The sequence below is a fragment of the Glycine soja genome, chromosome 20 (assembly GCF_004193775.1).
Source record: "Glycine soja cultivar W05 chromosome 20, ASM419377v2, whole genome shotgun sequence".
Lineage (NCBI taxonomy): Eukaryota > Viridiplantae > Streptophyta > Magnoliopsida > Fabales > Fabaceae > Glycine > Glycine soja.
Genome location: NC_041021.1, coordinates 29,654,157 through 29,726,245, shown reverse-complemented (window position 1 = coordinate 29,726,245; position 72,089 = coordinate 29,654,157). Strand labels below are relative to the sequence as shown.

Below are 72,089 nucleotides of genomic sequence, written 5' to 3'. Positions count from 1 at the left end.
TACATCAACATGAAGAAAATGATAAGAAAAAGAAAGGAATTGCTCTTAAAGCATCATCCTCAATTCAAGAAGAAAGTGATCAGGAAAATGATCCAGATGATGATGATGATATGAGTCTTTTTGTAAAAAGATTCAATAAATTTCTTAAAGTAAGAGGAAATCAGAGGCGACCCAATTTTAAATCAAAGAGAAGGACAGAAACTTCATCCTCTACTTTAAAATGCTTTGAATGTAATCAACCTGGACATCTGAGGGTTGACTGTCCCATCTTCAAGAAAAAGATGGAAAAATCTGAAAAGAAAAATCATAGTGAAAAGAAACTGAAGAAAGCATACATCACATGGGATGAAAATGATATGGAATCTTCTGAAGATTTTGAAAATGAAGAGATAAATCTCTGCCTTATGGCTAAAAGTTACGAAAGTGATGAAGAGGTAACATCTTCGAATAACTTATCTATTTCTTTTGATGAATTGCAAGATGCATTTGCTGATCTGCATAAAGAGTCAATTAAACTTGCAAAATTAGTTTCATCTTCAAAGAAAAAAATTTCAAATTTAGAAAATGAGATTTCGAAATTAAACAAAGAATTAGATCTTCTTAGAAATGAAGTCTCAATTTCTAAAACAAATGAAAAAGTTAATATCTCCACTATTTCTGACAAGAAAATATCAGATTCTTGTAGTTGTTGTGATAAATATGTAAAAGAAATTAAAGAGTTGAAAAATTCACTTGCAAAATTTTCATATAGTAAAAATAATTTAGATGTTATATTAAGTAAACAAAGATATGTGTCTAATAGAAATGGACTAGGGTATAAATCTGATAAACAACAAAAGTTTCATAAAAACTTTTCCACTTCCACACAAAAATGTAATTCTAATTCTATCACTTGTTTTTACTGTGGAAGAAGAGGACATGGCATATCAACTTGCTACTTCAAGAAAAATTACAATAACATTAAAATGATATGGGTCCCAAAAGGATCCTCAGTTTATACTAACATGCAAGGACCCAATAAAATTTGGGTACCTAAGTCAAAAACTTAATTATGCAGATATCTTTGAGAAAGAAGTGGTACATAGATAGCGGATGCTCAAAACATATGACTGGAGATGCATCAAATTTTACACATATCTCTCCAAAGAAAAGCGGGCATGTAACATATGGTGACAAAAACAAAGGTAGAATCCTTGGAGTGGGTAAAATAGGTACAAATTCTTCAAACTCCATTGAAAATGTTCTACTTGTTGAAGGACTTAAGCATAGCCTGCTTAGCGTTAGTCAACTATGCAACAAAGGCTATCTAGTATCATTTGATTCTCAGAAATGTCTTATAGAACATAAGCATGACATTAATATAAAGCATGTAGGACATAGAGTCAATAATGTTTACATGATAGACTTAAGCATAAAACAAGAAAACAATCATTGCTTTCTTAGTAAAGATGAAGATCCATGGTTATGGCATAAAAGAATTGCTCACATAAACATGGATCACTTAAATAAATTAATTTCAAAAGATTTAGTAGTTGGTTTGCCTAAATTGAAATTTGATAAAGATAAACTATGTGATGCATGTCAAAAGGGCAAACAAACAAGAGTCTCATTCAAACCTAAAAATGTTATTTCAACCACTCAACCCTTACAATTATTGCATATGGATTTATTTGGTCCATCTAGAACCATGAGTTTTGGAGGAAATTACTATGCTTTAGTTATAGTTGATGATTTCTCTAGATATACTTGGACATTATTTATTACACATAAAAGTGATTCATTCCAAGCATTTAGAAAACTAGCTAAAGTCATACAAAACAAGAAAAATATTAAGATTGCATCCATTAGAAGTGATCATGGGGGTGAATTTGAAAATAAAGATTTTGAATTATTTTGTGATGAACATGGTATTGAACACAATTTTTCTGCACCAAGAACCCCTCAACAAAATGGAGTTGTTGAGAGGAAAAATAGGTCATTGGAAGAAATTGCAAGAACTTTATTAAATGATACTTCTCTTCCAAAGTATTTTTGGGCTGAAGCTGTCAATACTGCATGTTACATCATGAATAGGGCCTTGATAAGACCCATTTTAAAGAAAACCCCATATGAGTTATATAATGGTAGAAAACCTAATATTTCTCATCTACATGTTTTTGGTTGCAAGTGCTTTGTGCTTAATAATGGTAAAGATAATCTAGGAAAATTCGATGCAAAATTTGATGAAGGTATTTTTCTTGGATATTCATTACAAAACAAAGCATATAGGATATATAATAAAAGAACTATGAATATCGAGGAATCCATTCATGTTACCTTTGATGAATCTAATGCTATATTGTCAAGAAAGAATATGCTAGATGACATTGCAGATTCTTTAGAACATATGAACATTCATGAATAAGATTCCAAAGGAAATGATAAAGGAAACAATGAAGATCCTCCAGAAGAAGTCAAATCCAATGATGAACTTCCAAGAGAATGGAAAGCTTCAAGAGATCATCCCCTCGACAACATTATTGGTGATATCTCAAAAGGGGTAACAACTAGACATTCTCTTAAAGATTTATGCAATAATATGGCTTTTGTATCTATGATTGAACCTAAAAATATAAAAGAAGCCATAGTAGATGATAACTGGATCATTGCCATGCAAGAAGAACTGAACCAATTTGAAAGAAACAATGTGTGGAAATTAGTAGAAAAACCTGAAAATTATCCTGTCATAGGAACAAAATGGGTTTTTAGAAATAAATTAGATGAACATGGTATAATTATTATAAATAAAGCCAGGTTAGTAGCAAAAGGATATAATCAAGAAGAAGGAATAGACTATGAAGAAACATATGCTCCTGTTGCAAGATTAGAAGCCATTAGAATGCTTTTGGCATATGCATCCATAATGAATTTTAAACTTTATCAAATGGATGTTAAGAGTGCCTTTCTAAATGGCTTAATTCAAGAAGAGGTATATGTTGAACAACCCCCTGGTTTTGAAATTCCTGATAAACCAAACCATGTTTATAAATTACAAAAGGCTCTTTATGGTTTGAAACAAGCCCCTAGGGCATGGTATGAAGCCATTAGAACGCTTAAGCAATTTTCTTCTAGAAAAAGAATTCTCTAGAGGTAAAGTGGATACCACATTGTTCATAAAGAGAAAACATAATGATATTTTGTTGGTTCAAATATATGTTGATGATATAATTTTTGGATCCACTAATGATTCATTGTGCAAGGATTTTTCCCTTGATATGCAAAGTGAATTTGAAATGTCAATGATGGGAGAACTAAAGTACTTTCTGGGATTACAAATCAAGCAAACTCAAGAAGGTATATTCATCAATCAATCCAAGTACTGCAAGGAATTGATCAAAAGATTTGGGATGGATAGTGCAAAACACATGTCCACACCTATGACACTAGTTGTTACTTAGATAAAGATGAATCTGGTCAATCTATAGACATGAAACAGTATCGAGGTATGATCGGATCTCTTCTCTATTTATCTGCTAGTAGGCCTGATATTATGTTTAGTGTATGCATGTGTGCTAGGTTTCAATCCAACCCCAAACAATCACATTTGAGTGCAGTTAAGAGAATCATGAGATATCTATTAAGTACAATAAATTTAGGATTATGGTATCCTAAGAACTCAACATGTAACTTAATAGGATATTCTGATTCTGACTTTGCCGGATCTAAAACTGATAGAAAAAGCACAAGTGGAACTTGTCAATTCATTGGATCCGCTCTTGTCTCATGGCATAGTAAGAAACAAAACAGTGTTGCTTTGTCCACTGCTGAAGCGGAATATATTTCTGCCGGCAGTTGTTGTGCATAGATTTTATGGATGAAGCAACAATTATCTGACTATGGTATCCTTCTTGATCGTATACCTATTAGGTGTGATAACACTAGTGCCATAAATCTATCCAAAAACCTAGTTCAACACTCTAGAACTAAACATATAGAGATTAGACACCACTTTCTTAGAGATCATGTCCTAAAGGGAGATTGTGTATTAGAGTTTGTTGATACTAAGAATCAACTTGCTGATATTTTCACAAAACCTCTCCCCAAGGAAGTGTTCTTCTCTATTAGAAGAGAATTAGGTCTCTTAGATGTAAGAGATTTAGAAAAATAGGGATTGATTGGTTGATTGATTGATTGATTTACTCTTATTTATTGTTTGTAGATTAATTTGTTTGTTTGATCTTGTTTGAATTCTTGTTTTTATGATATAATTTATGATTTCTTGTGTATATAATAATTGAATGATTGAATTTATTGTATTAGTAGTGAAAATTAATCATATAGGATGTATTTTAGCATAAACATAGATATTCTCTTAAGAAACTAGCCTAGGATAGGCTCTGGTAATCGATTACCATCCAGTGTAATCGATTACACTAGAACAGATGGCCTGTAATCGATTACAGTATTCATGTAATCGATTACCAGTAGGCTGCCTCCTCCTGTAATCGATTACCATTACTTGTAATCGATTACCACGCGTCCTGCTCTATAAATATCACGTTTTCAGAATCTCCTGCGCAGCCCCTTCCTCCTTGCGCCGTACCTCCATTCCCAAACCTCCAAACCTTCCTATCTCACTCATTTCTTCATCAAATCGACTCCCGTAAATTGCAATCTTCTTCTTTTTCATTTTTCTTTTGATTTCACCGATTAAAATCTGCAAAAATTCCCTCAAATGGCAGAATCGTCAAAGAAATGAAAGGGTTCTTCCGCCTCCGCTTCGGCTTCAAGAGCTCATTATTCTGGAGCCACTAGCGCATCTACAACACCAATTCCACCCTCATTGTCCTCTGCCCCAGTGTTTTCTTCCGACGAACAGCAGAAACGGTACTCCAATCTTTTCTCATCTCGTTCCATTATCGACCCTAAGTTTATTGATATGGAATTCTTTTCTGCTGAAACCTTTGATTGCATTCAAGCCTTTCAGAACTTAGGTCTTCTACCTTTTATGTCATTACAATTGCCTATTTATCCTGAATTGGTTAAAGCTTTTTATTGTAATCTTGAAATTCAGGACAACACTCTGATTTCTGAAATTTTTGGGATAAAAATGGTCATTGACCAATCCCTTTTCCATGACTTAACCAAATTACCCAGTGACGGTGTACCATTTGAAGGTACACTGAATGATGACTGGAAATTTGATTTCTCTGCCCATGATGCCCGCCAGTTGGTTTGCACCAACAATGCGGATATGACCGGACGTCTTCTTGCCGGGTCATTGGCTTTTGAAAGCCGCATCCTTCACTATTTAATTGTGCGTATTTTGCTTCCACGGTCTTCCAACCTTGCCCAGGTTTCTGAGGAAGATCTAATTATCATGTGGGCCTTTCATACAGGGCATCAACTTGACTGGGCACACTTAGTCAGATATCGCATGCATAAGGCATTGCGATTAAATGCTCCACTACCATATCCACAGCTTGTCACTCTCTTTTTCCGCCATTTTCAAATTCCTCTTGATTCTGAACCTTACGTTCCAATCAAGAGATCTTTTTAATTGGTGCTGCTGTGATTGCTTCTTTTGGTTACCGCAAAGAGCATGATGGCTCTTGGGTCAAAAAGGGTGCTCCACCCGCTAATGATGAAGGCAACCTACCAGTTGAAGATAATTCCTCTCTTCTTCGAAAGCTTTTGGAAAAGTTCGATGGTCTTCAGACTTTTGTTGGTGACAAGTTTGATGCTATGGAATTGCAAGTCGACATGCGGTTTGATGCCATGGAATCAAGGATCACCAAAGTTGAAGAAGATGTCTCCTTCATCCGTACTTGCTTTGATCCACCACCACCGCCTCCATCATCCTCTTAGATTATATGTTATTATTAAGACTAAGTATTATTAGTGGTTAAGTATTATTAGTACTTTGTTTTATCGCCGTGTATTTGGCTTTTTATTGCTCTAGTTATCGTAATCTTGCACTATAATTATATTTCTAGACGTTGCTTTGGTTGATTATGACAATGTATGGATTTATTTTGGTTTAATGGTTGGCTTTGTTTGGATATTTATTGTGTTAATGTTTGGATATTGATTGCCTTGCTCTAGTTCTTTTTGATGTTGCCAAAGGGGGAGAGAACTTGGGAGAGAACATGGGTTAGAAATCAATTAGAAATTTAGAAATTTATCGTTAAGCATGCCAAAAGATAGGGGGAGTAAGGGTTGTATGAGCGTGCTATCATCTTGTAAATAGCTTGTCTTGATTTTAGGTATTGTCATCATCAAAAAGGGGGAGATTGTAGACAACGGATCAAGCTGAATGTTTTGATGATGCCAAAGGTTACATGAATCATATGCTTCTCAAGGATTTACTCAAGACAAAGCAATTAGAGATATTCAAGATGGATAATCAAGACAGTCTATAGAGTCTTAGAAAGGATATTAAATAGGAAGGGAATTCCAATTGAAATCGCAAAAGGTTTGGCCAAGAATTTTAAGTTAAAAAAAGTCTTTATTAACAAATTTACTCTCTGGTAATCGATTACCAGAGGATGTAATCGATTACCAGTGGCCAAAAACTGATTTACAACAGCTATTAAAATTTGAATTCAAAATTTGCACTGTGTAATCGATTACACATATATGGTAATCGATTACCAGCAGTTTCTGAACGTTTTAATTCAAATTTTAAAGAGTGTAATCGATTACACACTTATTGTAATCGATTACCAGAGGAGTTTTTCAGAAAACATTCTCAACAGTCACATCTTTTTATGAGGTTATTGAATGGCTATCATAGGCCTATATATATGTGACTTGAGACACGATTTTGACAGAGTTTTTCAGAACAAAAAGTGTTTATCCTCTCAGAGAGAAAATTCATTTTATCCTCTTAAAAATTCCTTGGCCAATTCTATTGCAACTCATTAAGGAATTATTTGAGCGCTCAATCTGTAAAATCTATCCCTTTCTAGAGAAATTCATTCTTCTTCTTCTACTCATTCGCTAAGGGATTAAGAGACTGTGGGTCTCTTGTTGTAAAGGAATTCTAAACACAAAGGAAGGATTGTCCTTGTGTGTTTAGAACTTGTAAAAGGAATTTACAAGATAGTGGAACTCTCAAGCGAGTTGCTTGGGGACTGGACGTAGGCACAAGGGTGTGGCCGAACCAGTATAAATTTGAGTTTCCACTTTGTCTTCCCTTAATCTCCTTTGTTTATTATTGCGTTATATTCATATTCAAATTATTTTATTTGAATTAATATTTAAGAAGTTCATTGTTAAGGGAATTTATAACTTGAAAAGAAAGTGAAATATATTTTTAATTGGGGAAGTAGTTTGGGATATCTTAATTCAATCCCCCCTTCTTAAGATATCTGAGGCCACTTGTCTAATAGGGACTGTCGGCCTTCCCGGTCGTAGGATCAACATGGACCACCGGTTTCTCTGCCTAGCTGGTCTAGTCACCAATGATCTTAGCCGAGTGGTTTTTCTTGTCCGCTTCAAGGTAGACGACAACTGCGATGCTGCATCAGTAGTTGGAGGAGGAGGAGGAGGAGGAGAGATGGGTGGAGTAGCCATTTGCCTGTAAAGAAAAAAACATTAGTTAATTAACATTATCACATAACTGAATAAGTTATGTAAATGAATGGACTGAAATCAAATACATAATAAGAAAATTACATTAGATGATGTTAATTAATTATCCTTCATCATGATCATTACAATTAGCATGAATGTTGTCAGTTTCTTCTTCTCCAACGACGTTAGGAGACATTTGTGTGGACAAAGGACTAACATAATGTCACAACCTACCCTTCGGCGGGAGGGCGACACGAGGCTCACAGGTGTGTCTTCCATGGAAGGGAAATGTGCGGAGTCGCCACGAATGTTTATTTGAAGAAAACGTTAGAAAAACCAAAAGTGGGTCTACGAACTTTAAGTATGAAATGTTCAGGAGTTGTTTTATGCACGGGGAAGGTATTACCACCCCCACGCGTTTGTCACAAGGGACGGCAGCCTCTAATCGAGTGTGGAAATCATGACTCCAAAATTATGTATTTTTCCTTTCTATGCTTTTTTATGTATTTTCTTGCCTTTTATGTTTTTACTTTTTGTGGTCGACAAGGATGTTTTCCTCGCTTCTACCTATTCCTCAATTGCGATGAAGAAATCAGACCTACGTAGTTCTTTTAGAATTGAACAGTGGTTAAGTGTTTATCTTTTTTGAAAGATTGATTTTAGTTGCGAACAAAATTCGTTTAAGGCGTTGGACCTTTAAACAATCTTTTGACACTTTTTAAAAAGTGAGAATCGTTTAAGGAGTCGGACCCTTTTGAACGATCTCTTGATTTTGAAAGGGGAGAATTGTTAAGGCTTTGGACCTTGAACGATCTCTTGATTTTGAAAAGAAGAGAATCATTAAGGCGTTGGACCTTGAACGATCTCTTGATTTTGAAATGGGAGAATCGTTAAGGCGTTGGACCTTGAACGATCTCAAGTGACCTTTTTGCGGGAAAAAGTTTGATTTGTGAGTTGATTTTAGCCTTAGTTTCACTTGGTTATTTCTCAACTCATTTAAAGAGAACTTTCCAAGTAAATGTCCGGTTGAAACTCGCCTTTTTAATGATTAATCGAGGTTACAACACAAACGATCGGTTGAATTTTATTTTAAAGGCAATTAAATGAGATTACAATGCAAACGATCGATCGTAATTCATTTTAACATTGATTAAGTTATGTTACGACTTAAAAGATCGGTTGAAATTCACTTAAAACGAAGAAAAAGAATACCAAAAGTAGACGAGATGAAGATGAAAACATACAAAGCAAAAATGGACCCCTAAGGGTGCATAGAATGAATTCAAAGCTTCAAAATCGAAAACTAACCAGTTGAAGATCGACGAATGACGAAGAACGGTGAAGAACGTTCATGAAATTGATCACGGAAGTGTTACGGAAGCGCCTCGGCTTGAATTTTCTCCTTCTTTCTTCTTCTCCTCACTAATTTTAAGTGAATTCTAAATACCCAGGGTGTTGAACCCTCCATAATCAGCCTCCCTCCCCTGTTTATAGCAATAATAGGGGAGGTTCTTGCCGCCCAACTCGCCCAGGCGAGCTGGTTGCTTCCTGATGAAGCTTTCTGATGGGCCCAGTGCTGAAGGACACCCCTTAGTTTGATCAGTTCACCCCAATTTTTCGTATTTTGCTCATTTCCTTCCGAAACATCGCGAAACTCGGCTGGCAAGAATTTAAATGGTTGTAAACAAATGTCCCCGGACGAAATTAGGGTATGACAGTTGCCCCTCTTTACTTATCTTTTATTGGAGATAAAAAGGGAAGTAAAGATAAGACACTAATTTCATTCGAACTACATTTCCATCCAATCGACCATTAGCTCAATCAGCGAAACCTATCAAAAGAAAGAGCATAAAAGGCATCAGGTGCATCAGCAAAAGCCTTGGTGCCTTGAAAGCGATAAAAGAAATGGATAACCGTGACAGCCTCTACATGCTAGGGATAGCAGGGGAGACTCCAGTAGCCTTGGTCAATAGACATTGAGTCTCACGACCAGGGAAGCAGACAACTATGTTTGTCTCTGCATGCCACCGGACTTGATTGTCTTCTGGATAGCAAAAGAGAGCCTTCGTGCATCATCAGACTTGATTGTATCTGGATGACAAAAGAGGCTGCAAAAAATCTCCAAATGATTAGAAATGAACGACCATCATCGTCCCAGATACCATCGGACTCGCTTGTCTCTGGATGATAAAGGGGACTTTGATAGTCTCGGAACAACAAAAGCAAGTGACAACTACAGTCTTTGTGCGCCATTGGACTTGATTGTCTTTGGATGGAAAAGGGGGGGGACAAAAGTAGTCCTAGTTGATAGACACTGAATCTTCGACAAGGGGTGCAGATGACCATATTTGTTTCCGCGCATCAACGGGCTCGCTTGCCTCTAGTTAACGAAGGGGAGACTAAAATAGTCTCGTCGATAGACATTGAGTCTTTGACAAAGGGAGTAGATGACCATATTTGTCTCTGCATGTCATCGGACTTGCCTTCTCTGGATGACAAAGGTGCAGATGACCATGAGTTGTCTCTGCGTGCTATCAGACTCGATTGTCTCTGGATAGCAAGGATGCAAATAACCATGAAATGTCTCGGCGTGTCAACGGGCTTGCTTGCCTCTAGTTGACAAAAAGGAGATTAAGGTAGTCTTGGTCGATAGACATTGAGTCTTCGATGAAAAGAGAAGATGACCATATTGGTCTATGCGTGCTATCGGACTTGATTGTCTTTGGATTGCAAAAGCGGTGGATGACCGTAGTTTGCCTCCGCGTGTCATCGGACTTGATTGTCCCTAGATGATGAAGAGGGTGCAAATGACAATGATTTGTCTCCGCATGCCATTGGACTTGATTGTCTCTGGATGACAAAAAGGGTGCGGACAAAAATTGGCAATCATTTCTTTCCAAAAGCGTCTTGGATTTTTAGTCAAAATTTAACTATTTTTCTTTTTGATTTTCCTTTTTAAAGAATACTTTGAAAAAATTTGACTACCTTCCAGGTCTACACTTGTTTATTTTAATTCATAGGATTATGAGGAAACTAGGCGTATTCAACTATGACTAAAGAAACATAGGTGAATAACTGACAAGCAGAAATTTAAAAGGTACTAGGCTGCCTCCTAGTAGCGCTTCTTTAACATCTTGAGCCGGATGTAGGATGATGACTTGTCGATCACGGGCCCAGTACCTGCTTGTACCTGCCCATGAGTCTCTAAATACAGGAAAATAGTACTGCATAGTAAAATATGACTACGCTACCACTTACCTTTGCTACCTTTGGCCTTGGACTTGGTGTGGTATCGACCAACTCTTCTCCTGTCCTCTGACTCACAGGACAACAAAGATGCACATGCATGCTTATGATTGGGCAGTTCAAGGGTAATAATTCAAACAAATATTTATTATGTTCAAAATTACTTAAACGATCGTGGCACCCCTATAGATTGAGCGAGATGGCTCAGGATCGATCGCATGCACCGTTTGAAGGATGGCAATGGATTGTCACACTTTGGTGTATGACCAAGTGAAACTTTCTTGATTTAAGGTCATAGAGTGATGCCAGGGGTCTGTCGACCCAACGGAAACTTGATGGCAAGGGTTGATCTTGACAGAATTTACATAACAAAGCTACCCTTGGATTCAAAATAAATCTCAAAGAGTTTGCATGAGAGACTAACATCAGATGTTTGGGCATCTTCCACGAGCTCTTAGCCAAATGAGTTTGCTTCTCAAATGTGCAAGTGTGAACCTTAGGGGTTTCTCTTTTTGTTTTATATATTTTTTAACAATCACAAGCATGTGCGGGTTTCATTCTAGAATCCTAACTTAAATGCAAATTAGTCATTCCTTGATCCACATGCACTATATTGGGCTTGTAATGTGGTCAGGGGTAAGAGGGCTATGAAAGAAAGCATTAGAAGGCTCAAAGAGTGTTTGAGGGTTATATTGGTAAGAACCTCAAGAGTGTCTTGCTCATACCTTTTGTTCATTTCCACTTTGAGTTGGGCTCTACTCCTTTTGTCTTGTACATTAATCTTCTATTGCACTTTCGAGCCTTTCTTTTGGAGATCTTTTGTCTCTCTTTTTTCACTTGCCTTTGGCAGAATCTTTCTTTTCATTATTGCCCAACTTCATGCATATGTTGTTTGCATTGCTCTTTAGCGATGGTTCCCACTCAGGGTTTCTATTTTTGCTTTTTCCATTTTTTTCTTTGTTGTTGTTTTTAGAAAACAACATGATTTGGCTCGGAGAGGGGTAGCAAAGGATAAACTAGTGTTTGGGGATGTTGAAACATGGCCATCTGTCATTTCAAATCCTAACTTAGATCCTTTTGTAGTTTGGATTTTGGGACCAAACCTTAACAACACGACCCTGATTTTTATTATTATTATTATTATTATTATTATTAACCCTAATTTTGCTTAGGCTCCCCTTTTGGGTTTTCAACTTAACGGGTGAGAAATTTTGATCTGCCCCTTAGGTTCGCTTGAGGCTCATGCACGGTGCCTTTCATTGCCCTAGTGTAGGGCTTTGAGGTATTTATTGTTGTTTTTCTTTGTCATGACCTTGTAGCAAGGAAGAACGAAAGAAGCTGTGCAGATTCTCGAAAATGAATTTTTCAAGGACGAGAAACATTCGTAGGATTTTTCAATTGACAGATTAAGTTAAATGACTCATCTTCTTGATAACTCACTTCTCTATCAAAAAGACAAACTTTCAAGAATGAGGTCACATGAATGTTTGTATATCTTTTTATTTGAAACACGGTCAATCAAATGCTTTTTATTTTTGGTTTCAAACTTTACTCGTCATTTACGGCACCCTCACCAAACGTGTAGAACGAGCAATTTCTGATTGAACAGACTTGGGGAGTCAAACTCAAGAGCACAGGTCACTTCAAAAAACAAAAACAACAACTTACAACTCACATTCCAGTGGAAGTTAATAAGAAAAGATGTAATTGTGAGAGAATGAGAAACAAGGATGCCAAATTTATCCATATTATTAGCATTGTAACTGTGGCTTACAATAATGGCATAAACTTGAAAATCCTACTGAGTCACTGGAGACATCTAAAAACAACCTTCAAATTGCCCCATGTATAGTGTCACTTGCCAATGTTAGAATTCAAAAGTGATTCTCCCCGAATTTCAACCATCCCACATCAACTAGACTTTGCACCTTATACTTCAGGGCCCTACAATGCTTAATGGAATGCCCCACAACTCCTCCATGATAAGAACATGTTGCATTCGAGTCGTATCATAAAAAAAATCGAGGTTGAGGAACTTTGGCTGCGGTTATGGCTACCATTGAATTATCAAGTAGATATGGAAGCAAGTCAGCAGATGACACTAGAATTGGGGTGAATTCTATAGGCTTTTTTGCTGAAAAATTCCTTCCTTGGTTGGTGTTTTGGTTTGTGCTAAAGGTGGTGTTTGGCATTGGTTGTGTGGCAGGCAGGCTTTGTGGCTGACTTAATTATGGCCTTTGTGGATGATTGGGTGGTGGGTAATGAGAAGGGCTAATATCGGCTAAGTAATGACATTGTTGAGCAGGTGGGCAATTTGGCCCTGTAGGAATGGCAGCCACAACATGGGTTCCTTCCTCCTTCTCCTTCTCATTCTCTCCATTTTCCCCAGGCTTTTTATTTGTCAAAGTGAGACAATCAAATTTGCCTCTCTTCAAACCCACTTCAATCCTTTCACCGGTGAACACTAAATCAGCAAAGCTTGAAGGCATGTAACCTACCATCTTCTCATAGTAGGACACCAATAACATGTCTACTATCATCGCTATCAACTCCCTCTCCAACATTGGGGGCACTACTTGAGCTGCCATATCCTTCCACCTTTGGGTGTACCCTTTGAAAGATTTGCGCTCCCTTTTGCACAAGTTCTGTAGTTGCGTCCTATCTGAAGCCACATCAGGATTGTACGGATACTGCCTAATGAAGGCAACAATTAGGTCTTTCCAAGAATGGACTCGGAAAGGTTCCAAATTAGTGTACTAGGTGACAGCTGCCCCAGTAAGACTTTCCTGGAAGAAATGCATCAACAACTTTTCATCTTTTGTGTATGCCTTCATTTTCCTCCAGTACACCTTCAGGTGGTTCTTGGGGCAAGTAGTCCCCTTGTACTTCGGAGGGATGGCGATGTCAAGCACTAAGCACAATTTTTCCATGTTAGCAAAAACATAACTTCCACCCCCTTTAACGGCTCCAAGCCTTTCCTCTATACGATCCAACTTTCCTTTCTCCACCATAGCAAGAGGGATTCTTCCTGCCACAAAATGCAAGGGTTGTGGTTGTGGGAGAAACTGAGGGCCCTCCAAAGTATTTGGCAGGGGTACACCACCAACTGCTTTCCCTTTAGTGGCATATTCGAGGCGAGGCTCGAAGTCAGTTAGATTATGGTGGGGTATTTCATGTGTCTCCCCCATGGGTTGAGAGACATGTTCATGATCAGCTTGGGGTTGTTGGCTCTCAATGGGTATGGGTGCAGAGTTGTCGGCATCCTCATTGGGAGTGTGTGCAACATTAGAGGGGTGTATGGTTTGGGAGCCAAGCCATATAGTGGGAAGGAATGCTTGTTTTGAACTTGCACAAAATTGGGACCACCCGTACTTCCGAATTCTTTGCCTCTCTGCCCTACCATATCTGAGATAGCATGATTCATTTGGTTGAGGCCAGATGTGGGAGTCAGGTCCACCTCAGCAAGGACACTGGTAGCGGCAACTATAGCTGCATTGACCTCCATTATCTTCTTCATGCTCATCATGGCCTCCATCATTGTGTCCATTTGCTCTTTCATGGCCTCCAAGTCGGCCTTTATCCGCTTTTGCACCTTGTCTATTTCATCCGTTACTCTAGCTCTAGCATGCGTTTGGTAAGGGTGTCGTAAAGCGCATTTTTTCCTTTTGATAACAAAGATTACAATTCGGTTTCAAGGAAAGAAATGCAATGAGCAATGCAACCAATGAAAAACATGAATGTATGTGAATGATGTATTGCATATTTCACAAAGGGTTTGTCGCAACCTACCCTTCGGCGGGAGGGCGACGCGTGACTCGCGGGATGCGTGTTCCATGAAAGGAATACGCGCGGAGTCGCCACCAACGTTTATTTGAGGAAAACATCGGAAAAACCGGAAAAGACGCGATCTACGAACTTTTAAGTGAAAGATTCGGGAGTTGTATTTATGCATGGGGAAGGTGTTAGCACCCCACACGTCCGTCATAAGAGACGGCAGCCTTTAATCGAATGTGCAAACATGACTTTGATTTTTTACATTCCCTTTTATGTCCTTATATCCTTTATACCCTTTTTATATTTTTCTCTTTTTGTGGTCGACAAGGGTATTTCCCTTTGCTCCTACGTATTCCTCAATTGCAATGAGGAAATCAGACCTACGTAGTTCTTTCTTATGCGTGAATCAAGTGATTCTTTTTACTTGAAAGGTGATCATTTTAAGGCGTTGGACCTTAAAAATGACCCATTTTACTTAATAAGAAATTGAAGTGATAAACTTTAAAAAAAAAACTATTTTTGTGGATGAGCTTGACTAGGCGAGTTGATTTTAGCCTTAGTTTCACCTTAGTTATTAGTCAATTCGATTAAGAAAGAGAAATCCCAAAGAGAAAACGTCCGATTGATTTTTTGCTTTACTTTAGTAAAAGATATTCTTTTTATTATTATATTATTATTTACCTCTTTTTTAGTTTCCAACGTTGTTACGGCACGATCGAACAGTCGAAATTCATTTTAACCAAAGTTAATGGATAATACAATTCAAACGATCGGTGGAAATTTATTTTATTTTTAGTTCAAGCGAGAAATGACTTAAATAAAATGGCTTAAGCACGTCAAAGGGGGTATAAAAAGTAAATGAAACGAGAATAAAAATACATGAAACCAAATGTGGACCACCACGGGTACATAGAATGAATTGAAAAGCTTGGTTTGAGGTACTTACCCGTTGAAGACTGAAGAACGAATGAAGAACGTCGAAGAACGGTCGAAAACCTTCGCGAAATCGCTCACGGAAACGTTACGGAAGCGCCTCGGCTTGGATTTTCTTCGTGGAAACAATTTTCCTAAGCAAATTCGAAAGAGAGAGAAGTGCCAAAGGGGCTGAACCCTTTTCTACTTCACTTCTCCCCCTATTTATAGAAAATTGGGGGAGAAGCTTGCCACCCAGCTCGCCCAGGCGAGCAGGGTTGCTTCCTCCAGAAGCAACAACCTTCTGGAGGAATCTTCTGGAGGGCCCAAGTGGGCCTGGTTGCTATTTGCACCCCTATTTTTACTAAGTACACCCCCTGCCTTTTTTTGGTGATTCTTTTTTCGTAAAGTTACGGAAACTTACGAATTTCGTAACGATACATGTTTTCTTTCCGTAATGTTACAGAACCTTGCGGATTACATAATCATCCCCTTTTTTGACTTACGGAATGTCACGAAACCTCACTAATTGTGCAACGATGCTTCCATTTGATTTCCGGTGTGTCACGGAACCTTACGGATTGTGCATCAATATTTTCTTTTGTTTTCCGGCATGTCCTGGAATTTCACAAATTGCCTAATGATGGGTGCCAAGCACCTCACAAGGACCAAACAAAAGTTGCATGTCATCAAGCAAAGGTCCCCGGACGTAATTAGGGTATGATAGTTGCCCCTCTTTACTTGTCTTTTATTGGAGATAAAAGGGAAGTAAAGATAAGACACTAATTTCGTTCCTCTCGGTTGACGAGAGTCGCGGGTGACCATAACATCTCCACATGCAAATAACTTGATGTCCCCGGGGGAACAAAAGGTGCAGAAGACGATGTCAGTCTCTGCATGCTATCAAGCGTTCTGTCTTATAGATAGCAAAAGAATGTTTATACGGATAACCACTCGGGTATTTCTGCCCATCAGCGTGACTCAAATGTCAGTATGACAGATCTTGTGAGCGCGGAAGATGACGTAAATCTCCGCGTGTCAACAGGCTTGTCGGCCGCGATTGACGAAGGGCGCAGAATGACCATAATTTGTCTCTGCGTGCCATCGGACACAACTGTGTCTGAATGGCAAAAAAGGTGTGCGGAATGACCATAATTTGTCTCCGCATGTCATCGGGCCCGCCGCCTCTGGATGACAAAAGGGCGCAGAATGACCATAATTTGTCTCTGCGTGCCATCGAACACAACTGTGTCTGAATGACAAAAGGGTGTGCGGAATGATCATAATTTGTCTCCGCATGTCATCGGGCCCGCCGCCTCTGGATGACAAAAGGGTGCAGAATGACCATAATTTGTCTCTGTGTGCCATCGGACACAACTGTGTCTGAATGGCAAAAGGGTGTGCGGAATGACCATAATTTGTCTCCGCATGTCATCGGGCCCGCCGCCTCTGGATGACAAAAGGGTGCAGAATGACCATAATTTGTCTCTGCGTGCCATCGGACACAACTGTGTCTGAATGACAAAAAGGTGTGCGGAATGACCATAATTTGTCTCCGCATGTCATCGGGCCCGCCGCCTCTGGATGACAAAAGGGCGCAGAATGACCATAATTTGTCTCTGCGTGCCATCGGACACAACTGTGTCTGAATGGCAAAAGGGTGTGCGGAATGACCATAATTTGTCTCCGCATGTCATCGGGCCCGCCGCCTCTGGATGACAAAAGGGTGGAGAATGACCATAATTTGTCTCTGCGTGCCATCGGACACAACTGTGTCTGGATGACAAAAAGGTGTGCGGAATGACCATAATTTGTCTCCGCATGTCAGATGACCTCAGGGTCAGTATGACAGAGATTGTGGGGCGGCCGACAAAAGCAAGGCTCTTGCTCCTACGTATCCTCAATGAGGAACTCAGACCTACGTAGTTCTAGATAACTTGTGAGACTTGAAAAAGTCTCCACCGAAAAATGCTGACACCTCTGGAAAGGGCGCAGATGACCACATTGGCCTCCGCTCGTCAATCACACTTGGGGTCACTGAATGACGAGGTGTGGATAACCGTAAGGTGTCTCCGCGGGCTATCAGCTTTTGGGTCATGGTAACAAAAAGCGGTGCGGTCGACAAAAGCAGGGCTTTTGCTCCTACGTATCCTCCAATGAGGAACTTTGACCTACGTAGTTCTGGATAACTTGTGAGACTTGAAAAAGTCTCGGTGTTTTCTCCACTAAAATGCAAACATGCTTTAGCAAAGAGACAAATATTCCAACTAATCAGATCAACATATGCTTTTCGGACCAAAAACAATGTGTCTACCGGGGAAGGAGAGTATGCTGATGAAATTTTCTCATAACCACAAATGAGATTTTGGATGTTTAGCATTTCGTTTCTAAATGACCATTTATAGGAAACACTAGGTTCGACAAAAATAGAAGAAATCCACTCAAAGTGTATCAATCTCGCACAGGTAAGTGTTTTATCCTAATTCTGAATCATAGATATGTCATGACTTGATTTTACAAATCATTTCCTATCAAATCAAAGATTACATGCGTGATCATGGATCAATAGGACTTCCCTTGGAAACGGGTTCTTTTGGTAGGTTTTTCGGCTTTTGTGTGTTTTTGGCCTTTTCCTTTTCGGTTTTTGTTTTGCGCGAGGCGAGCAAGTCACCGACGCACAGGATTTTGGTTGGTAATCAAAGGGAGAAGACCACTTTAGGTCATGGTTTCCTTTCCTTCCTTTTGTTCATTTGGTGACAATTCTGTATTGTTCAGATATTGTCTGGTCAAAAGACCTTTCTGCAAATTTCTTCTAGTTTATTTGATCAGGAACTTTCTTTCCTTCCTTTTTTACTTTCTCCCATTCTTTGGTTGGGAATTTTCTTTCTTTTCTTTTTGCTTTCTCCCACTCTTTGATTGGGAATTTCCTTTCTTTTCTTTTTGCTTTCTCCCACTCTTTGATTGGGAATTTCCTTTCCCTCTTTTTTTTTTTTTTTTTTTTGCTTTCTCTTTGATTGGAAATTTTCCTTCTTTTCTTTTTTTGCTTCCGAGGGTAAGGATTGACATTCTCACCCCGGGTCAAGGTTTATGGTGAGTTAGGATTTTGGCTTAAGGATTGTAGAATGGCTAGACATGATACATGTCAGGGTTTGGTTTGGTTCAAGGATAAAAGGGATGCCCCACATTATTTCCATGACACAAATGCAAAGATGATGATTTGGAAATTTTATGCAAAACTGGTCATGCATGCACCTATGTGGACACTCAAGTGTCAAATTTTTATGGTCATGTGATGCTAGGGCTCAGGATTCATTTCCTCTATTTTAGTCAACCCAATGTCTCCAAAACATGTTCTTTTATCCATTTGTGCATTCATCCGAGTCCATTTTGGGTACTCGGGAAAATTTCACAGCATTCACCCTTCAGGTGTACACACATTTTTTTCAAAAACTAGCTATGATCGACGAATTTTCCTTTTAATCAAAAGTCGGAAATCATCTCTTTCAAAAACATGTTGGTTCTTTATCTTCTATTTTCCCTCTTTTCCTCTTTACTTGCTCTCTCTTTCCCTTCTTTTTTTTTATTATTTTTATCATGATTTTTGTTTGTTTTATTATTATTATTTTTTTGGACGATGTTCCTAAACGAAAAAACTCTACACGGTTCCAGAATTTCAAACATCATTGATAATAATAATATAAACACTAACGCAAAAATCCAAACAAAAATGTATGCGCTGTACAAATGACAATCGAAACAACAAAAACAAACATTAGTCTCTCAAGTCAAAAAATAATATAACGTAAAAATGATAAAGGAAATATGAAAGAAAACATGAATCTGGGGATCTCCCAGTCATGTAGCTCCACTCCCTCCCAAGAAGTCAAGCAAATCGGCCATCTCCTCGTCCTCGTGGGCCTCCTCTCCATCGTCGGGAGCCTCTGGGGGTGCCTCTCCTGCTTGGGCCTCGGGCCAATCCCCGGGCCATGCGACCTCTGCCCTGAACTGGTCTGGAGTAGGGCATGAAAAAGAAGCGAAGCCCTGACTCTGCATGCTGAGGCTCAGCTGGTAAAGACAATCATGGGTCTGTACATGTGCCTGGTGGTTGGCTGCCTGTTGGCGAACCAAATGCCGCAAATACTGCTCCATGTTAAATGACCCAGCCGGGCCAGCCTGATGAGGTGGTGATGGCGCGCCTGCGGCCTGTGGAGCATCACCCTGAGTCTGTCTCTGGGTGCAGTACTTCTCAATAAAAGCCCGGGTGATGGGCGGCCGAATCACCTTGGTAGGTGCCACGGGGACTCCGAACGACTGGCAGAGGGGATCAGCGATTAACTGAGCCACATGGATGCTCATCCCAGGGCCCTGTTGGACTTATCTGGATCCAAAGGGTGCCTGGTAGGCGCCATACCTGCAAAAATATAGATGGCATCAGCGATTAACTGAGCCACATGGATGCTCGTCCGCGTCAGGATGGCGTACACCAGCTGACACTTCGGCAGGGGGAGGTCGGAATTATGATCGGAGGGCAGGATGTTGCTGAGCAGCAAAGTCATCCATATCTGAGTCAAGGTGGTCATATTGGTGCGCATGATCCGCACCCGTCTTCCGGCAGCAGTCCGGGCAAAATCTTGCCCCGGTATACATAGCAACTGGGCGATGGCCTCCTCATCGAACCCATCAGACCAGTTCCTCCTCTGGCCATACTCGCACTCCTGGCCCTCTTCCAGCACTAACGGATATCCCAGGAGCTGGCCGATAGCATTTGCATCAAACGGGATCCACTGACCCCTCACCCAGGACCTCATGTCACGCACGCCCTCCTCTGTTGGCCAAGCATTGGCATAAAATTCGAGGACTATCTCTGGATCGAACTTGGCCATGGGGGTAACCAGTGATGCCCACCGCCGGCGACCTATTTCTTCCTGGAAATCGGTATATTCATCGTCCCTGAGCTGGACGCGTCGCTCCCGGAGAAATGACCATCCCTTGATGGCCTCGAAGCGCTGCTGGTGTACAACGCTCCTAAAGCGGTGACTGTCATACTCAGGAGCGGAACTAGTTCCTTCGGCCGCCTTATCCTTCCTGGACCTCTTTGAGGCAAGCTTCCTCGGGGCCATTTCCTGCGAAGGCAAACATTTGGAAAGTTAGTTTTACCAAGAAATGCTACTCTTAAAACAAAAATGGCATACAACCTCCTCCAATAAACACAAACATCAATGTAAATTTAGAGCAAACTCATGCACATACTTCCTTACGAACATTCACTCGCACAAGATATTCTTCTAACTAAGAAAAAATGCACCCATGCACAATCAAGGCACCTTCGTTACCTAGATCACTTATATGTACTTCCAAGGCGTATTTGCTACCTATATCACATGCATTTCCTTTGCTAAATTTACATACATGCATACTCAAAGCACTTTGGCTATCAAAAATTGCATACGTGCACATTCTGGTATTTCCAATACCTATACATACACAAACTTCATGATGAATCTTGGCTACCTACACAATAAGGTGCTACACTTCATGCTTTATTCAAGTGTTTTTGCTACCTAAAGCCGCATGCAAATTCAAGTATATTTTCTTTTGTTGACTAAAATGGCATTCAAATTAAAAAGTATCTCTGTAAGGTATTTTCTTTACATAAAAAGGCAACATATATATATTTTTTTGTGAGACATTTTGACTACCAAAAATTACATGTACATACATCCAAGTATTTTGCTACCACGCCCCAAAGTGTAAATTGCCAAAGGTATTTTGCTACCTATTCTAAACCTACACATTTATGATGAACAAAATTCCTAAACATCTAGGCGTAGGGAAATTATTGTAGCGTGGCTCATAGCTGATTGCTGGCCAAAAAGGGTAACTTTACCCAATATGCACCCACTCTTGTGTTCTCTTGCATAAAAAACTTTGGTTCCTAGGCCTAGTATATATGGGGGGCAATTACTCTAGCCCTTATGAAACCGAATACATGCCCCCAAAAAATAGAAAACATGTGCAGACCTAATTGTCCCATAGGTTGTTTCCCTACAAAAATCACGCGCTAATGCCATTAAGGCATTTCACCGAACACTTGGCGGGCGCGCGTTTAGGCATCAATAGCAAGAGAACGGGGACAATGTGGCATGTCCCATTGCTTCAAAATGCATTATAGGCCTAGGGCCATCTCATACAAACCCCCAATTCAACCTAATCAAGCAAGAAAACAAACCAAAATTGCCCCACATATTTGAGCACATTCCCACAATTTAGAGCACCAAAAGGAGATCAAAATACACCAATGAAAAGCTAGAAAGCTTAGGGATGGAATACTTACTTGTTGGTGATGAATAAAAGCGCAAAACGGAATCAAAAAATGCAAAAAATGATGACCCTAGGGCTGCAAACTCATAAATCCCGTGGGTATTGCTTTTGAATGGGGGGGAAGAAGTTTTTGAATGCAAAAACGTCCCCCTTTCTTCGTTTTTTATATTTTGGTGCAGGGGTTGCTCGGCCAGGCGAGCTAACCTGCACTTTTTTTTTTTTTTTGAGGGGAACATTAACCATGTCCCCTCCTTTTTCATGGGTTAGCGTCTCGCCTAACTTGAACTTACTTAAGTTAGAATTAGGCATCGATTACTTATTTTAAAACAAACAAATAGTAAAAGAAAACTGCGAATGCAAAGGATACTGGGCTGCCTTGCAGCGACGCTCTTGCTTGTTTAGCGCAGAGAAGGGGCAACGATCGGTCGTTCATGACCCCACCCCCACTCGCATCCGTCCCTATGTACCTGCAAGTAAGAAACAACCAGGTGTGGCCAATCTTGACCGCGTCGTTGTCTTACCTTGATTGATTTCTGTTGTTCATGTTTTGTCTCTACCTCAGAAGGTAGCTCAAGATGATCCTGCCCCTGTTTTACCACAACAATATGCATGCGTATGCGTATGCATGAATGTTTTCAAACGCAGCAAATTTTAGTGAAAGTTGGTTTAGGTTCAATTTTAATTAAGCGCTTGGGGCATCCCATGAACTGAGCGGAAGGGCTCAGGTGATCACAAATTAACGCAAGGTTTGAAACCAACGTGAGGACTAAAACCTCGAGTCCACGTTCATTTCTTTAAAGAATTGTAACGAGAGATACAGTAGATGGGGAATCCCCGGGGGAAATCCAGAAAACACATAAAGATAAAGAACATGCAGCGACATCCTTAATTGCCCCAGATTCTAAGCATAATATCGCTTGACGACATCAGAATTCACGGGTGAAGGTAGCTTTTCGCCATCCATGTTGGTAAGCACCAGGGCTCCTCCGGAAAAAGCCCTCTTCACAACAAAAGGCCCTTCGTAGTTTGGGGCCCATTTTCCCCGATTGTCCTTGACAGCATGGGACATTTTCTTTAGCACAAGGTCTCCCTCATGGAACTTGCGCAAGCATACATTCTTGTCGAATGCGCTCTTCATTCTTTGCTGGTACAAGCGCCCATGACTCATGGCCGTTAAGCGCTTACCCTCAATGAGGTTGAGCTGGTCATAGCGCGTTTGAGCCCACTCTGATTCCTTTAATCCGGATTCTGCCAAGATCCTTAATGACGGGACTTCTACCTCAAACGGTAACACAGCCTCCATCCCATATACCAATGAGAACGGCGTTGCCCCAGTTGACGTTCGCACTGAAGTTCGGTAACCGTGTAACGCGAATGGGAGCATCTCGTGCCAATCTCTGTACGACACGGTCATCTTTTGGATAATCTTTTTTATATTTTTATTGGCCGCTTCCACGGCTCCATTCATCTTTGGCCGGTGGGGCGTGGAATTGTGATGCTGGATTTTACACTCCTCGCACATTTCCCCCATCATCTTGTTATTCAGGTTGGTGCCGTTGTCCGTGATAATCTTCCTTGGCAAACCATATCGGCAGATGATCTCTTTCTTAATGAACCTGACCACCACACCCCTCGTGACATTGGTGTAGGAGGCCGCCTCGACCCACTTGGTAAAATAATCTATCGCTACGAGGATGAAGCGATGACCATTCGAGGCCTTGGGCTCAATGGCCCCGATGACATCTATCCCCCAAATGGAGAAAGGCCAAGGGGTGGACATGACATTCAGAGGATGCGGTGGAGCATTGACATTGTCTGCGAACGCTTGACATTTGTGGCATTTCCTGACATGGACACAACAATCACTTTCCATGGTAAGCCAGTAATAACCTGCTCTTAGGATCTTCCTGGCCATAGCATGCCCGTTGGCGTGCGTTCCAAACGAGCCCTCATGGACTTCCTCGATCATGTGATTCGCCTCCTTGGCATCCACGCACCGCAGGAGCGTCATGTCGTGGTTTCTCTTATACAGTATGCTTCCGCTCATGAAGAAGCCGGCTGCCAACCTTCTCAATGTCCTCTTATCATTGTTGGCAATCTCTGGCGGGTATTCTTTGCTTACGACATATCGCTTGATGTCGAAATACCAAGGCTTACCGTCCCGTTACTCTTCTACTTGGCAACAATGCGCGGGTTTGCCACGACACCAAAATTCAATGTATGGTAGGTCTCCGTGCAGCGTTAGCTGGAACATAGACGCCAAAGTAGCAAGCGCATCCGCCATTTGATTTTCCTCACGGGGAACATGATGGAAGGAGATCTCATCAAAGGTTTTAGCCAATTCCTTGATATAGGCCTTGTAGGGTATCAGCTTGGGATCTCTAGTTTCCGATTCCCCTCTCAGCTGATGGATTACCAACGCTGAGTCGCCGTACACCTTGAGTAGTTTGACATTGGAGTCAATCGCTGCCTGGACGGCCAGGGCACACGCTTCATATTCGGCCATGTTGTTGGTGCAGTCGAATCCTAGCCTGGCTGTGAAAGGCACACATTGATTGTCCGGAGAGACCAATAATGCTCCAACGCCATGGCCTAGAATGTTTGACGCTCCGTCAAACCATACGGTCCATTTGTCCTGATCTTCGTCCAATTTTTCCTCAAACAAGGCCATGATGTCCTCATCCGGGAATTCAGGATGCATGGGCTGATAGTCGTTAAGAGGTTGTTGTGCCAAATAATCTGCTAAGGCGCTTCCTTTTATCGCCTTTTGGGTGACGTAAATTATATCAAACTCGGATAGCAGGACTTGCCACCAGGCGATTCGTCCCGTAAGAGCTGGCTTCTCAAAGATGTACTTAACCGGGTCCATCTTGGATATCAACCAGGTAGTATGGCTCAGCATGTACTGCCTTAGGCGATGGGATGCCCATACTAAAGCACAACACGTTCTTTCGAGCAAGGAGTAATTCATTTCACAGGTCGTGAACTCCTTACTTAGGTAGTAAACAGCGCACTCTTTCTTTCCGGATTCGTCATGTTGCCCCAGCATACACCCCATTGACTCGTCCAAGATTTTCATGTACAAGATGAGAGGCCTTCCAAGTACTGGTGGCATAAGCACAGGGGGATTCATGAGGCACTTCTTGATCCTTCTGAAAGCCTCTTGGCAACCCTCATTCCAGCGGTCAGTTTGGTTTTTGCGTAAGAGTTTGAACAATGGCTCACAAATGGCGGTGAGCTGCGATATGAATCTGGCAATATAATTCAAGCGTCCCAGGAAACCTCGGACTTGCCTCTCTGTACGGGGTTCCGGCATCTCAAGGATGGCCTTCACCTTTTCGGGGTCTACCTCTATCCCTTTCTGGCTTACGATGAAACCAAGCAATTTCCCTGATTTGACCCCAAAGGTACACTTGGCGGGGTTCAACCTTAATTGATATTTCTTAAGCCTTTCGAACAACTTCCGCAGGTTGACAAGATGTTCTTCTTCGGATTTAGATTTAGCAATTTTGTCGTCCACGTAGACCTCGATCTCTTGATGCATCATATCATGGAACAAAGCTACCATGGCCCGTTGATAAGTTGCCCCGGCATTCTTGAGTCCAAAGGACATCACCTTGTAACAGAATGTTCCCCACATGGTGACGAAGGTAGTCTTTTCCATATCCTCTGGCGCCATCTTTATCTGATTGTAACCGGAGAAACCGTCCATGAAGGAAAATAAAGCGAAATTGGTCGTATTATCTACGAGGATATCGATGTGTGGCAAAGGAAAATTGTCCTTGGGACTGGCCCGATTCAGGTCCCGATAATCCACACACATTCGTACTTTCCCATCCTTCTTAGGGACCGGTACAATGTTGGCAACCCATTCTGGGTACCGAGCGACGGCCAGAAAACCAGCGTCAAATTGCTTCTTCACTTCTTCTTTTATCTTCAAGGATGTTTCGGGCTTCATCCTTCTCAGTTTCTGCTTTACCGAGGAACACTCGGGATTTAGAGGTAATCGGTGTTGTACGATGTCAGAACTCAAACCGGGCATATCTTGGTATGACCAAGCAAAGATGTCTTGGTAGTCCCTTAGCAGGGCTATTAATTCTCCACGGATAGGTGCGGTAATACCCGTGCCTATCTTTACTTCCCTTTTTCCACTGCCAATTCCCAAGTCTACTAGTTCTGTTTCTTCTTGATGAGGCCCCATTTCTTGGTCCTCATGGGCGACTATCCTTTCTAATTCTGGGGGAAGTCCCACATCCTCGTTCCCTTCATCTTCCGTTCGATTCGTTTCTTGCTCGAAGTTGATGGGCGGGTCCCAGGTATTAGTACCTTCGGGGGACTCGTCATCGGATCTGCCGTTTTAAAAAGTAAAGAAATAAACATGCAAATGGATGAGAATGGGTAGAGACGTAGGAACAGATGAAGAAAGATCCTTGTATTATAAATTCAAAACAAAAGACACAAAGCCTTAACAAAAGAAAAACTCTAAAGCCTAGGCCCAACTATAGAGTTTCTAAAACCGTAAAGGTTTACATTATACTCGTTGCGTAAATGTCGGGGCGTTCCTCCACTCGCCAATTTCCCAGCTGGAAATCAGGAGGGCATGGTCGTACCAAATCCAATGTACTCGGAACATCATCTTCGTATATCGCGACCACTTGACCTTCGTCCCCCAGACCCGCGCTTATAAAGCTTCTACTTATGTGGCAGGGCGGGCTTCCTTCACCTTCTTGTCTCAACCGCGAGCTTTGACTACCACTCTTCCTTCCTGCGATGCTTCTCTTTATATCTGCCTGAGTGGGCTTATAGCCTAACCCATACTTCCCACGATTTCCTTTGGCATTTATCAGGCTAGTTATGCCGCCGTTGTCTTTGCCTAAACTCATTCCGGGTTCGTAATCGTTCCCCAACATAACTCAGGCCATCATTACCGCTGCATCGGACAGGCAAGCTTGCCCAGAGAAGGAGTCCACGGAGGAAATGCTTACCACCTCAAAAGACTGGAAAGCGGTTTCTAATGACTCCTCTGCGGCCTCCACATAAGGCATAGAGGATGGGCAGCTCACCAAGATGTCTTCCTCGCCTGATACGATGACCAGATGCCCTTCCACTACGAATTTCAACTTTTGGTGGAGTGTAGAGGGAACAACTCCCACTGAGTGGATCCACGGCCGCCCCAACAGACAACTGTAGGGGGGGTTAATATCCATTATTTGGAAGGTAACTTGACAGGTGTGAGGGCCTATCTGTACTGGGAGATCGAACCACCATTGATATGACTTAAATAAAATGGCTTAAGCACGTCAAAGGGGGTATAAAAAGTAAATGAAACGAGAATAAAAATACATGAAACCAAATGTGGACCACCACGGGTACATAGAATGAATTGAAAAGCTTGGTTTGAGGTACTTACCCGTTGAAGACTGAAGAACGATGAAGAACGAATGAAGAACGTCGAAGAACGGTCGAAAACCTTCGCGAAATCGCTCACGAAAACGTTACGGAAGCGCCTCGGCTTGGATTTTCTTCACGGAAACAATTTTCCTAAGAAAATTCGAAAGAGATAGAAGTGCCAAAGGGGCTGAACCCTTTTCTACTTCACTTCTCCCCCTATTTATAGAAAATTGGGGGAGAAGCTTGCCACCCAGCTCGCCCAGGCGAGCAGGGTTGCTTCCTCCAGAAGCAACAGCCTTCTGGAGGAATCTTCTGGAGGGCCCAAGTGGGCCTGGTTGCTATTTGCACCCCCATTTTTACTAAGTACACCCCCTGCCTTTTTTTGGTGATTTTTTTTTCGTAAAGTTACGGAAACTTACGAATTTCGTAACGATACTTGTTTTCTTTCCGTAATGTTACGGAACCTTGCGGATTACATAATCATCCCCTTTTTTGACTTACGGAATGTCACGGAACCTCACTAATTGTGCAACGATGCTTCCATTTGATTTTCGGCGTGTCACGGAACCTTACAGATTGTGCATCAATATTTTCTTTTGTTTTCCGGCATGTCCCGGAATTTCACAAATTGCCTAATGATGGGTGCCAAGCACCTCACAAGGACCAAACAAAAGTTGCATGTCATCAAGCAAAGGTCCCCGGACGAAATTAGGGTATGACAGGGTTGAATCAAAATTAGATTTAAAACAACATGGTTCATGACATCTTGTCAAAGTGAAACTGGAAATAACACACAAACATTAACAATCCTCAATTGGCATAATTATGTTTTGGCAGTAGAAAAAGAAATGACATAACTCGATTCATCTTTTGCCCCAATTTTTGCAAGCCGGTTACTTCTATACTTGACTTTGCCTTTATGAACCTTTTCTTAAAACATGTGTTTGGTTCAACCCCACAATCCAAGGAATGGCAATTTTGATTGCCAATACTTCGATAACATTTCAAAGAGATGAATGTCTCGGGCATACTTATGCTATGCATGGCAAAATGTAATTATGAGAAATGGCTGTATAATCCCAACATGGCTGGTTTGTAGCCATCATCATGGAACCCAACACATGTAATCACGAGTGTGGTGTGACTTTCTTTTTGCTCTCTTTTTCCCGCCCCCCCCCCCCCTTTTTGCAGAGGAAAATGCAAGGGTCATGCATGAGTAAACATGATGTGCAAACGATGAAAATAGAATGTATGCAATTGTCAAAACAAAAGAGCATGCTAAAATGCATGTGTGGTAATGAGGTGATTTATGCAAATGCAATGCACGAATATGATGAACGACAAATGCGGGAATGATATGTACATTGCAATGCCATGAAGAGATGCATGATGCAATCAAGGAATATAGCAGAGTAAGTTTGTTATGTGCCCCATAATTTGAGGAACCTAATGGAAATGATCCAAAGGTCCACTTCTAGTGATAATTCCAGAGGGTGGTTTTAAGTAACTTTATTGGCTTCTAGAGGTATCATCCTCTTAAGTAATACATTATGGCAATAGGGACTATCAACGACAATGCATCACTAAAAGAGGAAAACTCTAGATAAGACTTCATTGTTATCAAGCGAGTCAGAGACTCAGCATGACCACAAATTGACCTCCACTCCTTATGGCTCACATAGACCCAGGTGTAGGACCTAATATCTCAATGTGTGTGAGAGGTGTAGGTGCCATGTGTGTGTATAAAAAATATTTCTAACTATGAATGTAATCAATAGACAAACACACACCAAACACAACAACAACAAAGGTTATGTACAAACATGTATAGCATAACAGATAAAAGGGGAAAAGGAACACAAATAAAGGAGAAGTCATGATAACAACATTGCACACTGACAGGATGGCCTAACTCTCGAACTGTCCCCAGTGGATTCGCCAATTGCGATGAAGAAATCAAACCTACATAGGTATTTCAGAACTGAATGTTGGTTAAGTTTTTATCTTGATTGCAAGATTGATTTTAGTTGCGAACAAAAGTCATTTAAGGCGTTGGACCTTTAAACGATCTTTTGATTTTTTTTTTAAAGTGATAATCGTTTAAGGCATCAGACCTTTTGAACGATCTCTTGATTTTGAAAGGGGAGAATCGTTAAGGCATTGGACCTAGAACAATCTCTTGATTTTTGAAAGAAGAGAATCGTTAAGGCATTGGACCTTGAACGATCTCTTGATTTTGAAAGGGGAGAATCGTTAAGACGTTGGACCTTGAACAATCTCAAATGACCTTTTTGCGCGCAAAAGTTTGATTTGTGAGTTGATTTTAGCCTTAGTTTCACTTGGTTTTTTCTTAACTCATTTAAAGAGAACTTTCAAAGTAAATGTTCGGTTGAAAATCACCTTTTTAATGATTAACCGAGGTTACAACACAAACGATCGATTGAATTTTATTTTAAAGGAAATTAAATGAGATTACAATGCAAACGATCGGTCGGAATTCATTTTAACATTGATTAAGTGAGGTTATGGCTTAAACGATCGGTTGAAATTCACTTAAAACAAAGAAAAAGAATACCGAAAGTAGACAAGATGAAGATGAAAACATACAAAGAAAGAATGGACCCCTAAGGGTTGAAGATCGACAAACAACGAAGAACGAACGAAGAACGGTGAAGAACGTTCACGGAATTGATCATGGAAACGTCACGGAAGTGCCTCGGCTTGGATTTTCTCCTTCTTTCTTCTTCTCCTCACTAATTTTAAGTGAATTCTGAATACCCAGGGTGTTGAACCCTTCATACTCAGCCTCTCTCCCCTATTTATAGCAAAAATAGGGGAGGTTCTTGCTGCCCAGCTCGCCCAGGCGAGTTGGTTGCTTCCTGATGAAGCTTTCTGATGGGCCCTAATGGGCCCAGTGCTGAAGAACACCCCCCAATCTGATTAGTTCACCCCCATTTTTCGTATTTTGCTCATTTCCTTTCGAAATGTTGCGAAACTTTACGGATTACACGGAAAAGAGTGTTAAGCATCTCAACTCGGCTGGCAAGAATTTAAATGGTTGTAAACAAACATCCCCGGACGAAATTAGGGTATAACACATAAGTATTAATGTATGAATCATCATCTTCAACATTAACACCAATTGTTTTCCCGTGTAGAATCACTGACCACCTTTCATCATAAGGGTCTTGAACATAAAATAATTGTTTAGCTTGTTCTGCCATGATGAAAGGGTCATTCTGGTAAGCGAGTTTCTTTAGATCTACCAACGTAAATCCTACATCATCGGTCTGCACACCAGTGTTGCTGTCAACCCATTTACATTTGAAAACACAAACAGTAAATTTGACATAGTTAAGCTCCCAAATTTGTTCAATGAACCCAAAGTAAGGGATGGAAGCTACACAGGGATTTTCATCATGTACACTGGCGAAGTGTTGAGATTCAGCCCTTAGGGTGACCCCACTGTTTTGCATTGTACTTTTCTCGTCTCGTGCTTTTGTATAAAAGGAATACTTGTTTATATCGTATCCTTGCCAAGTTATAACATTTCTTTTAGGCCCATCTGCTAGCTTTCTTAATGTTTCAGAAGCATTATCATCAGCAAAGATTGTATCTTTAAACCAATCTAGGAAAGTCTTGTTATGCTTTTTCAAGACCCAGTTCTTTAACATTTTTGGATTACTTTCTTTCACTAAACCTTCTTGCCGAAGTATGTATGGCAAAATTTCATTACTGTTATTCAACACATACAAGTGAGCTTGCAACAAATCTTCTACAATTAGAGTGATAACATGCAGTCCTCTTGAACCCTCAACGCCCACTCTTTCGTCATGTCGAGACTCAAGAAGCCCAACAGGTTTATCCTTTTCAATGTACTCTAAACAAAATTCAATGACTTCTTCTACAATGTACCTTTCAACAATAGATGCTTCCGGATGACGTAGATTCTTGGTATACCCTTTTAAGATCTTCATGTATCACTCAACCGGGTACATCCACCGCAAATAAACAGGACCACAACATTTGATTTCTCTAACCAGATGAATAATTAAGTGAACCATGATGTCAAAGAAAGCAGGAGGAAAATACATCTCCAACTGACACAGTATTACAGTAGCCTAGTTTTCCAGCTCATCTAACTTCACAGGATCAAGGACTTTGCTACATATGGCATTGATGAAAAAGCACAGACAAGTTATGACTAACCTGACTTTGTTAGGCAAAATGTATCGTATGGCCACGACTAACAATTGATGCATCAAGACGTGACAATCGTGAGACTTTAACCCTACCAACTTAAGATCCTTCAACTGCACAAGGCTCTTAATATTTGAAGAGTATCCTTCGGGGACTTTTACCTGGTGCAGACACTAACAAAAACTGATCTTCTTCTTTCTGGACAAAGTATGACAAGCTGGAGGCAAGTATATTTTTTACCATTAGACCTTGGATGCAACTGCGATCGTATACCCATCTCAGCTAGATCTTGACGAGTATTCCAACCATCTTTCATCTTTCCTTGAATGTCAAGGAGCGTCCCAATGACACTATCACATACATTTTTCTCCACATGCATAACATCAATACAATGTCTAATATCTAGATTAGACCAGTACAAAAGATCAAAGAAAATCGACCTCTTCTTCCATATGCAAGTCTTACTTTTTTCCTTCTTTTGGGTTTTTCCAGATATAGTACTCAGGTGTTGAACCCGCTGGAAGACCTGCTTACCAGTCAATAGTATCGACATAGTTTCATGCTCTTGACTTCCATTAAATTCTTTTTTCAATCGCCTATAAGGGTGATGAGGTTTTAGAAAATGTTGATGCCTAGTGTACAATATTTTTCTACCATGTTTCAGTTGTATGTAGCTTGTGTCTTCTTCACAGATGGGGCATGCATGATGACCCTTAACATTGTAATCGCTCAAATTCCCATATCCTGGAAAGTCATTAATGGTATAAAAAAGCATTGCACGCAATTGAAAAGTCTCATTCTGAAACCCATCAAACACTAAAACCCCCTTGTCCCATAACTTTGTCAAGTCTTCAATTAACGTACTTAGATAAACATCAATGTCATTTCCTGATTGTCTTGGACCCGATATCATCATAGAAAACATCATGTATTTTCACTTCATGCACAACCAAGGAGGCAAATTGTAAATTACTAGTAGAACTGGCCATGAACTGTGTTGAGTGCTTAAACTGCCATATGGATTCATTCCATCACTGGCTAGTCCAAGCCTAAAATTTCTTGCCTCTTTTCTAAAATCCAGAAACAAATGATCTATCTTCTTCCACTGCGAGGAATCAGATGGATGACGGAGCATTCCATCTTAGTTTCTCCCATTTGCATGCCATGTAAGGTCTTTTGCATCGTCTCCATTAGCAAATAAACGCTTAAACCTTGGAACAATTGGAAGATACCACAACACCTTCGCTGAGGGGCCCTTATTTGAGTTTTCATCACTACTACATTCCTCATCCTTGACTTTGTATTGTGATACCCCACACCTAGGGCATTTCAGCATTTCTTGAAATTCATGTCTGTACAATATGCAATCATTCAGGCAAGCATGAATCTTTTGATACTCTATACCCATCGAACACAGTATCTTCTTTGCCTAATAGTAACTTTTAGGCAATGTGTTTTCCTCTAGAAGCATATCGTGCACTACTTGAAGTAGCAAACTAAAACTTTTGTCACTCCACCCATATCTGACCTTGACATTAACCAGACTTAACACCACTAACAATAGCATCAACGAATTCTTGCACCCCAGATACAAAGGTTTCTTTGAATCAATTTGCAATGTATCATACATAGGGGCATATGCTTGCTGAAAAGACTCTTGTCCAAGGTCACGAATCATATCCTCCAAGTGATCTCCCATTTCTACATCAAACGGTTCACATTGGGACCCACTCTGCATCTCTGTCAATTCACCATGTCATATCCATGTTGTATAATTCTTCTTAACTCCATCACACAACAGATGCTCTCGTATGTCGTCAACTTTTTATCGTCTCCCATTCAAACAATTTATGCACGGACAAAAAAATTTGTCGCTTTCATCCGGTCGACTTCTTCCTGAAGCAAATTGTAGAAATTGTTCCACGCCTTCCTCAGACGTAGCGCTCAAGCAACTTTCATTCATCCAACTTCCATCCATCTAAATAATAACTCGGTGATACTCTGAAACTCATTGAATGCATGAAATCTCACTTTTTCATTTAAGGTGTGGCCCTATCCCATTCAGGAAGACATTTTTTATGGTAGATTCATGCTCAAGGTTAATCTTATTTTGTTAAATTTAACAAAATTTTGGCAGCATTTCACATTGGTCTCCAAGTACCGACATGAAATCGGTGACATTAATTCATCGATAATCAAGTATACACTCAGAGAACAACTAGAAATGCATCATACTGAAATTCCATCAAATTAAACAAAATAATTTTAACCTTAACGCATGAATCTACCATAAAAATATGAATCTCCCCAAACTGTCAAATGGACAATTCAAGATTCAATACAACGATTAATGCAAACTGTCCGCAAGAATCATTGTATTCAATCTCAAACAAGAATCTAAGATTCACTCATTATGAACAAAAGTTGTATGTAAAGCAAAGTACATTAATGAAATACAACAACATACAAAAACAATCATAACAAAATTAAGCATAAAAAATTTATGAAAAACTTTCGTACCTGTCACGATGATCAGTACAGTGTCCAGCAGCGAATGTTGTGTTGACGATGCAAACAACTAGATAAAATAATATTTCAATGTTATACAATATATAATATTTAAACCGGATAACAGAAATCAGTACTAAACATCATATTTGCTGCATAATTATATGATGACACCAATTAAATAAAATTCCAGTCAAAATGAAATTGACAATAATAACATTTGGATATAAGTACAAAATGATATTCTAATTATTGAGGCAGCACTAAACATCACATAACAAAAAATTCTAGGTATATCTAGAAAGGGGAGATGTAGTTGATATATACTCACAACTATATGATAATATGACTTATTTTGTAAATGATACGTGTCACCTCATAGCTTGGGCAACTACACAAACAAAGCAAACACCCTATCTCTTTCTCACTTACACTCACACAATCTCTCTATTTCAAGTCCAGATATAGAGAATCATGTTGTATTTATAAAACCAATATAGGATTTGATGGCCTAGCTTTGGAGATCAACATGTTAATACCATGTTTATGAATGAAGTTTGTAAGGTTGGGTTGGACATGAAGGATGTTGCGTGTGATACGAACCTTATAGAAAATATGGTCAATGATCTCATGGGTCACAGGAAGGAGGACTTTCTGAATTCGGCACGGGAAGTGGCTATGTTGGCTAACCATAGTGTGAGGTCATTCTTCTTACTCCAATTTCGATTGTTTGATCCACTACATAAAATCAATAAGTCAAAAGCATAGGGATTAGAAAGGTGATGACAGACTTGCTTTCTCCTCAAATTAAGGAAGTGAGAAGAAGCAGTGGAGTGAAAGTTCCTATATGGTACTCCTATCTATGGAAATCTAATTAAGGACATATGGATTGGAAAAGTGATGACAGACTTGCTTACTCGTTTGTCATCCAATCATTCTCCCTGCCTCATTTCATCTTTCTACATTTTAATTCTAGCTGTCATTGGCTCATCAAGCTAAGAGTTTCTTATGCTTTTCTTGAATTTCTTGTACTAATTTTAGTAAGCTGACATGATCATATTTATAGGATAGAACTATGGTCAATCAATGAGAACCAATGCATAACTGATTTGCAACACCCATCTCAGACCAACCACCAATATATCTATGGTGTCTCTCCTATAAGTGCTTAGCCTTTCATTGTTATTATTGATATGCCAAGATTACATTAAAGGCAGCAATAGTTGATCGTGTAAGTGTTGTGAATTTAGATGGGGCCTGCATATTTGACTTTTTGTTGTGGCAGTTAGTTTGGTCGTATGTGATTAGGCTTTGGGGTGGACGTGGGTGCTATCATGTTCTCAGATGGGGGAGGTTATTTCAGGATGGTTTATTTGTGACGATATCTCTATTAGGTATGTGATTAGGCTTTGGGGTGGACTTGGGTGTTATCATGTTCAGGGTTATTAGAAATTAAACTCAAACAGATTAACCACTAGTCCACTAGATACACAAAAAGACCATTCTTGCACCTTTACAGCCTACTCCATTATTATTAGACCATTTACCTATTTCAGCCACATAAACATCACTATTAAGAGAAACAATATAAGCAAGGGAAAGAATGCAGCCTAGTATTATCAATCCAAACATCATAACTTAGTAGAAGCTGAGCAAATCAGTTATCCGAACATGATAAACTAGGACCAAATCAGTTTATCATGACTAGAGCATCCAGTGAGTGGTCCATTCTATTCCATTCCACAGTGTGTTTAATTAACATTATTTTGTAAGTTTCCGAGTGATAAAAAGGAAAACCATTTCCCTTTAAATAAAAATCTATAAAAAATTATTATGCTTACAACAATATTTATCTTAAATGAGCATGTTGTTAAATGAAGAAGGAAGTCATGTGACAGTAGAAGTGTTACTAGTATTTGAATAAGTCATCATTTTTAAAATATAAGGACTAAAATCAATTTTCATCAACTTTTAAGACACTTAAAACACATTTTACTTTCTTTATTTTGTTTGTTTCCATATATATATTAATGTTAAATTTTACTACTTTTTCAAGCAAGGATACTAGTGGAGTCTGGATTTGATGCTCCCCAGGAGAACCCGCCACCATATGAAGATGATGCTTCAAATAGTGAAAGCTCACTCCAACATCCTGAAGCTATTTCTCAATTAGTTAACTTAAACCAAATTGTATATGAAAATCCAAATCAAGGAACCGTAAGTCATGAAGAATAGTTCAGGGTTTTGGATGAGATGAAAACCAAGAGCTACTCCTATGACACTGATAAGGATACAAACATCAATAATGGAAACACCTCATGTCTTGTAACATGCACAACGAGCGACATAGATGATGATCTTTGCAAGGGTTCTTTTACATATGAAGCTGAGGAGGTGGGAGGAAATGAACTTGGTTGTCTCACATCATGTGTCAGAACTCGGTGGTTCCAAGCTGCTGAGCTACTCTATGGATCTACATACTATGGTTTAAAGATTGATCTTTGGTCATTGGGATGTGTCTTTGCTAAGCTATTAACATCGAAGCCATTGTTTCCTGGAACAAGTGATATAGATCAGCTCAGCAGAATTGTAAGTGTATTGGGGAACATTAATGGGGAAACTTGGCCTGGTTGTTCCAAGCTTTCTGATTATGGATCAATCTCATTTGGTAATGTGGAAAATCCAAGTGGTCTTGAAGCATGCATGCCCAATTGCTACCCTAATGAAGTTTCCCTAGTGCAAAGGTTGGTTTGTTATGATCCAACAAAGAGAACCACAACTATGGAGTTACTTCAGGACAAGTACTTTAGTGAAGAACCTCTTCCTGTTCCAATTTCTGAATTACGGGTTCCTTTGACTACAAATAGACAAGACCAGTATTCCTCTGGTGGGCACAATGAAATGGGGTCTGATTCTGATTTGGAGGAGTTTGGCACCTTGAATATCACCACAACTGTTTCTGATTTATCTAAACAGATCCCTTTCTTTGTAACATTTTCATTTTGTTTCTTGCTTAACTTTTCAACTAATCAATCAGTAACCTAAGTCTAGCAGAAGCCTGGTATACTCATGAAACATGTTGCAATTGTTTGTGGATTGTGTTAGATACATCCAGGGTGAAAGTAGAGATGTCCTTAAACTACTACTTTACATTTTATTTGTTTGTTTATTTTTTTCTCAGGTGTTGTTGGCAATGACAATTTAAAAAAGCTGAGAAAGTAGTTCCTCTTCCCTTCCTCAAGCTGCCTTTGAACTTTTCTCTAGTATTAAGGCCAGCATATTCGAAACACTTGGTGTAACATCACTTTCCGGAAAATTCTCCCTAGTCTCTGCATTTGAAGAGGGCAATGAATTTGGCTACCTTGATAAGAAAGATTTGGACACTTGTGGTCCTGAATCTGAATTTGAATCACATCCAGTGAGCAAGATGAAGTCTTCTAAACACATAACTCCTTATTGTGAAGTTATTAGGACTCCTGAGAGGAATGATTTTCCAGTTTCTTTAGACAACAAAAATAGTTTAGATCAGTTGAAGCAGTATGATGTATTTGATAATTGCTCAGACCACCACTTTTTTCATGAGGGGGAAAAGATTGACATCATCTCATGTCAAAAATTGGCAAAACATCACTAACAGTGACACTATACATAGATTGGAAGCATTAGGACTATTTTTAAAGAAAACTGGACAGCAAGGCATCAAAGTATTCAAGTTAGTCACCATAGGAGAAGAAATGGATTTTGCCGCAACCATGTCAGTTTTGTGCAAGAGATCACAAATGTATTTGTTTTGAGTGAGTAACACAGAACCAATAGGTGTATGATGAACTTCTATGCTAAGAAAGTAATCTAGTTGAAGAAGTTGCTTTAGAGCAAAGGTGGAATTTAGATGACTGACCAGAGACATGATGAGATAATTGGAGCTGCCAATGATGTTGATATCATCAACAAACACCAAAAGATATACCATATTTCTGTCCATTTTGTTGATAAAGAGAGAGGGGTCACACTTGGAGCAGCCTATGCTGCAGGATTAGCTATTGGGATTTGGAAAGAAGCTTATCTTTTCAATACTAACGACAAGTTCAGACATGGATACAAGACATTTATCTACCCCTCTATGTATGTATATATATATATATATATATATATATATATATATATATATATATATATATATATATATATATATATATATATATATATATATATATATATATATATATATATACATACATACATACATACATACATACATACATACACACATATTTTCCCCTAGCTATCCCTCTAATGTAGCTTATCTAATTAGATTAACATAATTAGATTTTAGTTAATTGCAATGAACTTGTGGTCAATTTTGGCTAACACCATATAGCACTGCTCCTATCATCAGCTAAAGTATCCAGTACCACTATTAGGTAACTAAACCAGTGTCATTTGATATGAGGAAATTTTGCTTGAACTTTTCATCGAACACATGATGTCAAATCAGTGCAAACATTTACATGCATTAAATCAAGTGGCTACAAACATGATCACAAAACTATTTAGTCATATGAGTATGCTGCAAAGGAAAAGCTTAAGGCAATATACATTGAGCAAAACTATTTGCACATTTTTATATAAAGCAGCTTGCGGCATCAAAGCCTCAAATGCATTAACACTTGGCAAAGTGAGCACGACTTACCTCAATCAAAATCAGACCCTGTGAGCACGACTGAGCACGCCAAATGGACTGCAAAGTGAAAGGTACCTAGATAAGGTCCTTGCAGCAGAAACAAACAAAGAGTCCTTGTAGTGAGCACGAGTTCGTACCTAGGTATTTAGAAGAAAGACTCACGAAACGTACCTAGGTGGCGAGCTGTCACGATCTCGAACGCAATGAAGAAGAAGAAGCTTAGACAGAGAAGAAGAGACCTTAGATGGACAAGAAGAGAGCTTAGATGGAGATCGAAGAAGAAAGCACGAACAAAATAGGGCTCACATCTGATATCTTTTAAAATGTAAGTCCAACATCGGTTTTCAATAAAAAAAACCAATGTTAACAAAATGATGTTAAAGTTAACATCGATTTTCTGGATGAAACCGATGTTAACTTATCATAAGTTAACATCGATTTTCTGAAAACCCGATGTTTACGAACTTACGTTAACATTGGTTCTTCCAAAACCGATGTTAACTAATTAAGGTTAACATCGATTTTCCTAGAACCGATGTTAACATCACTTTGTTAACATCGGTTTTTCACAAAACTGATGCTAACGGACACACATTATTTACAATTATGCCACCTCGTTAATCTTAACATCGATTTTGTTAAAAACCGATATTAATATAGCGATGTTAAATATGCTTTTTGTAGTAGTGTATTGACCCCAATGCTCATTTTTCGCCATTCTAATCAAATCAACAAAATATAAGTAACTCACTTTCCCAAAATTCAGAAACAAAAGCACACAAATTCAAAATGACAACAAAATCACTCTTGCATAAACTCACCTTCATTGTCTGAACCACTTCCAGAATCATCATCATCAAGGTCAGCTCTGTAATCAGACTCATAGCTCCATTAAACCACTTGCACATGACCACCCTTGCCCAGAAGAGTTGTAAGCAGGACCAACCGAAACAACATATTTCAGCCCAACTTCTCTACAATTTTCCTCAGTTTCCCAAAATCAACAAAACCCCCCACAACAGAAACAACCACAACAACCACCCATAAACATAAAAAAACAAACAAAAAAAGAAAAACCATCAGAGGGAGAGGAAAAAAAAATAGTACCTGTTGGTGGTGTGGTGACCTATGATGATGCTTCACCACTGTTCAAAGGATCACCCAATAACAGGATATTTCATTTCATCAGAGCATTAGTTAAAAAATTGTAGCAGGGTATCCAAAGGGGCATTAGCAATTGAGGAAAAAGAGAAAAATGGGGTTCGACAAAATAGAAAAAAAAGAGGGTCGATGCCTACGGTGAGGACGCGGTGGCGATGGTCACAAAGGATGGTGGAGATCCACGAGTCGATGAAGGAGGGGTCGGAGGTGAGGAAGGTGTAGATGGTGTGGGTGTTGTTGAATGTGACATCGTAGAGGTTGTGCTTGTCGTAGAAGAGGCAGTGGTCCACCACATTGATCGGCGCTACCACGAGGGAGGGGGGGGATCTAGGGTGGTGCGGTTAGGGAGGAACTTAGTGGCGTGCTGCTTTGGTCTTGCCATGAGGCAGAGTCGGTGGCACCAGCGTAGGGAGGCAGCAGTGAGGCCACGACGCGAGACCGAGCCTAGGGTTTAAAGACGGGTTTATTTCAAAACCGTCTTAAATTAACTTTCATTTAATTTCAAAAATGTCACTAATTTTTTATACAGTGGTTTCTAAGATGGTCTTGAACGTAACCATTGTCATAAAGTTCATTCCAAATGCTTATATTTATGATAATTCCACCACCTTATTAACTAAGACGGTTTTCTCCTGACCGTCGTAGAAGGAACATCATAAAAAAGCTTCTTTTTAGTAGTGAAGTTTCTTTATTTTATCTAGCACTTGATAGCAAAATAAAATGCAATTGCATTTAATTAATAAGGATAGGTTGTTGTGGACATAAAGGCACTAATTCAATGTTGTTGGATATGTTAAGAGAAACATTTTTCAAAATCATTGCATCTAGTTTCACTATTTTTAAGCATAATGGAGAAATGATTTAAGTTAATAGCAATAGTTGATTCATTGATACGTAATTATCATCTTTGGTAGTGATGGTACTCCAATAGTAAATTGTACTTGCATGATTTTCTTGTTGTTCAACACAATCTGGAAATATTGTATGCATCCATTTGTAGAGCATATGCTATATTAAAAAAATCATATACTCTGAATATGTTAGAGGATAATTTTCTGAGTCATATTGATATAAGAGCATGTGCTCTTAAATAGAATACAAGGTAATCTAAAAAAAGAAACTCCTAAACTAATGCTCATCATTGTACCCGTTGTCAATTCCTATAATTAAGGATCAATGATTCTTGGTCATAAATACAAAATATGCGGCTAATCAAATCTCCTAATAATGGGATTTAAATCCTATCTATAACAAGAAATAAAATATATAGTGGGATTCGGACACTCCCCCTCAAGATGTTGAGTGGATGTTATCCATTCCCAACTTGCTAACAATAGATTGAAATGTAGAGTCACTTAATCCTTTTGTTAAAACATTTGCTAGCTGATTTCCTTTGGATAAAAATGGTGTATAAATTGTCCCATTATCCAACTTTTCCTTTATGAAGTGTTTGTCTACTTCAACATGCTTGGTCCTATCATGTTGCATTGGATTATGTGCAGTGTTTATTGCTGACTTGTTATCACAGTATAGCTTCATAGGTTCATTCCACTCAATCTTTAGGTTTTAGATGTAATATCATCTTATAAATTTTAATTTATAAAAAAATATTATTTCATGAAAATATAAAATTATATTCATACAAATTTTTGTTCCATACATCACACGGGTCCAAATCTAATTTTAACTAATAATGCCATATAATTAAATGGCTTAAGTAACAATCATTTCATTATATAAAGTAATGTACACCAAATCAAATGATAGTATTTTATTATTTTTAAAATATTTATATATGTGATTTAATGATGGTATTTTTTTATCTATATTACAATAAATAACATGAATATCTAAAAAAAAATATTCTCACTAAATCAAAAATATCATTTTAAAAGATAAATATAATATATAATAAAAATAAAAATGATATAAATATACATATTCTAATTTATGTCAAAATAGAATTTAATCTTATATATTATGTTTTAAAAGATAATATATGAGATTATAAAAATATTATAAATTAAAAAATAGAAAAAATTTGAATTTTGAACTATTTTCACATAAAACCTATATTAATAATATATTTTGCACCAAATATTTAAATGAACACTTAGGTGTAGTGATAAAGGAGTGTTTTTCTCACTCCGGGATCCATGATTTTAGTCCTTCCTCAAGCTTAAAATCAGCTTTGGGGACTTAGATAGTAAATTAAAAAATAAGAAAAATTTGGTGAAATAGACAAAATAGGAGGACAAATTTTACAATTAAACCTATAATCTAACATAACATTTTTAATCAATTAACATAACAATGGCTCTAATACTCCTATGAACTTTTTTTCCATTGAAAATCATCTTATATTCTCAAGAATGTATTCTAAAAAGTATTTTTTTGCATATTATTGATTTCAGAAAATGTTATAATTTCCTTTTTTTTACCATGTTTTCCTACATTTCTATTCCCATGAGGATCACATATTTATTATTTGGTTCAAAAAAATCAATCACAAATATTTTTTTATTGACTTCCATATTTAATCTTTATAAAGATTTAGTAACCGAATGAGAGTCTTTTATTATTATTACTATATAACGTAGTGTGTTGTGTCTTACACAAGTATTAAATTCATATTTTATAATTATAGGATTAATTATTTTATATTATTTTGAATTTTAACATATTATTAATTATTTAATTTAATTTCACTAAATATATGTTAATAAATGTGTCAAGAAATATTTAAATATATTTTTATACACATTTCACTAAATATATTTTACAATCTTAGTATTTTTTTTTCTTGCATGATATGAACAATCAGTTGTACTTGTTGGCTCTTTCCTATGTCTTTCTCTTCTCATTAAGGTGTGAAATAAAAAAAAAAAGATATTTTTTTTCAATTTATCTTTTAGATTTAATTCTTGTGATATTTTTTCATGCATATTTGACGTAATTAGTTTTTTTTTCTTGCCAATTATACATTCGAAAAGATTCTAACATTTTTTTTAATCTTTTGGCTTCTACAGTTGCAACAGAAGGTTACTCTTTAATGATGTGTCTAGAACATCCTATTGAAATGCCAAAATATCCAAACACTGAATGTTCGTTGGAGGAAAATGTTAAATGACATGAAAATAAACCATGTTATAAAAGTGCATCGATTGGAAACAAAAATACAAATTACTATTAGTGCATAAGTACTTATATTCTTAAAGCACAAATTTATCTCAACCTTGAACAATTGTGTTGATTTTGGATTGTAAAGAGAGCATGACAATTAAACAATTAGAGGTGAATGGTGGTTGTTATTATGGCAACATAAAACAGAGAAACATATATATAGAGAGAGAGGTAACGGGGCTGGATTTTTTTTTTATGTCTTACCCAAGGTGTACTTGTTGTTGTGCACCCACACCTTAAGCACATGAGGTTGGATGCTAGTTTGGGCACAAAACTCCTGCACAGCACTCTCATCGTGCTTCAGAATCCTCCAGCCAAGCTTTTCTGCAAAGGCTAACATCTTCTCCTTTTGCTCTCGGGTGAACCTAGTCCTGAAACGCTTCTTGCTGGACCAGCCATGAGGAGTGGAACCACTCATTAGGTCTGACACTGCCTCCATGTCCTCCCTCGAGGAATGGGCCCCACCACTGCCCCTTGACCTGGAGGAGAGTGCCAGTGTGGTGCATTGCTGCCCTTGCACACGAGGGTAGCCCACCTGCTCCCCATAGTACGCTGCCAATGGAAATGGCGAGTGGTGGTAGTAAGGCACCAGGTAGGTGTCATTAGGGGTCTCCTTACGATGGAAGTTTTGGTGGCAGTTACACATGAGTCATTTTAGCACGTCCAGGGTTCCCTCGTCACCCAGAGGCAAGAACTTGATGCATCCATCAAGTGTGTGGCCACCAGTTTTGACGGTGTGGTTCTTAAGGCACTCATGATACTTCTCATTGTCATTGTTTTGAGCCAGGGTGGGTGGTGTTGGGGTCACTAGAATCGCCACTGGTATCGCTGCCGCCACTAGCTCCTCTTCGCCTTGACTTGAGGGCAGTATTCCGAAGTCGTCGTGACTCGCTGTTGCTGCGGGCATGCTCAACTCAGTTTCCTCATGTTGCTTAAACTCCATTTTGGAAATTTGAGAAGAATTCTTGCTTCAAAGTTGTGATAGCTAAGGGTGGTGGATGATTGAGCATATAAGGAAGCGCTAAAGAGGAAACAAACAAGAAGTGTTGAATGAACTCTCTTTCTCTCTCTCAAATAATTGTTTCAGTTTCATACACTTTTTTTCTACTTCTCTATTTTCTTCCTGATCCCTCGACCCTCGCTACTCTTAATTCTTTATCCTTGTACTAAATCCAATTACCTCGGTAATTTTTTATTAGTTTTTTTTTATTTTTATAGAAACATTAATGTTTGTTTGAGGAGAAATAAATTTCTTATCGATGGAAAACATTAATCTGGGATCATTATTGCTTATAATACTGATTGGTAATAGCAAACCAAAACCAATCCAATCGATTAAAATCATATCTTACAAGATTGTAAATTTAAATCTGATTGTCCATGAAGACTTTATTAATAAATATTTTTCAAGTAATTTTGTAATTATAATACAATTGAAATATATGTCATTATGATTGATGCTGACACATCTTATAACACATTTCTTGTAACATGCTTCCTCCATTTTCAAAATAATTGACACTTGAAGTTTTTTCATACAAATTAAGAAAAACAATTTTATATGTTAATGAGAAAATCCATAATTGATATTGTCATACCCTAATTCCGTCTGGGGACCATTGTTTGATGGCCTGCAACCTTTGCTTGACCACTTCAAGGTACTTAACACCCATTGTTAGGTAATCCGTGAAATTTCGCGGCATACTGGAAGTAGAAAGGGAGAATTGTCGCGCAATCCGTAAAGTTCCGCAACATTCCAGAGGTCAAAAAAGGGATTATTGCGTAATCCGTAAGGTTTCACGACATTCCAGAAAGAAAATAAGTGTCATTACGTAATCCATAAAGTTTTGTAACGTTACAAAAAATGAATCAGCAAAAAAAAAAAGCAAAAGGGGGTGTATTTAGTAAAAAGGGGTGTGCAAATAGCAACCAGGCCCACTTGGGCCTTTTAGGGTGTTCCAACAAAAGGCAGTGCCTTCTCGGGGACGCAACCCAACTCGCCTGGGCGAGCTAGGTGGCAACCACCTCTTTTTTTCCCCTATAAATAGGGGAAAGAGGGCAGAGTAATTTCGTTTAGCCCTTATGGTATTTAGGATTCTCTTGAAATTAGTGAGAAAAATTGTTTCCATGAAGAAAATCCACGCCGAAGCGCTTCCATAACGCTTCCGAAACGTTTCCGTGAGCGATTTCGTGAAGACTCTTCACCGTTCTTCATCGTTCTTCGTTCGTTCTTCGTCGTTCTTTGGTCTTCAACCGGTAAGTTCCCAAAAATTGAACCTTTCAATTCATTCTATGTACCCCTAGTGGTTGCCACTTGTTTCGCGAGCTTTTATTTTCATTTCGTTTGTTTACCGTACCCCTTTTTGATGTGTTTTAACCATTTATTTAAGTCGTTTTCTCGCCTAATCAATAATAAAATAAATTTCCACCGATCATTTGAGTTGTAATATCGTTTAATCTCTGTTAAAATAAAATCCAACTGATCTTTCACGCCGTAACCATGTTTAAAACCAAAAGAGGAAAAATAATAATAAAATAATCAAAATATCTTTGAATAAAATAATCCAAAAATCAATCGAACGCTTTTCTTTGGGATTTTTCTTAATTGAATTGACTAATAAACAAAGTGAAACTAAGGCTAAATCAACTCACAAATCAAGCTTTGTCCATAAAAATCACCTAAAAACCATTTTAAGGTCCAACGCCTTAAATGGTCCTCTTTGCTTTTATTGGTTAACGTGGACTTTCGAAAGCCTAAAGTGAACATGTAACTTTGTCACTACATTCAAAAAACCAAGAGATCATTAATGGTCCAATGCCTTAATGTTTCTCTCCTTTCAAAAGAATCAAAAGATCGTTTAAATGGTCCAACGCCTTAAACGACTTTTTGTTTGGTCACAATATATCTTGCAAAAAAAGATAAAAACAACTTAACCAACGTTAAGTTCTCAAAGAACTACGCAGGTCTGATTTCCTTATCACAATTGAGGAATACGTAGGAGCAAGGGAAACACCCTTGTCGACCACAAAAAGATAAAAAATACAAAAAGGCATAAAAAGACATAAAAAACGTAAAAGGGAAAATAAAACAAATTGAAGTCATATTTGCACACTTGATTAAAGGCTGTCGTCCCTTGTGACGGACGTGTGGGGTGCTAATACCTTCCCCGTGCGTAAATACAACTCTCGAACCTGTCACACTTAAAGTTCGTAGACCACACCTTTCCGGTTTTTCTGACGTTTTCCTTGAATAAACATTGGTGGCGACTCCGCGCATTTTCCTTTCTTGGAAGACGCACCCGTGAGTGTCGCATCACCCTCTCGCCGAAGGGTGTTGGATCATGTGTGTTAGTGCTTAGCTCTACTGAGTTTTAAAAGATTGGCTAAGATTTTGTTAAAACATAAGCACTTAGACAATGAAGGAAAGCTGGAGTTGCTGCACATGATGTCCAACGTTATGTCAAGGAATAAGATCGGGCTGCACAATGCACAAGGCAAGATAAAATGTCAAATGAAGAATTGAAGCTGCAGGATCCACGATGTCGGATACAATGTCCAGGACATCCTGCCCGAAAATACTGGAGTTGCTGCACAATGCACAAGGCAAGATAAAAGTCAAATGAAGAATTGAAGCTGCAGGATCCACGATGTCGGATACGATGTCCAGGACATCTTGCCCGAAAATACTGGACACATAAATCTGTTATATCTTTAACAGATTATTGTGCAGTTAGCAACAGATTAGACGATCTATCTTTAGGAACGAATTAAAAGATAATTAAAGTTTGAATTACAAACTTGAATAGTTCGTTCAGGGATTAGAGATTAAAGATAAAAACTAAAAGATCAAGCTTTATCTTTTAGATCTTTAAGTGCAGATTTTCAGGAAGATGATAGATCTCATCCAGCACAAGTTGTTGCAGCCCAGATACGCACACTGCTATATAAACATGAAGGCTGCACGGGTTTGAGTACCAAGTCCGGGATTGAAGAGTTATTTTGTGAGTTTTGGGACTTGAGTGTTTTGTGAGCCACCTTGATGTCACCATAACATCAAGTGTTGGACCTGAGTGTGTAGAGTTGATCTCTATAGTGTGTGGAGTTGATCTCTATTGTTCAGAGAGAAATCTCTGGTGTGTCTTTGATTTAGTTGTAAACACGGGAGTGTGATTGAGAGGGAGTGAGAGGGGTTCTCATATCTAAGAGTGGCTCTTAGGTAGAGGTTGCACGGGTAGTGGTTAGGTGAGAAGGTTGTAAACAGTGGCTGTTAGATCTTCGAACTAACACTATTTTAGTGGATTTCCTCCCTGGCTTGGTAGCCCCCAGATGTAGGTGAGGTTGCACCGAACTGGGTTAACAATTCTCTTGTGTTATTTACTTGTTTAATCTGTTCATACAGTCAAATATAATCTCCATGTTCTGAAGCGTGATGTCGTGACATCTGGTACGACATCTGACCTCTGTATCAGAATTGCAATTGGTATCAGAGCAGGCACTCGAAATCACTGAGTGAGATCTAGGGAGATAAATTCTGATGAACATGGAGAAAGAAGGAGGACCAGTGAACAGACCACCAATTCTGGATGGAACCAACTATGAATACTGGAAAGCAAGGATGGTGGCCTTCCTCAAATCACTGGATAGCAGAACCTGGAAAGCTGTCATCAAAGGCTGGGAACATCCCAAGATGCTGGACACAGAAGGAAAGCCCACTAATGAATTGAAGCCAGAAGAAGACTGGACAAAAGAAGAAGACGAATTGGCACTTGGAAACTCCAAAGCCTTGAATGCTCTATTCAATGGAGTTGACAAGAATATCTTCAGACTGATCAACACATGCACAGTGGCCAAGGATGCATGGGAGATCCTGAAAGCCACTCATGAAGGAACCTCCAAAGTGAAGATGTCCAGATTGCAACTATTGGCTACAAAATTCGAAAATCTGAAGATGAAGGAGGAAGAGTGTATTCATGACTTCCACATGAACATTCTTGAAATTGCCAATGCTTGCACTGCCTTGGGAGAAAGGATGACAGACGAAAAGCTGGTGAGAAAGATCCTCAGATCTTTGCCTAAGAGATTTGACATGAAAGTCACTGCAATAGAGGAGGCCCAAGACATTTGCAACATGAGAGTAGATGAACTCATTGGTTCCCTTCAAACCTTTGAGCTAGGACTCTCGGATAGGACTGAAAAGAAGAGCAAGAATCTGGCGTTCGTGTCCAATGATGAAGGAGAAGAAGATGAGTATGACCTGGATACTGATGAAGGGCTAACTAATGCAGTTGTGTTTCTTGGAAAACAGTTCAACAAAGTGCTGAACAGAATGGACAGGAGGCAGAAACCACATGTCCGGAACATCCCTTTCGACATCAGGAAAGGTAGTGAATACCAGAAAAGGTCAGAGGAAAAGCCCAGTCACAGCAAAGGATTTCAATGCCATGGGTGTGAAGGCTATGGACACATCAAAGCTGAATGTCCCACTCATCTCAAGAAGCAGAGGAAAGGACTTTCTGTATGTCGGTCTGATGATACAGAGAGTGAACAAGAAAGTGATTCTGACAGAGATGTGAATGCACTCACTGGGAGATTTGAATCTGCTGAAGATTCAAGTGATACAGATAGTGAAATCACTTTTGATGAGCTTGCTATATCCTATAGAGAACTATGCATCAAAAGTGAGAAGATTCTTCAGCAAGAAGCACAACTAAAGAAGGTCATTGCAAATCTGGAGGCTGAGAAGGAGGCACATGAAGAGGAAATCTCTGAACTTAAAGGAGAAATTGGTTTTCTGAACTCTAAACTGGAAAACATGACAAAGTCAATAAAGATGCTGAATAAAGGCTCAGATTTGCTAGATGAGGTGCTACAGCTTGGGAAGAATGTTGGAAACCAGAGAGGACTTGGTTTTAATCATAAATCTGCTGGCAGAATAACCATGACAGAATTTGTTCCTGCCAAAAACAGCACTGGAGCCACGATGTCACAACATCGGTCTCGACATCATGGAACGCAGCAGAAAAAGAGTAAAAGAAGTAAAAGAAAGAAGTGGAGGTGTCACTACTGTGGCAAGTATGGTCACATAAAGCCCTTTTGCTATCATCTACATGGCCATCCACATCATGGAACTCAAAGTAGCAGCAGCAGAAAGAAGATGATGTGGGTTCCAAAACACAAGATTGTCAGTCTTGTTGTTCATACTTCACTTAGAGCATCAGCTAAGGAAGATTGGTACCTAGATAGCGGCTGTTCCAGACACATGACAGGAGTTAAAGAATTCCTGGTGAACATTGAGCCCTGCTCCACTAGCTATGTGACATTTGGAGATGGCTCTAAAGGAAAGATCATTGGAATGGGAAAGCTAGTCCATGATGGACTTCCTAGTCTGAACAAAGTACTGCTGGTGAAGGGACTGACTGCAAACCTGATCAGCATCAGTCAGTTGTGTGATGAAGGATTCAATGTAAACTTCACAAAGTCAGAATGCTTGGTGACAAATGAGAAGAGTGAAGTTCTAATGAAGGGCAGCAGATCAAAGGACAACTGTTACCTATGGACACCTCATGAAACCAGCTACTCCTCCACATGTCTATCCTCCAAAGAAGATGAAGTCAGAATATGGCATCAAAGATTTGGACATCTGCACTTAAGAGGCATGAAGAAAATCATTGACAAAGGTGCTGTTAGAGGCATTCCCAATCTGAAAATAGAAGAAGGCAGAATCTGTGGTGAATGTCAGATTGGAAAGCAAGTCAAGATGTCCCACCAGAAGCTTCAACATCAGACCACTTCCAGGGTGCTGGAACTACTTCACATGGACTTGATGGGGCCTATGCAAGTTGAAAGCCTTGGAGGGAAGAAGTATGCCTATGTTGTTGTGGATGATTTCTCCAGATTTACCTGGGTCAACTTTATCAGAGAGAAATCAGACACCTTTGAAGTATTCAAAGAGTTGAGTCTAAGACTTCAAAGAGAAAAGGACTGTGTCATCAAGAGAATTAGGAGTGACCATGGCAGAGAGTTTGAAAACAGCAAGTTTACTGAATTCTGCACATCTGAAGGCATCACTCATGAGTTCTCTGCAGCCATTACACCACAACAAAATGGCATAGTTGAAAGGAAAAACAGGACTTTGCAAGAGGCTGCTAGGGTCATGCTTCATGCCAAAGAACTTCCCTATAATCTCTGGGCTGAAGCCATGAACACAGCATGCTACATCCACAACAGAGTCACACTTAGAAGAGGGACTCCAACCACACTGTATGAAATCTGGAAAGGGAGGAAGCCAACTGTCAAGCACTTTCACATCTTTGGTAGTCCATGTTACATTTTGGCAGATAGAGAGCAAAGGAGAAAGATGGATCCCAAGAGTGATGCAGGAATATTCCTGGGATACTCTACAAACAGCAGAGCATATAGAGTATTCAATTCCAGAACCAGAACTGTGATGGAATCCATCAATGTGGTTGTTGATGACCTAACTCCAGCAAGAAAGAAGGATGTCGAAGAAGATGTCAGAACATCGGGAGACAATGTAGCAGATACAGCTAAAAGTGCAGAAAATGCAGAAAACTCTGATTCTGCTACAGATGAACCAAACATCAATCAACCTGACAAGAGACCCTCCATTAGAATCCAGAAGATGCACCCCAAGGAGCTGATTATAGGAGATCCAAACAAAGGAGTCACTACAAGATCAAGGGAGATTGAGATTGTCTCCAATTCATGTTTTGTCTCCAAAATTGAGCCCAAGAATGTGAAAGAGGCACTGACTGATGAGTTCTGGATCAATGCTATGCAAGAAGAATTGGAGCAATTCAAAAGGAATGAAGTTTGGGAGCTAGTTCCTAGGCCCGAGGGAACTAATGTGATTGGCACCAAGTGGATCTTCAAGAACAAAACCAATGAAGAAGGTGTTATAACCAGAAACAAGGCCAGACTTGTTGCTCAAGGCTACACTCAGATTGAAGGTGTAGACTTTGATGAAACTTTCGCTCCTGTTGCTAGACTTGAGTCCATCAGATTGTTACTTGGCGTAGCTTGCATCCTAAAATTCAAGCTGTACCAGATGGATGTGAAAAGCGCGTTTCTGAATGGATACCTGAATGAAGAAGCCTATGTGGAGCAGCCAAAGGGATTTGTAGATCCAACTCATCCAGATCATGTATACAGGCTCAAGAAGGCTCTCTATGGATTGAAGCAAGCTCCAAGAGCTTGGTATGAAAGGCTAACAGAGTTCCTTACTCAGCAAGGGTATAGGAAGGGAGGAATTGACAAGACTCTCTTTGTCAAACAAGATGCTGAAAACTTGATGATAGCACAGATATATGTTGATGACATTGTGTTTGGAGGGATGTCGAATGAGATGCTTCGACATTTTGTCCAACAGATGCAATCTGAATTTGAGATGAGTCTTGTTGGAGAGCTGACTTATTTTCTGGGACTCCAAGTAAAGCAGATGGAAGACTCCATATTCCTCTCACAAAGCAAGTATGCAAAGAACATTGTCAAGAAGTTTGGGATGGGAAATGCCAGCCATAAAAGAACACCTGCACCTACTCACTTGAAGCTGACAAAAGATGAAGCTGGCACCAGTGTTGATCAAAGTCTGTACAGAAGCATGATTGGGAGCTTACTATATTTAACAGCTAGCAGACCTGACATCACCTATGCAGTAGGTGTTTGTGCAAGATATCAAGCCAATCCCAAGATAAGTCACTTGAATCAAGTAAAGAGAATTCTGAAATATGTAAATGGCACCAGTGACTATGGGATTATGTACTGTCATTGTTCAGATTCAATGCTGGTTGGGTATTGTGATGCTGATTGGGCTGGAAGTGCAGATGACAGAAAAAGCACTTCTGGTGGATGCTTCTATCTGGGCAACAATCTTATTTCATGGTTCAGCAAGAAGCAGAACTGTGTGTCCCTATCTACTGCAGAAGCAGAGTATATTGCAGCAGGAAGCAGCTGTTCACAACTAGTTTGGATGAAGCAGATGCTGAAGGAGTACAATGTCGAACAAGATGTCATGACATTATACTGTGACAACATGAGTGCTATTAATATTTCAAAAAATCCTGTTCAACACAGCAGAACCAAGCACATTGACATTAGACATCACTATATTAGAGATCTTGTTGATGATAAAGTGATCACACTGAAGCATGTTGACACTGAGGAACAAATAGCAGATATTTTCACAAAGGCATTGGATGCAAATCAGTTTGAAAAACTGAGGGGCAAGCTGGGCATTTGTCTGCTAGAAGACTTATAGCAATTACTTCTATTTGAATGTGCTCAAACGTTAATAGCACATTCATTACTGGGCCAAAACAGATTCAACCGTTGCTTCACACGCCCCTCTACATTCTTCATTCAAATTTATATTTTCGTGGCATTCTTGTTTTCATCAGCATTCCCCAACTCCTCTTGGAATTTCACGAAACCATTTCAAAAGCTCTGCTTCTCCATGGCTACCTCACCAAAAGATACTTCATCACCTGGTTCGCCTTCTGTACCATCATCTCCATCATCCACCAAAGCACCATTACACCAGGAACGACCTGAATTCACTATCCAACCCATACAAATGATTCCTGGTTCAGCCCCTGTTCCTGAGAAACTGGTTCCCAAACGACAACAGGGAGTGAAGACCTCTGAAAACCCTAGCCTTGCAACAAGTCCTAGGGAAGTAGACACGGAGATGGATAAGAAGATCCGCAGTATTGTGAGTAACATTCTGAAAAATGCTTCTGATGCTGATAAAGATGTTCCAACATCTTCCACCCCAAATGTTTCTGTTCCTGATGCTGAGAAAGATGTTCCAACATCTTCCGCTCCAAATGCTGAAGCCCTCCCTTCACCCAGTGAAGAGGAATCAACAGAAGAAGAAGATCAAGCCACAGAAGAGACCCCTGCACCAAGGGCACCAGAACCTGCTCCAGGTGACCTCATTGACCTAGAAGAAGTCGAATCTGATGAGGAACCCATTGCCAACAAGTTAGCACCTGGCATTGCAGAAAGACTTCAAAGCCGAAAGGGAAAAACCCCCATTAAGAGGTCTGGACGAATCAAAACTATGGCACAGAAGAAGAGCACTCCAATCACTCCTACCACATCCAGATGGAGCAAAGTTGCAATCCCTTCCAAGAAGAGGAAAGAAATTTCCTCATCTGATTCTGATTATGATGTCGAACTAGATGTTCCCGACATCAAGCGGGCCAAGACATCAGGGAAAAAGGTGCCTGGAAATGTCCCTGATGCTCCATTGGACAACATTTCATTCCACTCCATCGGCAATGTTGAAAGGTGGAAATATGTATATCAACGCAGACTTGCTGTTGAAAGAGAACTGGGAAGAGATGCCTTGGCTTGCAAGGAGATCATGGACCTCATCAAGGCTGCTGGACTACTGAAGACAGTCACCAAGTTGGGAGACTGTTATGAAAGCCTAGTCAGGGAATTCATTGTCAACATTCCCTCTGACATAAAAAACAGAAAAAGTGATGATTATCAGAAAGTGTTTGTCAGAGGAAAGTGTGTTAGATTCTCCCCTGCTGTGATCAACAAATACCTGGGCAGACCAACTGAAGGAGTGGTGGATCTTGCTGTTTCTGAGCATCAAATTGCCAAGGAAATCACTGCCAAACAAGTCCAGCATTGGCCAAAGAAAGGGAAGCTTTCTGCAGGGAAGCTGAGTGTGAAGTATGCAATTCTGCATAGGATTGGCGCTGCAAACTGGGTACCCACCAATCATACTTCCACTGTTGCCACAGGTTTGGGTAAATTTCTGTATGCTGTTGGAACCAAGTCCAAATTTAATTTTGGAAACTATATTTTTTATCAAACTGTTAAGCATTCAGAATCTTTTGCTGTCAAATTACCCATTGCCTTCCCTACTGTATTGTGTGGCATTATGTTGAGTCAACATCCAAATATTTTAAACAACATTGACTCTGTGATGAAGAGAGAATCTGCTCTTTCCCTGCATTACAAACTGTTTGAGGGGACACATGTCCCAGACATTGTCTCGACATCAGGGAAAGCTGCTGCTTCAGGTGCTGTGTCCAAGGATGATTTGATTGCTGAACTCAAGGACACATGCAAGGTGCTGGAAGCAACCATCAAAGCCACCACAGAGAAGAAAATGGAGCTGGAACGCCTGATCAAAAGGCTCTCAGACAGTGGCATTGATGATGGAGAAGCAGCTGAGGAGGAAGAAGAAGCTGAGGAAGAAGAAGAAGAAGCTGAGGAAGAAGAAGAAGCTGCTGAGGAAGAAGAAGATGCAGCAGAGGATACAGAATCAGATGATGATGATTCTGAAGCCACCCCATGACCATCAGACCTTTATTTTTGCTTTTTACTCTTACTAGTTATAGGGGCATGTCCCTTTGAACAATTGATTACTATTGGTCTGTAATATTTGCACTTTAAGTTCATGCATTCTACTTTTGTCAAATTCTGTCTAAAAAGGGGGAGTAATGGTATATGCATGTTTAGTAGGATACTATGTATGCAATAGTAGTATTATGCATGATTTATGATTTTGAGAAGTAGGATACGATGAATGCATGATTCATAATTTTGAGGGGGAGTTGTATGTATATGATTTTGAGGGGAAGACTGCTGCTGCTGATGATGACTGATGTAAGCTACTGTAACTACTAGTAGCTGATAGAAGATGCTGCAGTAAGAGCATGGAGACAGGGGGAGCAGAACGCTGATGTCACATGAGATGTCTTGACATCCTGGAAAAGACTAGTAGCTGATAGAAGATGCTGCAGTAAGAGCATGGAGACAGGGGGAGCAGAAAGCTGATGTCACGTGAGATGTCTTGACATCCTGGAAACGACTTGCAACTTGCAGAATTTTGCTGTTACCACTACAGATACCGCTGTGCTTGATTACTCTGATAATGAAAGTTGCTGATCCCACTTGCATAACTGCTCGTACCTGCTCAGGAAGTGTCTAAGTATGTTTTAGACAAAATTTGCCAAAGGGGGAGATTGTTAGTGCTTAGCTCTACTGAGTTTTAAAAGATTGGCTAAGATTTTGTTAAAACATAAGCACTTAGACAATGAAGGAAAGCTGGAGTTGCTGCACATGATGTCCAACGTTATGTCCAGGAATAAGATCGGGCTGCACAATGCACAAGGCAAGATAAAATGTCAAATGAAGAATTGAAGCTGCAGGATCCACGATGTCGGATACAATGTCCAGGACATCCTGCCCGAAAATACTGGAGTTGCTGCACAATGCATAAGGCAAGATAAAAGTCAAATGAAGAATTGAAGCTGCAGGATCCACGATGTCGGATACGATGTCCAGGACATCTTGCCCGAAAATACTGGACACATAAATCTGTTATATCTTTAACAGATTATTGTGCAGTTAGCAACAGATTAGACGATCTATCTTTAGGAACGAATTAAAAGATAATTAAAGTTTGAATTACAAACTTGAATAGTTCGTTCAGGGATTAGAGATTAAAGATAAAAACTAAAAGATCAAGCTTTATCTTTTAGATCTTTAAGTGCAGATTTTCAGGAAGATGATAGATCTCATCCAGCACAAGTTGTTGCAGCCCAGATACGCACACTGCTATATAAACATGAAGGCTGCACGGGTTTGAGTACCAAGTCCGGGATTGAAGAGTTATTTTGTGAGTTTTGGGACTTGAGTGTTTTGTGAGCCACCTTGATGTCACCATAACATCAAGTGTTGGACCTGAGTGTGTAGAGTTGATCTCTATAGTGTGTGGAGTTGATCTCTATTGTTCAGAGAGCAATCTCTGGTGTGTCTTTGATTTAGTTGTAAACACGGGAGTGTGATTGAGAGGGAGTGAGAGGGGTTCTCATATCTAAGAGTGGCTCTTAGGTAGAGGTTGCACGGGTAGTGGTTAGGTGAGAAGGTTGTAAACAGTGGCTGTTAGATCTTCGAACTAACACTATTTTAGTGGATTTCCTCCCTGGCTTGGTAGCCCCCAGATGTAGGTGAGGTTGCACCGAACTGGGTTAACAATTCTCTTGTGTTATTTACTTGTTTAATCTGTTCATACAGTCAAATATAATCTCCATGTTCTGAAGCGTGATGTCGTGACATCTGGTACGACATCTGACCTCTGTATCAGAATTGCAATGTGGCCTCAGAATAATTAAGAAGGGGGGGTTGAATTAATTATTCCTAAACCTTTACTAATTAAAAATTTACTCTTCTAAGGCTTTTACTATGTTGTTAAGTGAATAAGGAGTAGAAGAGAAACTTAACCAAAAGTAAAAGCGAAAATTAAAATGCACAGCGGAAAGTAAAAGAGTAGGGATGAAGGAGACAAACACACAAGAGTTTTTATACTGGTTCGGCAACAACCCATGCCTACATCCAGTCCCTAAGCGACCTGCGGTCCTTGAGATTTCTTTTCCAACCTTGTAAAAATCCTTTTACAAGCAAAGATCCACAAGGGATGTACCCTCCCTTGTTCTCTTTGAACAACCTAGTGGATGTACCCTCCACTAGAACTGATCCACAAGAGATGTACCCTCTCTTGTTCTCAGTCAAACCCAAGTAGATGTACCCTCTACCTGTACCACAAAGGATGTACCCTCTAACGTATTAAGACAAAGTTCTCAGGCGGTCAAACCTTTGAAACTTTGTGAATGGGGATACAAAAGAATTCTCAGGCGGTTAGTTCCTTGAAATCTTTTGTATATGGGAAAGGTAAGAATCAAAAGAATTCTCAGACTATGTCGTTTTGAATTCTTTGACAAGGGAGAAGGGAGACACAAAAGAATTCAGGCGGTTAGTATTTCGTTCTTTTGGAAAAGGGAGAAGAGAGACACAAAAAGAATTCAGCCGGTTAGTCCTTGGCGAATTCTTTTTGGCAAAGGGAGAAGAGATGAAAAGAATGAATAGCACAAGTCTTCAAGGTTTAGAAAACCAGAAAACTTTGGAAAGCTTTTGGCACAAAGAAAAAGAAGAAGATCAAAGAGATTCAAGGCTTGTAAAGGATTGTAATGAATTGATTGGATTGATAGAAAGATTGATCAAAAATGCAAAACAAAGCCTTGCTTTTATAGACTCTTCATGCTTGGTAATCGATTACGAAATCAGTGTAATCGATTACACAAAGCTTTTATGTGAAAGGATGTGACTCTTCACATTTGAATTTGAATTTCAACGTTCAAAGGCGTTGGTAATCGATTACCAAAACATTGTAATCGTTTACAGCTTTTTTTGAAATCAATTGGAACGTTGTAAATTCATTTGAAAACCTTTTCATTCATTTTGCTACTGGTAATCGATTGCAACAATCTGGTAATCGATTACCAGAGAGTAAAAACTCTTTGGTAAACATGTTTTAAGAAAAATCCATGTGCTACTTAGTTTTTGAAAAAACCTTTTCATACTTATCTTGATTAAGTCTTCTCTTGATTCTTGAATCTTGAGTCTTGAATCTTGATCTTGATTCTTGAAGCTTGATCCTTGAATCTTGATTCTTGATTCTTGAATTCAACTTTCCTCTTGAATCTTGAAGTGTTCTACAACTTTTCCTCTTGAGTCTTGAAGTGTTCTTCAACTTTCCTCTTGAATCTTGAAGTGTTCTTGATTCTATCTTGAACATTTTGAACTCATTCTTTGATTAACCTTTGAGCTTTTTGTCATCACCTTTGTCATCATCTTTGTTATCATCAAAACATCTTTGACTCAATCTTGATTCATCATGAAGCTTTGCTTCTACAATCTCCCCCTTTTTTATGATGACAACTTCTGAAATCAAGAAATACACACACACACTTTTTCCTAGTCGATCACTCACATAAATTTCCATTCTCCCCCTTTGTTTTTGAATTTATGCTTCTCTTAAAATTAAGTTTATTACTTATGTGAGTTCTTGATTTAATCCCTATTTCTCTCCCCCTTTGGCATCAATAAAAAGCCAAAGTACATAACAAATTTGAAGTATTCAAATATAACTAAACATCCATACAACATTCATGGAAAAATATCAACCAAATCAGGAAGCAAGAAGCATGAAGCAACAATCATGAATAGATTAATTATAAAATCCACATAGTCAAATAACATACTAAATATTTGTTCAAACATGCCATGCAAATAAGGAAATAACAAATTGTTCAAATATCATAATAATATAGATTATTTGGATAAGTCACTGACATCTATTGGTCCTAATTCTCTTCTAATGTTGTAGAAGGTATCTTTACTTAGTGGTTTTGTAAAGATGTCTGCAAGTTGATTTTTAGTATCTACAAATTCTAACACAACATCACCTTTTAGAACATGATCTCTAATAAAATGATGCCTAATTTCTATATGCTTGTGATGTGCCATCATTTTCTTCTATTTTCTAAACCCTTTTTGCACCATTTTAATTATTGATTGGTCTTAATTGTCAATTAATTAGGCAGTTTTATTATTTGGGCTCATTTAGCTAATTTGATGTTTTTAATCTAATTTCAGGAATTAATGAAACATTGGGCTTAATCCGGATTTTGGTTGTGGACTTGAAGAGGGCAAATAAAGCAGCGCTTACCTTAGTTAATTTCTAATTAGGAAATTTCGCAATTTTATTTTATGTTGTTCAGTGTTTATTTCGTTTTGGGCCAGAGTATTGTAATAGGGCCCAGTGACTTTGAGTGACTCTTTTTAAATAGCTGCCTTGGGATTCGTGCAGGGGCATTCTATTCTGCTATGCTATTTTCATTATTCAGAGCTTTGGTTTTAGGTTTTCACGTTTTTCTGTGCCCTTGTTACAGTTTTCGTTCTTAATGCAAATTTCCGTTTTCTGCTTCTAATTACGAGTTCATTCTTGCTTCTTCTTCTACTTTCATTTACGTTTCTGTTCATTTACGTTTCTGCTTCATGTTTCATTTGCGTTTTCTGTTTGAATCCATGGAAGGCTAGATTTTCTGGTGTTGTTTCCTTTTGAGGACGAAGCCCAACTCTCTTTGAGGTTTCGTTTGTAATGTGGTTTCCTGGCAGTTTTCCCTTCACCAGTTATCACAATTTCGTGAATATTAATCAGTGCACGCTTCGTGTTCGATTAATTGCCTCTGAGCCTAACTTGCGTTCATGCTTAATGGACGAAGGGCTAACTGGTGTATGTGGTGCCTAATCACGTATTGAAAACCCTAAGTTGATTTTCGCTTAGTAAATTGAAATAGGGTTGGATTAAGTGGTTGACTGTTAGGGACGAATTCTCCATAACCCAGGATAAGAGAGTGGCTTCTGAATCAGAGGAAACAACCCGTTTTTAATATTAGTAGTTTCGTATTCCATTTTATTTGTTCTGCTCTTTAATTACCAAACAACCAAACCCCGCCCATCGTTACTGTTACTGCAAGTATATTATGAACATTTGGCTTGTCACTGCTCGTTGGGAAACGACCTAGGATCACTTCCTAGTTACTGCATTTTCATGTTTATTTGATTCGGGTACAGCCTCGATCAGCTTGGTTCTAGAGTGAAGAACTGGATTTTTAGATATGTTTATGGCACTTGTGTTATCACATTTTATGGGAATGTGATCTAATACTATTCCATAGTCAGATAGTTGTTGCTTTATCCACAGAATCTGTGCACAACAACTACCATCAGAAATATATTCTACTTCTTCTGTGGATAAAGCTACACTATTTTGTTTCTTGCTATTCCAAGAAACAAGTGCAGACCCTATGAATTGACATGTACCACTAGTACTTTTCCTATCTGTTTTTGATCCAGCAAAATCCAAATCTGAGTATCCTACTATATTGCATAAAGAATTCTTAGGGTACCATAATCCTAAACAAACTATTCCTAATAGGTATCTTATGATTCTTTTTACTGCCATTAAATGTGAAAACTTTGGATTTGATTGAAATCTTGCACACATGCATACACTAAACATAATATTTGGCCTACTTGCAGATAAGTAAAGTAGAGATCCAATCATACCTCTGTATTTCTTTGGATCAATAGGTTGACCGGATTCATCTTTGTCAAGATAACAACTTGTATTCATAGGAGTAGCCAAGTGTTTTGAGTTTTCCATTCCAAATATCTTAATAAGTTCTTTGCAATACTTTGCTTGATTGACAAAGATCCCATCACTTGTTTGTTTGATTTGTAGTCCAAGAAAGTAATTTAACTCACCCATCATGCACATCTCAAACTCACTTTGCATATCAATAGAAAACTCCTTGCACAAAGATTCATTAGTAGATCCAAAAATTATATCATCAACATAAATTTGTACCAACAAGATATCATTATCCTTCTTTTTTATGAATAAGGTGGTATCTACTTTCCCTCTAGTAAAATTTTTTTCTAATAGGAATTTACTTAATCTTTCATACCAAGCCCTAGGTGCTTGTTTTAATCCATAGAGTGCCTTCTTTAATCTATAGACATGGTCTAGTTTTTGTGAGTCTTCAAACCCAGGAGGTTGTTCCACATATACCTCCTCCTGAATTAGACCATTTAAGAAAGCACTCTTGACATCCATTTGATATAGTTTAAAATTCATAATATATGCATATGCTAATAACATCCTAATGGCTTCTAATCTAGCTACAGGTGCAAAAGTTTCTTCATAGTCTATACCTTCTTGGTTATATCCTTTTGCTACAAGTCTAGCTTTATTCCTAATTACTATACCATTTTCATCCAATTTATTTCTAAATACCCACTTAGTTCCTATGATTGGATAATCTGAAGGTTTTTCTACTAATTCCCATACATCATTTCTTTCAAATTGATTTAATTCTTCTTGCATAGCTACTATCCAATGGTCATCTATAATAGCTTCCTTAAAGATTTTAGGTTCTATTAATGAAACAAATGCCACATTATTGAATAAATCTTTAAGAGAGTGTCTAGTTGTTACCCCTTTTGAGATATCACCGATGATGTTGTCAAGAGGATGATTTCTTGAAGTTTTCCATTCTTTGGGAAGATCATCATTTTCTTGGACTATATCATCTTGAACATCCTCATTTTCTTCATCTCTCTTCCTTTTTAGATTTCTTTCTTCATTTTGTGTATCTTCCAAAGAATCTGCAATATCATCAAGAAACTCCTTTCTCGGGGAGGTAATATTAGTTTCATCAAAAGTAACATGTATTGATTCCTCAATTGTCATGGTTCTTTTGTTGTATATTCTAAATGCTTTGCTATGTAAGGAATACCCAAGGAAGATACCCTCATCTACCTTAGTATCAAACTTTCCTAGACTTTCTTTACCATTGTTTAGGACAAAACATTTACATCCAAAAACATGTAAATGAGCAATATTTGGTTTTCTATTATTAAAAAGTTCATATGGGGTTTTCTTAAGAATGGGTCTGATTAAGGCTCTGTTCATAATATAACATGCGGTGTTAACCGCTTCTGCCCAAAAGTATTTTGGAAGTGGTGTGTCATTTAAAAGAGTTCTAGCAATTTCTTCTAGGGCTCTATTTTTCCTTTCTACTACTCCATTTTGTTGGGGTGTCCTAGGTGCAAAAAAGTTGTGTTCTATGCCATATTCATCACAAAACATTTCAAAATCATTGTTTTCAAATTCACCTCCATGATCACTTCTGATGGAGATAATTTTGAGATTCTTTTTGTTTTGAATGACTTTGGCAAGTCTTCTAAATGCATGAAATGCATCATTTTTATGAGTAAGAAATAAAGTCCAAGTATACCTAGAATAGTCATCAACAATTACTAATGCATAGTAACTTCCACCAAAACTCATGACCCTAGATGGTCCAAACAAATCCATGTGTAATAATTGCAATGGTTGAGTGGTGGAAACAATATTTTTAGATTTAAAAGATACTTTTGTTTGTTTACCTTTTTGGCATGCATCACATAACTTATCTTTTTCAAATTTTAATTTAGGCAAACCAATAACTAGATCTTTTGAAATTAATCTATTTAGATGATCCATGTTAATATGAGCAATTCTCTTATGCCATAACCATGGATCGCAATCCTTACTTAAAAAGCATCTATCATTTTCAGATTTTTGTTTTAAATCAATCATGTAAACATTATTTTCTCTAAAACCTATATGTTCAATATCTTTGTCATGCTCATGCTTAATAACACATTTTTCAAAATCAAAAGATACTTTATATCCTCTATCACATAATTGACTAACACTTAATAAGCTATGCTTCAAACCTTCTACAAGCAACACATTTTCAATAGAAGTAGAAGAACTCGAACCTATTTTACCGACTCCAATAATTTTGCCTTTGTTGTTGTCGCCATATGTAACGTGTCCGCTTTCCTTTGGGGAAATGGTTGTGAATTTGGATACATCTCTCGTCATGTGCTTGGAACATCCACTGTCTATGTATCACTTCTTCCTTACAGAATCTTCTTTGTTATTCTCATCAGATTTTGTCATGAGACACAAGTTGACTTGGTCTTCATCATAATCTTGGAATAACCTGTTCCTGAAAATTCTTTTGAAAGACAAAGAATCTAAAGAGCCAATTAATCTTGAAGTTGTTATACTTTCTACAACATACCTGCTCTCATACCACTTGTTGGATCAAGTGGCCTCAGAATAATTAAGAAAGGGGGGGTTGAATTAATCATTCCTAAACCTTTACTAATTAAAAATTTACTCTTCTAAGGCTTTTACTATGTTGTTAAGTGAATAAGGAGTAGAAGAGAAACTTAAACAAAAGTAAAAGCGGGAATTAAAATACACAACGGAAAGTAAAAGAGTAGGGATGAAGGAGACAAACACACAAGAGTTTTTATACTGGTTCGGCAACAACCCGTGCCTACATCCAGTCCCCAAGCGACCTGCGGTCCTTGAGATTTCTTTTCAAACCTTGTAAAAATCCTTTTACAAGCAAAGATCCACAAGGGATGTACCCTCCCTTGTTCTCTTTGAACAACCTAGTGGATTTACCCTCCACTAGAATTGATCCACAAGAGATGTACCCTCTCTTGTTCTCAGTCAAACCCAAGTAGATGTACCTTCTACCTGTACCACAAAGGATGTACCCTCTAATGTGTTAAGACAAAGTTCTCAGGCGGTCAAACCTTTGAATCTTTATGAATGGGGATACAAAAGAATTCTCAGGCGGTTAGTCCCTTGAAATATTTTGTATATGGGAAAGGGAAGAATCAAAAGAATTCTCAGACTGTGTCGTTTTGAATTCTTTGACAAGGGAGAAGGGAGACACAAAAGAATTCAGGCGGTTAGTATTTCGTTCTTTTGGAAAAGGGAGAAGAGAGACACAAAAAGAATTTAGGCGGTTAGTCCTTGGCGAATTCTTTTTGGCAAAGGGAGAAGAGATGAAAAGAATGAATAGCACAAGTTTTCAAGGTTTAGAAAACCAGAAAACTTTGGAAAGCTTTTGGCACAAAGAAGAAGAAGAAGTTCAAAGAGATTCAAGGCTTGTAAAGGATTGTAGTGGATTGATTGGATTGATAGAAAGATTGATCGAAAATGAAAAACAAAGCCTTGCTTTTATAGACTCTTCATGTCTGGTGAAGAGGACCATTTGGAAGAGTTATAACTTTTAGAAAAACTTAAAAACAATTTGAAAAAGTCAAAAACCATCTGAAGAGTTACATCTTTTGATTTATTCAGAAACAATCACTGGTCATCGATTACCAAATTAGTGTAATTGATTACACAAAGCTTTTATGTGAAAGGATGTGACTCTTCACATTTGAATTTGAATTTCAACGTTCAAAGGCACTGATAATCGATTGCCAAAACATTGTAATCGATTACAGCTTTTTTGAAATCAATTGGAACGTTGTAAATTCATTTGAAAACCTTTTCATTCATTTTGCTACTGGTAATCGATTACAACAATCTGGTAATCGATTACCAGAGAGTAAAAACTCTTTGGTAAACATGTTTTAAGAAAAATCCATGTGCTACTCAGTTTTTGAAAAAACCTTTTCATACTTATCTTGATTAAGTCTTCTCTTGATTCTTGAATCTTGAGTCTTGAATCTTGATCTTGATTCTTGAAGCTTGATCCTTGAATCTTGATTCTTGATTCTTGAATTCAACTTTCCTCTTGAATCTTGAAGTGTTCTTCAACTTTTCCTCTTGAGTCTTGAAGTGTTCTTCAACTTTCCTCTTGAATCTTGAAGTGTTCTTGATTCTATCTTGAACTCATTCTTTGATTGACCTTTGAGCTTTTTGTCATCACCTTTGTCATCATCTTTGTTATCATCAAAACATCTTTTAATCAATCTTGATTCATCATGAATCTTTTCTTCTACAAAGGATAGGTTGTGACAGTTGGCAACTCCACTGGGGACTGTTTTTAGAGAGTTAGGCCAATCAATCAGTGTGCATTCCTTACCATGACTTCTCCTTTGTTCTTTTTCTTTATTTTCTCCTTATGTTCTTGTATATATAACTCTTTGATGCTTTTAGTGTGTTTTTGAAAGGTATGCATGAGATAGATATTTATTCATTTGATGCACACAAACACCAACACTATTTGTATGCACAGTGAGTTGAAAAGGGGCCCTATACCCGGGTCCATGGGAACATAAGGAGTGGAGGTGAATATGTGGTCATGCTAGGTCTCCGACTTGCTTGATAACAGTGAACCGTCATCTAGAGTTTTTCTCTTTGATAACATATTGTTGCTGATAGTCCCCACTGCCGCAATATGTTTTTTGAAGGGGATGATACCTCTAGAAACCATCAAGAGAGATATGACCACCTTGGGAATTATCACTAAAAGCCTCTTAGTTCCTCCCTTTTAGGTCCCTAAAATAGGAGCACGAAGCAAACACGCTGCGTGCCTTTTTTAAACACTTCCATGCATGTAGTCTAAAATGTCTTGTACGCCTTTGCTATATGATTATTTGTGGATATTGTCATACTATGTACATCCCCGTGCTGTGCCTTTTTTCGCATCTGCATCAAGCACGGGTTGTGTCTTGATCCCTTCACTTTGTCAAGAACCGACGGAGGGTCCGTGTCGCCTTCTTAAATGCATACGTCGGGCGCAATGCTGCCCGAATGTTGTATCTAAGAAGTGGACAATCTCCCGGGCTCCCATATTCATAAAATGCATCTATGTCATATGCATTTCTTCATGCATTCATCCATTCCGCCCATGATAGATGTCAGAGTCTTGATTCGCACTGGGTTTTGTTTCACTTTAGTAAAACATGGGATCGAGTCAGGCGCCTTCGCTTAAAAAGAGGTTCTATCAAGTCAAGGTCAAGAGCCTAGGAGTCACCAGTCTGAAAGAGTTAGGACAGTTGATGGGTCAGCTCCAGCAACAAGCTTTTCATAAAGCTTACGGTAAGATCTAGGACCTAGACATGGCAGAGGTCTCCACCAAGGCCATTGCCTCCCTCGTCCAATATTATGACCAGCTGCTGAGGTGCTTCACCTTTGGGGACTTCCAATTATCACCCACAGTGGAAGAGTTTGAAGAAATCCTGGGATGCCCTCTGGGAGGAAGGAAATCATACCTCTTCTCGGGATTCTATCCCTCTTTAGCTAGAATTTCTAAGATAGTCCAAATCTCGACGCAGGAATTAGACCACAGAAAGCAAGTCGAAAATAGGGTGGTTGGAGTACCAAGGAAATGTTTGGAAGCAAAAGCAAGAGTCTTGGCAGGTAAAGGCGAATGGGCCCCGTTCATGGACATCCTCGCACTTTGATCTTTGGAGGAGTCCTCTTTCCAAATGTGGATGGGTTGGTGGACCAGGCAGCGATTGACGCTTTTCTCGCCTTTCATGATCGCGAGGAAAGCCCGGTTGTCGCTATCTTAGTCGATCTATATGACACCTTCGACCGAAGATGTGAAAAGAATAGTACAAGGATTGTTTGTTGTACTTCGGCCCTCTACGTATGGTTGGTTTCGCACCTTTTCTGCCAAGAGGTGAGACATGCTTGCCCGCTAGAAAGCCACCGCTCATGCATAGAGAAAAAAGAGGCAAGTTGGGACCGACTCTTAGCAAGCAAAGAAGGAGCGTCTGTCAATTGGTTCCCCCGATGGAAAGAAAGAAGAACTGAGATTCTTATTTCGTGCGGAGGATTTCCAAATGTTCCCTTGATGGGGACAAGAGGTTGCATTAATTACAACCCCATCCTCGCCATAAGACAACTGGGCTACCCTATGAGAGGGGCACCATTAGAGGAAGACCTCACACCTATTATTGCATGAGGTTTCAATAGCACCAACGCGGAGGCACTTCAAAAGGTCCACAAGGCATGGGAGATGGTGCAAAAGAAGGACAAGGAACTCAGAGGCAGTAGCAACGGGCCCATCGAAAGCTACCATAGGTGGTTGAAAGCCTACACGCAAGGTCTGGATTGGCTCCCAAATTTAAGAACCACTAAGGGGGTGGAAGTTGAAGCTCCGGAGGAGGACGAAGAGGTTCAGGCCTTCAGGGCAGAACTCGAGAAAGCCCAAACAGTCAAAGAAAAGTTTAAATCAGCAGCTATTAGGATCCGAAAAGAGAATGCCGAACTGAGAGACATAAATATAGCCACCACTAAGGCCTTGGAACAAGAGACCAAAAGGGCCCGTAGGGAAGAATATGGTCGGAACAAATTCTGAGGGGCTCTGTGGGGCAGTAACAGCAAGCTTAAGTTTCGAAGAGAGGAAAGGGAACAATCACAAGTGGACAGTTTGATCTTGAAGGATGAATTGAGGATTTGCATAAGGTCCAAGAGAAGCTTGTCTCAGCGGTTATGCGAGACCGAGACCAACATGTTAGCCATCATTAGCAAGTACCAAGAAGAATTAAATCTAGCCACGGCCCATGAGCACAAAGTGGCAAATGAATATGCCCGAGTGTATGCGGAAAAGAAGGCTAGAGGAAGAGTGATTGACTCGTTACATCAAGAGGCAACGATGTGGATAGACTGATTTGCTCTTAATTTGAACGGGAGTCAAGAACTTCCCCGATTGCTGGCCAAGGCCAAAGCAATGGTGGATGCCTACTCCGCCCCCGAGGAGATCCACGGACTCCTCAGCTATTGTCAGCATATGATAGACTTAATGGTCCCACATTTTATCTCTAGCATACATTCATTTTTTACGTACTCCTCACGTTTGGTTTTTTAGGAAAAACTTCATAACTAAGCGCGCCCCAAGGCATCCATATCGCACCAGATCCAAATCTAGGACGATGGGTGACCAAGAGGAAGTACAGGAACAGATGACAGCTGACATGTCGGCTTTGAAAGAGAAAATGGCTTCCATGATGGATGCCATGCTAGGAATGAGACAACTAATGGAGAATAACGCGGCCACCGCCGCCACTGTTAGTTCGGCTGCCGAAGCAGAGTCAACTCTCCCAGCTACCGCGCACCACCCTATCCCAAACATGGTAGGACCAGAAAGAAGCACACTGGGGCACATCAGCAACCCCCATCCGGGGTACAACCGAGTAGCTTACCCCTATGGATTTCCACCTAATTACACACCACCAATCATACGTAATGGCATGGGTCATGTCCCTCCCCCCATCCTTGAAGGGGAGCCTCCTCGACAGTCGGACGAGGTCCATGAGGATCGTCGAGAGCATGCCCAAGGAGACATCAATTCCTACTCCTCATTCCCCGCTGAGGGGCCGGCACCCAACGCACTACCTCAGCACAACCTCACGGGAGAACCTCGAAACCACCCAACGCAACCAATATTTTTGTCCGCAGGAGGGCCACCCCCGGCAGCAGAAGAAAACAGGAAACTCGATCTCATCGAAGAGAGATTGAGGGCTATTGAAGGCTTTGGTGACTATCCGTTCACGGACATGATTGATCTTTGCTTAGTTTCGGACGTCGTCATCCCCCCGAAATTCAAGGTACCTAATTTTGATAGGTACAAAGGGATGACTTATCCTAAGAACCATCTCAAAATGTATTGTCGCAAGATGGGGGCGTATTCCAGTGATGAGAAGTTGTTGATACACTTCTTCCAAGATAGCTTGGCTGGGGCAGTGGTCATCTGGTACACTAATCTAGACGCTTCCCGCATCCGCACTTGGAAGGATCTGATTACCGCTTTCCTTAGGCAGTATCAGTACAACTCTGATATGGCTCTCGACCAGACTCAGTTGTAGAACATGGTTAAAAGGGAAAGCGAGTCCTTTAAAGAGTACGTTCAGCGTTGGAGGGACCTGGCAGCACAAGTAGCCCCTCCCATGGTTACCATGATGGTAGATACCTTGCCTGTGTTTTACTATGAGAAATTAGTGGGCTACATGCCCTCCAGCTTTGCAGACTTGGTATTCGCCGTGGAAAGGATCGAGGTGGGCTTGAAGAGAGGGAAGTTCGATTACGTCTCCTCCACAGGTACCAACACTAGGAGGATCGGAGCAGCTGGGGCAAAGAGGAAGGAAAGAGATACCCATGCTGTCACTTTAATGCCTGCATAGGTCAAGCCGCCGCAGATCTCCCACAATACCCACCAATATGCGCAACATCACCCGAGCTTCTCAGCTCGCGCCGGGGACTCCTCCAAATCAACGCCCGTACAACCTAGGGCACCCGCGCCCATCCAGAGGGAGGCCCCCCAAGCTCCGGCTCCAACCCTGACTCGCCCGGCCGGCAATGCCCACTTTGGCGTCGGTCCCAATGCGATAAGGAACTTTCCCCTAAGGCCAACTCAAGAATTCACCCCGATCCCAATGACGTACGAAGACCTCTTGCCATCCCTCGTTGCCAACCAGATGGCTGTGATATCTCCCGGAAGGATCTACCAGCCTCATTTCCCAAAGTGGTATAACCCTAACGCAACTACGCATACCATGGGAGAACCCCGGGCCACTCAACCGAATAGTGCATGGCCTTCAAACGCAAGGTCCAAAGTTTGATAGAAGCCAGATGGCTGACGTTTCAAGAGGACCGGCCCAACATAAAGACAAACCCGCTTGCCAATCATGGAGGGGGAGCTATTAATGTCGTCGAGTCGGGTAGGCCGCGTAGGTCCAAACCTTTGAAGGACATGACGACCCCTAGAAGGTTTATCTATGAGGCCCTACAAAAGGGGGGCATAATTCCTCGCGGTGGGCACGAGAAGGATTCTTGTTTGATGTATCCCGGCATGCCACATAACATGGAAGCATGTTTAGCAGTAGGAGACCTATTGCAACAAATGATAGACCAAGGTCGGCTAGAAGTCGGTGATGAGGGGGGTGAAGAGCAGCATATATGCATGCAATCCGCAGATGAGGAAGGTCTTAGAAAGCCTAAACCTTTGGTAATACATTTCACCAGGGACACAGCTCCCCAAACGCCCCGACACCCCTCGGTAGTTAGGCCTATTCCATTTCCATACAAAAACAGCCACGCAGTTCCGTGGAGGTACGTGCCTCCAAGCGAAAGGAAGGAATGAGCCATCGACATCAGCTCGCTATCGGCCAAAGTAACCAATATCACGGGGCTGAGCGGCATGACCTGCAGCGGTCACGTATTCGCACCCCCTAACCTGCCGATACAGCCCGCAAACGCTAAAGGGAAGGCAAGGATGATGGAAGGACAAAATGTCAAAGTGATCCCCACTCCGGACGAGGATGTTCCGATGAAAGGTCTTTCCGAGGGAAGAGATGGTTGTGACAAGAAAGAGGTATCGCTCGAGGAACCCAGTGAGTTCCTCCGCATTATTCAACAAAGCGAGTTCAAAGTCATTGAGAAACTCAACAAAACCCCGGCTAGAGTCTCTCTTTTGGAACTGCTCATGAGCTCTGAGCCTCATCGAGCTTTGCTAGTAAAAGTCTTGAATGAAGCTCATGTAGCCCAAGACATCTTCGTAGAAGGCTTTGGGGGACTCGTCAATAACATCACAGCCAACAAATACCTCGCCTTCACTGAAGAGGAAATCCCTGCCGAGGGGAGAGGACATAACAGGGCTTTGCATGTGTCAGTAAAATGCATGGATCACGTCATGGCCAAAGTACTCATCTATAACGGCTCTAGTTTGAACGTGATGCCCAAAAGCACGTTGGAGAAATTTTCGTTTAACGCTTCCTATCTAAGGCCAAGTTCCATGGTGGTTCGTGCCTTCGACGGCAACCGCTGAGAGGTGAGGGGAGAGATCGACCTCCCCGTACAGATAAGGCCTCATACCTGCCAGGTTAAGTTCTAAGTCATTGATATTAACCCGGCTTACAGCTGTCTTTTGGGGCGCCCGTGGATCCACTCAGTGGGAGTCGTTCCCTCTACACTCCACCAAAAGATGAAGTTCATAGTGGAGGGACATTTGGTCATAGTATCGGGTGAGGAAGACATCTTGGTAAGTTGCCCTTCCTCTATGCCATATGTGGAAGCCGTGGAGGAGTCATTGGAAACGAACTTCCAATCTTTTGAGGTAGTAAGCATTGCCTCCGTAGATTCCCTCTTTGGGGAGCCTTGCCTGTCTGATACGGCAATGATGGAGGCCTGGGTGATGTTGGGGTACGGCTACGAGCCCGGAATGGGTTTGGGCAAGAACAACGGCGGCAGAACCAGCCTGGTGAGCACCAGAGGAAACCGTGGGAAGTTTGGGTTAGGCTATAAACCTACGCAAGCGGACATAAGCAAAAGTATCTCGAAAAGGAAGAACAAAGGCCAAGGCTTACGATTTGGACAACAAGCCAAAGGGGGCCTGCCCTGCCACATCAGTAGAAGCTTTATGAGTGCAGGTTTAAAACACGAAGGCCAAGTCGCCGCGATATGCGAGGATGACTCCCTGAGGAGATCGGATTTGGTACAGCCATGTCCTCCCGGTTTCCGACTAGGAAATTGGCGAGTGGAGGAACGCCCAGACGTTTATGCGACAAGCATAATGTAACCCTTTGTAGCTTTAATACTCTATGGTTGGGCCTAGGCTTTAGAGTTTTCTTTTGTTAAGGCATTATGTCTTTTGTTCTTGAAGTTATAATATATAAAGATCTTTCTTCATCTGTTCCTGTGCCTCTACCCATTCTCATTCATTTGCATGTTTATTTCTTTATGCTTAAAATGCCATCAATTTCGAGCAAGAAGCGGGTCGGATGGAGAGTGAAGAGGACGAGGATGTGGGGCTTCCCCCAGAGTTGGAGAGGATAATCGCTCAGGAGGACCGAGAGATGAGGCCTCATCAAGAAGAGACAGAACTCGTAGACTTAGGAACCGGCAGTGGGAAAAAGGAAGTAATGATATGCACGGGTATGATCATACCCATCCGTGAAGAATTAATGGCCCTGCTGAAAAACTACCAAGACATCTTTACTTGGTCATACCAAGATATGCCTGGTTTGAGTTCTGACATCGTACAACACAGATTACCTCTAAATCCTGAGTGTTCCCTAGTAAAACAAAAGCTAAGGAGGATGAAGCCTGAGACGTTCTTAAAAATAAAAGAAGAGGTAAAGAAACAATTTGACGCTGGCTTTCTGGCTGTCGCTCGATACCCGAAATGGGTTGCCAACATTGTACTGGTCCCTAAGAATGATGGGAAGATATGAATGTGCATGGATTATCGGGACCTAAATCAAGCTAGTCCCAAAGACAATTTCCCTCTGCCGCACATCAATATCCTCGTGGATAATACGGCCAATTTCGCTCTGTTTTCCTTCATAGACGGATTCTCTGGCTACAATCAGATAAAAATGGCGCCAGAGGATATGGAAAAGACTACCTTCGTCACCCTGTGGGGAACGTTCTGTTACAAAGTGATGTCCTTTGGACTCAAGAACGTCGGGGCAACCTATCAACGGGCTATGGTGGCTTTGTTCCACGACATAATGCACCGAGAAATCGAGGTCTATGTAGACGAAATGATCGCCAAGTCTAAAACCGAGGAGGAACACCTTGTCAACTTACGGAAGTTGTTCGAGAGGCTTAGAAAGTAACGATTGAGGCTGAACCCCGCTAAGTGCATCTTCAGGGCCATGTCAGGGAAATTACTGGGTTTCATTGTAAGCCAGAAAGGGATAGAGGTGGACCCCGAGAAGGTGAAAGCCATCCTTGAAATGCCAGAACCACGTACCAAGAAGCATGTCTGAGGTTTCCTGGGGCGTTTGAACTACATTGCCAGATTCATATCACAGCTCACCATTATCTGTGAGCCGTTGTTTAAGCTCTTACGCAAGAACCAATCCATCCACTGGAACGAGGACTGTCAAGAGGCGTTCGGAAGGATCAAACAGTGCCTCATGAACCCTCCCGTGCTTATGCTGCCGGTGC

General features: G+C 39.9%; 2 pseudogenes; one reads left to right on the top strand and one right to left on the bottom strand.

The window, feature by feature from the left end:
• Positions 1 to 35,946: 35,946 nt before the first annotated feature.
• LOC114401966 lies at positions 35,947 to 36,954 on the top strand (annotated as a pseudogene).
• Positions 36,955 to 43,127: 6,173 nt separating this feature from the next.
• LOC114401965 lies at positions 43,128 to 43,877 on the bottom strand (annotated as a pseudogene).
• Between the last annotated feature and the right edge of the window lie 28,212 nt (positions 43,878 to 72,089).